General features: G+C 33.9%; 4 protein-coding genes and 4 non-coding genes across 9 annotated transcripts; 2 read left to right on the plus strand and 6 right to left on the minus strand.

Moving 5' to 3' along the window:
- Positions 1 to 27,927: 27,927 nt before the first annotated feature.
- On the minus strand, positions 27,928 to 29,449 carry LOC109010374 (transcription factor MYB7-like). The gene is made up of 2 exons (XM_018991195.2): positions 29,101 to 29,449; positions 27,928 to 28,862 (listed from the first exon to the last, which is right to left on the minus strand). Exons 1-2 carry the CDS (start codon positions 29,231 to 29,233, stop codon positions 28,003 to 28,005), a joined length of 993 nt encoding a protein of 330 aa, XP_018846740.1. The 5' UTR covers positions 29,234 to 29,449; the 3' UTR covers positions 27,928 to 28,002.
- Positions 29,450 to 33,323: 3,874 nt separating this feature from the next.
- Positions 33,324 to 44,018, minus strand: LOC109010375 (TATA-box-binding protein-like). 2 transcript variants are annotated; one of them, XM_035683816.1, is made up of 12 exons: positions 43,805 to 44,018; positions 43,665 to 43,719; positions 39,481 to 39,580; positions 38,222 to 38,309; positions 37,933 to 38,004; positions 35,608 to 35,658; positions 35,142 to 35,186; positions 34,895 to 34,987; positions 34,393 to 34,494; positions 34,224 to 34,297; positions 33,866 to 34,008; positions 33,324 to 33,565 (listed from the first exon to the last, which is right to left on the minus strand). In XM_035683816.1, the coding sequence occupies exons 3-11, from the start codon at positions 39,558 to 39,560 to the stop codon at positions 33,969 to 33,971; spliced, it is 645 nt and encodes a 214-aa protein (XP_035539709.1). In that variant the 5' UTR covers positions 39,561 to 39,580; positions 43,665 to 43,719; positions 43,805 to 44,018; the 3' UTR covers positions 33,324 to 33,565; positions 33,866 to 33,968. The 2 variants fall into 2 exon arrangements, with proteins under 2 accessions (XP_035539709.1, XP_018846742.1); XM_018991197.2 differs by lacking the exon at positions 33,866 to 34,008 and having other exon boundaries at positions 43,805 to 44,016.
- On the minus strand, positions 41,171 to 41,258 carry LOC118344100. Its single transcript, XR_004797865.1, has one exon. It is a non-coding gene; the product is annotated as a small nucleolar RNA SNORD24 (small nucleolar RNA).
- On the minus strand, positions 41,820 to 41,898 carry LOC118344135. Its single transcript, XR_004797900.1, has one exon. It is a non-coding gene; the product is annotated as a small nucleolar RNA R12 (small nucleolar RNA).
- LOC118344138 lies at positions 42,247 to 42,324 on the minus strand. The gene has a single exon (XR_004797903.1). It is a non-coding gene; the product is annotated as a small nucleolar RNA R12 (small nucleolar RNA).
- LOC118344137 lies at positions 42,705 to 42,780 on the minus strand. The gene has a single exon (XR_004797902.1). It is a non-coding gene; the product is annotated as a small nucleolar RNA R12 (small nucleolar RNA).
- A 7,477-nt stretch (positions 44,019 to 51,495) lies between the features above and the next one.
- On the plus strand, positions 51,496 to 52,005 carry LOC109010392 (uncharacterized mitochondrial protein AtMg00310-like). The gene has a single exon (XM_018991225.1). The coding sequence runs from the start codon at positions 51,496 to 51,498 to the stop codon at positions 52,003 to 52,005; it is 510 nt and encodes a 169-aa protein (XP_018846770.1).
- Positions 52,006 to 66,038: 14,033 nt separating this feature from the next.
- On the plus strand, positions 66,039 to 67,362 carry LOC109010408 (dof zinc finger protein DOF2.5-like). Its single transcript, XM_018991241.2, has 2 exons — positions 66,039 to 66,237; positions 66,543 to 67,362. The coding sequence occupies exons 1-2, from the start codon at positions 66,211 to 66,213 to the stop codon at positions 67,320 to 67,322; spliced, it is 807 nt and encodes a 268-aa protein (XP_018846786.1). The 5' UTR covers positions 66,039 to 66,210; the 3' UTR covers positions 67,323 to 67,362.
- The last annotated feature ends 4,727 nt before the right edge of the window (positions 67,363 to 72,089 follow it).

Genomic DNA, 72,089 nt, shown 5'->3' on the forward strand with positions numbered 1-72,089 from the left:
ATTTATTATTTGTTTGTGTCTATGTGGATGATCTTATATTCACAGGAAACAATCAAATGATGTTTGAAGGTTTTAAGAAGGCTATGGCTCAAGAGCTTGAGATGAATGATATGGGACTCATGTCTTATTATTTGGGAATTGAAGTTAAGAAAATGAAGGATGGGATTTTCATTTCACAAGAAGCCTATACACAGGAAGTGCTAAAGAAGTTCAAGATGTTGGATTGCAATCCTGTTCATACGCCTATGGAGTGTGGAGTTAAACTTTCAAAACAGGAGAAAGAGCTACAAAAAGTTGATCCAACATTGTTCAGAAGTCTTGTGGGAAGGGTGAGATACTTGACTTGTACTAGACCTGAAATTGTTTTTTCAGTTGGACTTGTGAGTTGCTTTATGGAAAATCCATCTGAAACACACATGAAGGCAACCAAGAGGATCCTTCGTTATCTTAAAGGTACTCTTGATTATGGAATTTTTTACTCTGCTTCAAATAAGTTCAAGTTAATGGGCTATTGTGATAGTGATTATGCCGGAGATATTGATGATAGGAAGAGTACTACTGGGTTTGTTTTTTTCTTGGGAAATAATGCAATTTCCTAGTGTTCTAAGAAACAACCCATAGTCACTCTTTCAACCTGTAAAGCTAAGTACATTGTTGTTACTACTTGTGCTTGTCATGGAATTTGGTTAAAGATATTGCTGAAGGAACTCCATTTTGAGCAAAGTGAAGCTACCAAGATCATGATGGACAATAAGTCAGCTATTGCTCTAGCAAAGAACCCAATGTTTCATAATCGAAGCAAGCATATTGAGACAAAGTATCATTTTATTCAACAATGCATTGAGAACAGGTAGGTAGAGGTAGAGTATGTGAAGTCACTTGACCAAGCTGCTGATATATTCACAAAGCCTCTCAAATATGATACATTTCAGAAGTTGAGGATGATGATCGGTGTTGGAAAGATGTCAAGTTTAAGGCGGAGTGTTGAAGATTAAGCTTGATTTATTGCAAGAGGCCACAATTTATTAAGTTGATCATTTACGAGATATGTGAAAACTGGAAAAGTTTCTTTTCATTGTACCTAGGTGTGTAATGTCTAGTAAATCTGAATGGCCATAAATGTCATTAATTTAATTTCCAAAATTTTCTTTGGTTATATATGTTAATGTACTGAAACAATATTTGATGAATAAAGAAAAACAGAGTATCAACGTATAGGGTGCTTCTTTCATCTTCTATTGTTTTGTCTCTATCTTGATTCCAACACCTCCATCCTTGAGTTATTGTACAAAGCAATCGCCCGCCAGAACCTGTTTGCCCCGTACTTCTCCAACTCCACTATTCGTCTGAAACTTCATCTTTAAATCATTGTATGTTCACATGATCGCTTTCATCTTATTTAGTATTGGGTGACCAAAATCGCATTGTACAATGTTTGAGTTTTCACCACTTAAAGGTTTGTCATCTTTGTGGGCATGAGGGAACTAAACCCTGCTATAACAAGTAATGCAATAGCGCCAACTAGATGCATTGTTTCCCTAGAAAACCCTTTCAACGACATAGGGGCTGGTTGCAATCTGTCATGCTCAATGTCCATCTTCACGAACACATCTTAGAACAAGACATATGTCGAACTCGCATTGTTAATAAGAATTTGACGAGTAGTGTAGTTTGCGACCAATAGTGTCACTGCCAAAAGTGTTGTCAGGCGGGTACACACGCCTTCGCAGTCCTCGTCATCAAAGGATATGGGAGAACTCTTTTCTACTCTGGCTTGTTTCGCAAGCTTGCTGTCGACGAAAACTTCTTCATACCTTACCCCTCAGGCATGGGCCTTCCATACGGATGATGTTGCTTCGCCCCCTTCCAACCTTCCTATTATTGTTCTGATCTCACCGAGTGCCTGGTGGTGCCAGCCCCTTACTTGCCTCAGCACGTGTGGACCTCGCATGATCAAGTCTTTAGCTGCCCGTAGCTCATTCCTCACCCCTGGCATGCGGACTTAGGCTCAACAGTTTTTGTAACGCCCCAGTCCCAAAGAGGTCGGAGAGTTACTACCTATCGCCTAAAGGCATCTTGATTTCACAATACAAATGGATATTTCAAAAGACTCCATAAACATAACCTCCTTTAATTTCAAAAGAATTCCATAAATATAATTACATCTATTACCACCAAATATACATAAATCTCCCTCTACAAGGTCATCAAAATAATAATCTAACAAATAAATCAACTCATTAGGGCTTTAACAAAAGTGTCAACATTCCGATAACTAAATCAATAAAACAAATTAATCTACTAGATAGAAGTCTCCGGAAATATTCAGTATTACTCGTCCCCTCCACACAACAATCTTATTTGTTCCCACTTTCAATCTTGATCTTCTGTCGACACATTCACGTCATCTGAGAATATTAAGGAAATAAGGGGTGAGTTATCAACAACTCGATAAGCAAAAAACATATACTAGTATGTAAACATAAGCATTTATTAGAATTTAGAATGCTGAACAAAATACTTTCTTACAGAATGCAGAATTAGAATATTTGTTTTTGGAATGCAAAATTGAAACATGTTAACAAAAATATGAGTGAAACTTTTAGAGAAAAAAAAAATCCTTATTCAAAATTCCTTTAGCATAGCATAACTGAACATCTTCATCTTATCTTATCATATAGTATCATATTAGAACATCATATTAGAACAAAGATCATGTTTAACCCTAGTGGTAGGATTGTGCATTTTGCAGAAAATTGAGCAGAACATAAATCATCATGTTGCCAAAGCGCTTGCACTCAGAACAGAGATTATTATTATATCATGTGGTAGGGCCAGAGGTCACTATCATATCTCATGATAGGGTCAGAAGTCACTATTATATCTCATAACAGGGCCAGAGGTCACTATTGTATCCCTACTATTGTATCACGTGATAGGGCCAGAGGTCACTATTGAATCCCATGACAGGGCCAGAGGTCACTATTGTATACCGTGACAGGACCAGAGGTCACTATTATATCTCATGACAAAGCCACATATCAGAGCAAAATAGAATCAAATCACCATATCAGAACCAGAATTAGAGTCGGAACAAAATCAGAATACGAGTCAAAATAGAATTAAAATCAGAGTCAGAACAGAATCAGAAAATCATGCCAAATGTTTTTTAGATGCCACATCATATCAAAATAGAGTACTAAAATTAAGATCATTTCACATTTTTCAAAACAGATTCAGAATATCTACACGTCACATGCAAAAATTATCAAATTTCCATATTCACTCATTTTTCTCAATTCAATAACAAAATGCTAAAAATAAGTTCATGGCTACACCAGTCATGCCATAAAATACTTCATTCTTATACAGAATTTCATTTTGTAATGCAGAATAAATATTTGATGTCGTTGTTTCAAATTTATTTTCATAACAAAACATGCATATTTTCCAAAAATCAACTTCAGATCATTTTATTTTTATACAAGGTCTAGCATAGGAATCCCGATTACCTAACTCTTGTAGAGAGTTGCTAAAGTTTTGGACTCGAGCTCTATCAATGTCACAACCTAAATAGAAAAATTATTCACTAAAGTGTTAAATCTCCATATAAATACAAATTCAATAAAAACTAACTAAATTATGTGATCCTATTCAGCCCACCTGTCATCATTTTGCTTCGGTTTCAATATATGGTAAAACCATACTCACACAACCTCCAAAACATCAACCCAACACTCCCTGTCTAACCAATCAACTCACTTTCATAACCCATTATGACTTTGACAGCCCACAATCGTTGCTACCCAACCCGACCCTCCAAAACACAAGTTCAACAGTCAACAATAACTCAAGTTATAACAACTGACAATTACAATTATTTATCCAAACCACCACACATTACAGTCTAAATAATCATATGTACCCACCAAAACGACCATTTATCAATTCCAATAGTAACTTATACATCCACCATAACAACCGTCAAACTCAAAACACCAATATATAAACCCAAAACAGCCAACCGGCCACCCCGAATAGTCACATAACTTTAATCCACAACCCAACACCCGAACAGTCACATGATGCCCCAAACAACTAACAAGTCCACCCAAATAACAACTCAAACATTCAAAATTCACACTTGTCCAACACAACAACCCACTAAGAATTTACACTGTTTAAATATTCTACCATACAAATAGAGGCCAATACATCACCAATGAACAAATCATGTCACGAAATTAATATTGGAAAAATGAGATTAACACCCAAGAAAGATACCTAATTCTGTGTAGCCGATACAACGAACTTGCTTGCAAGAAGTTGTCCAGGACTCAGTTTCAATGCTTTTTGGTTGCTAGAGATTGATTTCGATGGCCTATGTTAGTCATAGTTCAAAACCAAAATAAGAGTGTCTACGGAAGTGAAGATCCAAGGGTTATCAATTGGACAATATGTGAATCTGAGGGTAAAAAAATTAGTGTTGCACTAATTGACACTGTGATGAAAATAGAGGTAAAGTACCTGTATTAAGTTGAATTTGGGCTAACACTGTGATGATTATTGCCTCATGACGCCGAATCAGTCCTCTGAGGCGAGTTGGGGTTCATATTCCTGTCCGATTGCCTTGGACAATCTCTGAAGAGATGGTTATGCTTCCTACATCGAAAACACAATCTGGTTCCCCTTCTGCATTCCCCAAAGTGTACTACATTGCATGACATGCAGGAGTTATACCGTTGATTGTCTCGAACCTATCTCTGACCTGGGATGTTCACTACCTTCCTCCTCTTCCATTGCCCTTGATTCTCACTCACAGATACCCCAATGGCGTCGACACTTTCCTCTGTTCCTAAAGTTCTACACTACTTTTGGGGCTTTCCTTGAGTATTGTGGTCTTATCTACTAATTCTGAGAAGTTCTAGATCTGAAAGGCCACCACTCGCTCATATATCTGGCTATTCAGTCTCTCCTCAAACTTTCGGGTCTTTTTCTCCTCATCGGGTATTAGATATGAGGCAAAGGGTGACAGTTCAACAAATCTAGCCACATACTGGTGCACCATCATAGTCCCTTGCACTAAGTCGGCAAAATCCTTGGCCCTAGCGTCCTTATCTGATCTTGGAAAGAAACAGTCAAAGAAAATATGCTTGAAGTAAGGCCAGCTAACCACTTCCCATTAGCTTCCTTGATGGTTTTCTCTGATATCTACCATCTTCTAGCCTCACCTGTCAACTTGAAGGCGGAGTACAAAACTTTTTGTTCGTTAGTACAATTCAAGACACAAAGTATCTCCTCAATGTCCTGGATTTAGTCCTCAGCCAAGGTCGGGTCGCCACAACCTTCAAAAGTGGGAGGGTGCATCCGATTGAACTGTTCTACGGTGCATCCATCCTTTTCATTTCCCGCATTCAAGCCCCCAAGATTTCGAACACGACGACGAGCAACTATCCTGGAAGACTCATCCTTGGTTAAACGTTTCAATTAGGGTATTAAAGATAATAATTTAAAAGTAAATGTAACTACTAAATAGTATATGAAAGCAACAAATCAGAACGTTCTTATCTTACTCGTACTTTCCTTATACTAAGATTTAAGTAACCAGATTCCTCAATAATTCATTTAAAAAAAAAAAACTAAACCTTACCATTTCTTATTTGAAGCCTACGTGCAAAAATTTACCTCAACATCTTTAAGCTTTGACCTCAAGGCAAACTTTTCTACTAGGTCGAAAGCTAAGCACCAAATTGAATCAGTCCAAGAAATCCACAAAATCTAAGACCTCAAATTTCCTAGAACATATTCCTAATAGCATGCCAGGTTCTAAAACCTTAAATACAAATATAATCATCTCTTACGGTCCACAAATGTTTTCACCTCAAATTAGAAGTTACATCCTAAACCCACAATATCCAAAACCTCGTATGTTATAGTTTGCAAAACCTCAAAATCTAGCTCTGATTCCAACTGTAACGCCCCGGTCCCGGAGAGGTCGAAGAGTTACTATTTGTAGCCTAAAGGCATCTTTCACAATACAAAAGGATATTCCAAAAGACTCCATAAAACCACCTTTAATTTCAAAAGAGTTCCATAAATATAATTACATCTATTACCACCAAATATACATAAATCTCCCTCTACAAGGTCATAAAAATAATAATCTAACAAATAAATCAACTCATTAGGGTTTTAATAAAAGTATCAACATTCCAACAACTAAATCGATAAAACAAATTAATCTATTAGATAGAAGTCTCCGAAAATTAATCGGCAACTTCTTAAGATGGACCCAGGTGGTGGACAGGCTCCCTAACCACTTAGTGTGTGTTACAATAAAAAAACTCTAACTTAAACGCCAAAACAACACCAACATGGAATTACCTCAAGAAGACAATTTGACCTTAAGAATTACGGGTATTTGTTGGATGTAAAATGAACTAGAGTCCAACCCATTAGAAACTCATTACTAGGATTAAGAGGAAGAGATAAAGCTAAAAGAGATTGATTGATATACAAAAAGGTAAAAATAAAATAAAGCAATTAAGACTCGGTTAAACCAAAGAAAGAATAAGACATCTATAAAAGGAAAGTATCTCTTCAAATCTAACAACTCTCCAACGAACCACTTCTCTACACTTCCTTCATATTGTCTCTCTCAAGATTCCTAGAGGATGACTTCTTCAATCTTTCATCAACTATATTTTCTTCATTGTATTGAGAACTATAGAAGGCCATGAGAGACCATAAAATCACCAAATATAGTAGATTTTCCCATCAAACAAAACTCATGAACGTAGATCTCTTTGTCTCTCTCTTTATTTATAATTTGTTTATTTTACTTTATGGGTGAACATTCAAGCACCATATCAACGCCCAAGCCATCATCGTGAGCTATTTGATTGTATTGTTGGGCTCGAACCATGCCTGAGAATTGCATCCACATAGGTCATACTCAATGAATACAAGTAGGCCTAAATTACTAAAAAAATCAGTAATGCATGGCAATGAATTGACATATTTCGTGTATGTCACTCTATATGCATGTTAGCCTAACATTATTAGGTGATCACATAAAATATGATGGTAACATTAATTATAATAAGAAATCACTACAAGAAAATGGGTCTATTGCGGCGATTTTTGATCTGCTGGGATTAATGTCGCCGCAATAAGTCATTATGCACGGCGATTTCTTGATCGACGCGGCTTCCAACCGGTGGGTATTATTGTCGCTCTTTTAGGCGATTTTAAGCTTATTTGCGGCGAAAATTTTAGCCGCAAATATTATTTTTGCTTTTGCAGCGACTTTAGTGATAGTTGTGGCGAATTAAAACGCCGCAAAATTCCAAAACCTCCTACTGACGCACAAGTTCGCTGCAAATCCCAGTTTAATGTCAACGGCGCCAATACCTCCACAGAAAATTAGATTTCCCCCCAAATACCTATTTCCCCCCAATTCCCGGTTTCGTTCATCCCCATTTTTGCCTACCAGTAAGTTCACACACGCCCCTGAATTTGGACCGGGCGATTCTGGAGCTGAAAATCCCGTGCCCCTCATTCCACATTTGAAGCGAACCATAGTCAGTGCCTCCCCGCGGTCCGTTTCCGAGTGATTGTTTTGGGAAGGCCAATATCGGCTGTTCGGTGTCGTCCATCAACAGGTATCTGTGATTCCCCTTAAAGAAATACATCTCCCCCTTCATCCTCGCATTTGTTGCTTATTGCAAAAATTATGCATTTTGGTGGGTACTGATTAATAGTGTGTCTAAATTCACTTCAGTCTTAATGGATTTGTTGATCTGTAGCTTATGCATTCTGGTTTCTGAGTGAACTTTTTTTTTTTTTGTTGATCTGTAGCTTATGGATTTTTATTAGCTTCGTTTGGTTTATTCATGGCCCCTTCACTGGTGCATTGCTTGTATTTGTCTCCTTCGATTGTCTTTGAGGTTCCAAACTATTATATGTAAACTTTATCTCTTGTAAACTTTATCTTACTATTTCTTGTAAATAGTTTCCCCAACTAAGATAAAATTTTATCTCTTGTAAAAATGTAAACTATTTCTCTTAGTATTTCACCATCAAGAAATTAAATGGGAGAAATATACAAGTAAACCTCTTAAATATTTTTAGAAGTAAAAATATTATCAAGTCATTGAAAAACACTTCTTTTAACTATTAAGCAAAAACAAATACTAATAGATAAGAATCCTCGATAGCACTCATTAAATAAAAACATATTCTCCTAAAAGTATCTATTAAATTCAAAAAATGCTTTTAGGATTGATAAAAAGAAACCCTATATATATATATATATATATATATATATATATATATTTTCTCCCATCTAATCTCCAACAATATTTATAGCACTCATTTCATGGAAAGGTCAAAGGTCACCATAGACCCGGTGTTATCAAACAAGTGAGGAGTAATATGAAAAGATGTACTGGCCTAGAAATCTCGGCCAACGTACTTTCTTTGCTTGGGATCAAGCGCAAGCTGGGCAACTGCCCAAATTATGTCAGTTATATAAATATGTTACTGTATATATATATATATATATAGGAAAAAGTTTTGCATCTGCCTACACCGGCACACACTCAATGCATTGAGTGTAAAAAAAAAAAAAATATATGTGAAGTGTGTGCCGGGTGTAGGCAGATGCATAGCAAACCCCATATATATAACATATCATATATGAGGGTTTTATATATCTGGTTCTTGATTGCATGCACAGCAGCAGTTAGCTCAGCCGACACCACCCATCAGAGACCAATAAAGATGGCACCCATGACTTTCAATTCTTTATAATGTTCATTATTATTTAGCCATAAAAATGCAGTTATTAGCCACACATTCATTATATAGAAGAGCATAAAGTTCAATACCTCCCCCCTACCCTAGAAATCTATCGCTCTAATTGCATCTTGTGTGAGTTTCAATTTGGAATCATTTGATCTAAGGGTTTAGTAGAAAAAGGATCTAGGGAACACCAAAAATGCTCATCAAAGTATTGATATTCTAAGGCCTCTACACCACACACTGCTTACATGGATTTGGAAATTTAAATTTTATAAATCAAATCTTACCATTTAAGTGAAGTGAATGGTGTGCTTTACATACCGACTTGAAAATAGAATAATTCAAGTAAAAACCATTATTTACTAAAATGGCAAGATGAGAAAAAGCAATCTCCACGATTTATTTGCCTACCCATATATGGATACCAAATTAAAGTAAAGAATATCCGAACAAATCTATATGAGCCCATCATAACCTTAGAAAGATTTAGAAGATCTTCTCTGCCAAAATTTCCTCCTCCTCTTTTCCTTTCTCTAGCTTTCTATGTTTTTCATGTGAGTTATTAAGCATCTCATTAATGCACAGGAACAATGAAGTATATTAATCAACTCTAGACGGAATATTTTGTGCCATGTGTTTGGATTTGCTCTGATATATATATATATATATATATATATATATATGAGACCCTAAAACCTTAGTAAGTATGATTGGTTACCAGCTGAATATAAATTATGATCAATTTTGTAAGGGATTTTTGTCCAATATTATTGTCCTGAGACAAAAGTCACGACACTACATTTGGTCAGCATCTGATTATCAGTAATTGCATTAGATGCAGTTTTTTAGTTAGAATTTTTTTGAATTATGAGATCTTGAATCTTTTTTATCCCTTTTTTCTGGGTTTTTCTCTGTCTCTGTTTATATAATGGCATATGAGTTTTAATTAAGCTGTCAATTTGAAAGGAAATTTCCCTGATTTATAGGCATGAGCAACATTATTTAATCTATCAATATGATCTTAACTTGTTAATTTCCATATATACATGTACGTCTTACCATGCATGCATGTGACCTATTCACAAGGAAAAGTAATTATATATATTGTGTATTAATTCAAGAATATGACTGATAGATGTGTACTCCGACATAAAGGCACATATATTAATTTAGCTACCTTATATATATTATATGACACGTTAAGATAGGTACTTGAGCATGATGCAGTACTAGTGTTCTTACTCCAAAGCTACTTATTAATAGTTAATCATTCACAATACCTCCCCCCTCATACAATAAAGAGCTCAAGCTAGCAGTGCGACATAACCCGATCTGATTTTCGTATAAGTTTATGATAAGATAAATTATTTTTCTGGTTTCATCTCAAATTAATTTGTAGGTTTTGGGTGGAAAATGATTCAATAAAGCTAGGGATTAATGGTACGTAGGAAAAGGAGGTGGGGGTTCAAGTCTTAATCGTTCTGTTCTTTAATTTTGTCCTCCTAATTAAATATAACTCAATAATAATTAGTTAAATGGATATTTTTTTTCGAAGTTCTCTTAAAATATATATACATAGGCATAGAATCATCAAAAACTTTGGACAACACTACTAAAATAGTCGATATTAAGGATGTAAATAAAGCACATTTATACTTTAATCACATTAAACGTCTGAACATGGAGAAGTTCATCGATCCATTATAAAAATGAATTATGGGTCGAATGTCAATACTAGTACATACTAGATGCCTATGATGATCAAGCCCAATAATATTAATTGGGCTTATATATAGATCATTGATATTGATGATCATGTGGGTGATCTCATCATGATCATGTTCCTTGCTTTCATGTTAGATAGAACACTTCCCAATAAGGGCAATATTCAGTTGATGAGGTCGGTAAAACAGTTTGAATTAATGAAGTCTGATCAAGTGATAATCAGTCACTTCATGATAATTTTTTAGATATTCTTCATAGTATGCAATAAATTTGTTCGTGGTTGAGGGAAAATTAATCGATTGCTGAAAATTTTTCATACTTCATAAGTCACATCTATGTTTGATTAACCATGAAAGTTTATAGCTGTTTTTTCCTTTAATATATAGAGGATTATTCTTTTGAATTTTTCGAGTACTTCAATGACAAGTATATGTTACTGATAGTTGATGACCTGCCTTTAAAGTACGCGAATAAATCTCAGCAGGCTTGGGTGCCTTCTTTTTGTATTAATCAACACTTATAACTGTCTTCCATCAAAATGACAATTAAATTGGATGGGAAGGGGGATGATTGCGGGGTTTGGCATGGGATCATATTTATCATGTTTTTGTCACTTAATATTCCAATTTGATTAATTTACATCGTAACAACTTGTAACTAACAACATGGATTGAGTTTGATTGCGTTATCTTTCTAGGTCCTGAATATTAATCTTGGAGGTTATATATATGTATCTATCAACTTATGCCATGTTGAGTTTGATGCATATCTACTAGTTCATGATGATCATGTTAGGTTACAAGACTGTTAAACATATTATGGGTTTGATATTTGTGTCATATCATAAATTAATATTATGTATTGATGTAAAAAGTCTGAATTCCACATTCATGATCACTTCCTCGTGCTAAATCCAGCGGTGATTTTTAGTACCTCATAAATCCCTCTTTACACTTTCTTATCCCATATGTATATAGAACATCGTAATAACCTATCATATCATCTTTCACCGAGACGAATAGCAGAATTTGACGAGTCTTTTTTTTATTTAGATGGAAAAAAGCTGGATGAATTTGGGTGATAGACTTATATCACCTGCATATGCTGAAGGGGTTAAAAATTTCCTCACAATGGCACAAAACCATTGTGAGGGAAGTGATCGCATTCGGTGTCCCTACCATATATGCTGTAATAACCACTTCTTGCCTATATTTGAGGTGGAGTCTCACTTGTTCATAAAAGGGATCAATCCAAATTACACTCAGTGGATATTTCATGGGGAGGAGGAAACACTCCCCATCATTGACAACGACACCAATCCCAGGGTTGGAGTTGAAGACAAGTACATTGATGACATGGACCGTATGTTAGATGACATCTGGGCAAGCACATTCAGAGATGCACCTGAAGACAACACTACATCGCCAACTCAGCCATCAATACCACATCCCTCCCCAACCTCAACTTTTGACCAACTATTAGAGGATGCTCGAAGTCCTCTTTTCGACAGCTGCACTAAATTCTCAAAGCTCTCATTCGTTGTGAAGTTGTTACATATTAAAATGCTTGGTGGGTGGTCAATCAAGTCTTTCGATATGCTCATAAGCCTTCTGCGGTCTGCCTTTCCTGATGCTAAAATTGCCTAGTTCATATGAGGAGGCAAGGTCATTGGAGCGAGGGTTGGATTTCAAGTACCACAAAATACACGCATGCCCAAACGATTGCATTTTATTCTGGAAGGAATATGCTGATCTTTATGAGTGCCCTATATGTAAGGCTTCGCGTTGGATGCCAAATACACATGGGTCACGAGTGATCCCACAAAAAGTGCTTCGGCATTTTCCTTTGAAGCCAAGATTGCAACGTCTCTTTGTGACAGACAAGATAGCATGTGATATGAGATAGCATAAAGAGCAGCAGGTACCCGATGAGACTAGTATGAGACATCCTACTGACTCTCAGTCCTGGAAGACATTTGATCAAGCCCATTGTTGGTTTGCTAGGGATGCTCGCAGTGTTAGGCTCGGTCTGGCAAGCAACGGCTTCAATCCCTTCAACAACCTAGCAAAACCGTATAGCATTTGGCCAGTGATTCTTGTCCCGTATAACTTGTCACCGTGGTTATGCATGAAAGACCAGTTCTTCATGACATCACTCATTATCCCTAGCCCAAAATCACCAGGGAATGACATTGATGTGTATTTGCACCCGTTAATTGATGAGTTGCTTGAACTCTGGGAACATGGGGTACCTACATATGATGCTTCCACAAATGAAATGTTCATGTTGCATGCTGCCTTATTGTGGACAATTAATGCTTTCCCTGCATATGGAAATCTTTCTGGGTGGTCAACAAAAGGGAAATTGGCATGTCCCTCTTGCAATGCAAGCACAGATTCTATTTGGTTGAAGTATGGTAGAAAACAGTGTTATATGGGACATCGACGTCTCTTACCGGCAGGTCACATTTGGAGGACGGGGAAATGGTTGTTCAACGGTAAAGAAGATCATCGCATGCCACCAAATTGGGTTGAAGCAGCGGGTCTCTTAACTCAACTACAAATGCTTGGAGATGTCCAATTTGGAAAATCTTGTAGGAAGAGAAAACGCCCTGCAAAACAGTTGAACTGGACAAAAAAAAGCATATTCTTCAAACTACCTTATTGGGCAATGTTACGGCTTCAACATAATCTAGATGTTATGCATATTGAGAAGAACATTTCTGATAGCATATTGGGCACTTTAATGGACATTCCTGACAAAACAAAAGATAATATAAATTCTCGGCGTGACCTGGAGAACTTGGGCTTCAGAAAAGAATTGCATCTTAAGTCTGAAGGTGGACGTGTTACAATGCCATGTGCATTGTACACATTACATGGAGATGAAAGGAATAAATTCTGTGAGTGGCTCGCTGGGGTTAAATTTCCAGATGGGTTTGCCTCCAATGTCACACATTGTGTATTTGTACGTGATTGCAAAATCACTGGCCTCAAAAGCCATGACCATCATGTTTTCTTGCAACGATTGCTTCCTATTGTTGTTGGGGGGCTCTTAAGGAGTGATATTCCATTGGCATTGACTGAACTTAGCAGTTTCTTCAAAGAGTTGTGTGCCCAAAACCTGGATGTGAATCGCTTATCCCAGCTTCAACTTGATATCGTCACCATTCTATGCAAATTAGAGATGATATTTCCTCCTTCTTTTTTCGATATTATGGTCCACCTAGCTGTCCATTTACCGGGTGAGGCCATACTCGGGGGTCCAGTTCAATATCGGTGGATGTATCCGTTCAAAAGGTATCTTGGCAAATTCAAGCGGTATGTTAAAAATAAAGTCCGTCCAGAAGGTTCAATAGCGGAAGCCTACATTCACATCGAGTCTTTGACATTTTGCTCCATGTATCTCCAAGATGTTGGAACGAAGTTTAATCGAGCGGACCGCAACATTGATGGTGGAGAAGAGGATACTATAGATGGTTTCAAAGTTTTCAACCAAAGACTTCGTCCATTGGGTATAGCCCGTAATGTGCAATTACAAGATAGACTCCGCACCTCAGCCATATGGTACGTGCATAACAACTATATCGAGATTGGACCTTATCTCGAGTAAGCAATCATGACTTCCTTTGTGCTTTTTCGAAACGACCTACTACTATCTCGTAGAGTTTACGTAACTAACTAATATTGATTAACCGATTGTGTTCTCCAAATGCAGGGAGCACTATGACAAATGTAGGTTGTCAAACCCAAATTCTGTCGATCGCACGCATCAAACTGAGTTTCCAACTTGGTTCAAGCAACGTGTAAGTTAGCAATTGGGGTATATTCTATCTACTTATAATTTACCCAACCTTGCTTTTGAGTATGTACTTGAAAGTATAAGTTCAAAATTTTTGGGTCACTATTTGTGTAGGTTCAAGACCAACGTACGGGAAACCCACCACGGGTGTCCGCTGATTTGTATGCGTTAGCTTGTGGTCCTGACCCTTGGGTTGCATCATATGCTGCCTGCATTATAAATGGTAAACGATTCCATACGAAGCAGCTTGAACTTCGCCGGCGATCACAAAATTCAGGAGTGTTGGTAACTGGTGACGAAGATACTAATAATTTAGACTTTTATGGTGTTCTTAATAATGTTGTGGAGTTACACTACATGGGAGGTCGTCGAGTGTACTTGTTCAGTTGTGATTGGTTTGATGTTGGTGATAAGAAGCGTGGGGTATGAGTAGACGATCATATAACTAGTGTCAACATGGACAGAACTTGGTATAAGAACGAACCATTTGTGTTGGCATGCCAGGCTTCCCAGTGTTTTTACATTAGAGATATAAGGTCGAAGGAGAACTGGTATGTTGTGCAGAAGTATAATAATAGGAATGTGTATGACATTCCACCAGTGCCAAGGGTTCTGGACGATATTGATGGCCAATCAAGTGAGGATGATGTATATCAAGAAAATGAGCCATCATTTGATTATCCACTTTTACATTGTGATGCATATCCAGTATCAACTCCACTTAGCAGGACTGATATAGAACCTATCCACATTGATGCACGAGGCCATATGGCAGTTGGTGGTGAATGCATCAATTCAACAGACTTTATTGATGATGGAATGGTTCCATCTGGTTCCGGAGATGGTTATGGTGATTGGGAATATTCAGATGAAGAAGACCTATCCATCGATGAAGAATTGGAGTCAGAATAGGCATCTGCCAACCATTGGAAACCAGGTGAACACCGCATCAGTTGAAAGAGGTAGCCTTTATGGATTGGATCGCATGCTGGGTTGCAAACTGCACTTTATTATAAATTCATCTAATTTTTTCATTGGTTTTTTTCATGGACCCTGAAATAGTAGTATTAATGAGGGTACACAAACAAATATATATAGTTTCACAATATTTATTTTAATGCATTATCTTATTGCATGGTTGCCGTGGTTATGTTTCCTCTAAATAGCTTCATGTAATTAACGTTTGCTATTGTTGAATCTCAGGTGGACGGAAATAGGAGACTTTTGGTTAGAGTGTTCAAGGCAAAATCCATTGCAATCTAATCTCAATCTATGGAGTTAATGAGAAGCATAAACGGCCCAGGTAGATCATTGCCCAGTGTACGAGGAACCTGTCCCAGGAAATTTGTGCCGTACAGATGTAGTGCACGCAGGCCACGTGGAGTTCACATTGGAGACGCTAGTTCAGATGATGAAACGCAACCTCCAAGCCATCCATTGGAGACTCCTTGTGCGAACCCATGTCTGGAGACAGAGGCAAATAGAGAACCCTCCCCGAGGGAACAACCAGATCCTCTTCAGAGTAATCAGATCGGTATAGTTGACAATGATATACGAGGTGAATTTAATGGGCTATATCATTGTTGTGTAAGATTGCTTTAAATAAATGAGACCCCTAACGCAACCTTATTGTGATTATGTCATACAGGTGAGGATGTCTTGTCTGTGCCTGTATCCAACCAGGCACATACGAGACATGGTCGCGGGCCGGCGAAGTGTACTGAATTTGAAAAATTATGTAAGCATGGAAAAGTGTTGTTGAAGATAAATAGTGGAGAAACAGCACCATGTTGCGAGAATGCAAACATGTTTACAACACGTTTAAGCTGGATCATTAAACATCACTGCAACATGAGCTACCCAAGATGGAGTGATGTACCCCAAGAGCATAAGGATGAATTAATCGATCGTGTTCGGGTAAGACTTTTATACTTTGATGTTGATCATTAAAAATTTATACCATATATAATTCACAAGTGATCACCCTAAATTTTAATGGGCTATGCAGGGTGATTTTGAATTGGATTGGGACTTAGAGAACCATTAATTGGCTGTGACTAAATAGCTTCATAAGCACTTTAATGCCTTCCACCACCAATTGCACCAGATATATATGTCATATGGCAGCCATGATGAGGCATTGGCGACTGGGACTAGTTTGGTCACCCCCTAGTATGGTTTAAGCTCTGTGAACGATGGGGTAGCGAGGCCTTCCAGGTATGCATTCTGCGTGTTCAATCATTAAACCCAGACTTTGGATGGGATATTTATTACTCTATGTACTTTTGCTTAAAATGATGGTTTTCAATGACAGAAAATAGCAAGTAAAAATCAAGACAATAGAAGGATGCTGAAAATTAACCACACAACTGGTCACAAATCCTTTGTGAGGATGCTAGAACAAAAGGTATAAGGTTTGAAAGCTCATGTCATGGCAACCACACACTAACATAATGTTAAATTTAGGACGTAGATTTTCGCGAAAGGGGTATGCTATATCCCCATGCTTTCTCTCATATATGATCAATAACTTTTGTTTAGCATTTGTTTGGATAGTCATTTAGTAGTGATTAACCTATCCATGCCATATGTAATATATTATCTTATTGAATATGTTACATGCACACGTACCACACACATGTAGCATGCTGAAAATGCAAATTTGGTGGACTTCTACAAGGAAACCCACTGGTCCAAGTAGAACGATAAATTTGTGACACCTGCTACCGAAGACATTTATGTGAGTATATTATAGCATAAATTTTGTATGTTAAATGCAATGATGGTTACATATGTATCAGATTGAATCTTAAAAGTGCATTATTAGGACATATAAGTTCATAATCGGTTCATTATGTCATATTGCAGACGGATATGGTAGGAAAGCTGGATAATCTAGAACCAGATAAACGAACTGACGAAGCAGTAGTGAGTGTCTTCAGAGAGGTACTTGGGCATCGACCGGGTTATGCAAGAGGACTGGGAGAGATGGTGATTCCCGAGTCTACAAGAAAACACTCCTTGGCACGAGAGAAAGAGTATATAGCTTTGATTGAAAAACATAAGAAAGAGGCTGAAGCTTCCAAGAGTGAGATGGAGTCAATGAAGGCAAACATGGAGGTTATGATGGAGAAACAAAATGAAACCGATCGTATGTTGAGGGCCATCTTAGCTGCGAACCCGTCCCTCAGTGAGTCTCTTCGAGAGACTCAGTGAGGATATTTTTTGTGGAAAAATATGGGAATTTTTTTTGTGGTATTTTGTAGTGTATTTTTGGCCTAAGATGGTGGATTGACAAGATATATATAGAATATATATCTAATGGGAGGTTATATGTATATGTTTTGTGGGAGCAAGCTGGGTTGTGAAAGCAGATGTATTGGCCCAAGATATATCCTTAAATAGGTATGATAATATGTACCAAAAATTATGAGATGATGTTAGGCCTCATACTTACATGAGTCAAACATGTAAGTATCTACGCTTTAATGCCTTCACTATACATATCGATTGGGTGTAGTGGCATGCTTAACAACATTTGGTTGCGTGTTGTACAGGCTAATTCATACCATATTGGATGTACATGGTATCTCATGGGTGGGGTCGTCTTACGCCAGAGCCTAAGACGTGTCCTGAGATTTTGTAATCTTCTTCCTCGTGCATGTTATGTTCTGATGGTACGTGGTAGCACATTTTGTCTGATGCCTGACCAGACAAAATCATCTTGCCCAAATTCACGGGAGGCTGAACAAGCAGGTGATGTCTTCATTCCCCTATGCGATTTACATCTACTATGCACTTCTATACAAATGATATGAATTTCATGTAAATTTTATACATTATATACGAGTACATAAGCTTGTGCTTCTGCTCAAGTATAGATAGGCCTACTTTACGTACACAAATAAGTTATGGGTACTATAGGTGAGGATAGTAGTATGAACGGTATGTTTGGTTCCTGTTCTTGTTAGCATTTGTTCCTTCAAGAGAACCTATAATGTTTCTTCACTAACTCCATAAATGTCATTTCCTGCATAATCCTTTTGCATACTGCTTTATCTAGAAAAAAGTTGGGAATATTAATCGAGTTAATCGAGTTTCTATCATGCTGCTATCTCTCTGTTTAATGTCGTATTGTTCTTAATCTATGTTCCTCTTATTAATACAAAGATAATTTTGGTTGTTAGCCTTGTTCTTGGATAATCTGGACTATGAAAGCATTGATTTAATGATGACCTTTGAGAAGTGGATTATCACGGTCTAGTGGCATTGGTACTAAGTGCCATAAGCTTGTGTTTGGCTTCTTGGAAGCAGAATTTATGCAAGTTCATGATGTTTAATTGAAAAGTTAAAATATTTCGCATGCCATGTGATGGTATAAATTGCCAATGTAATATACAAATTATCTTGCATGTATATCTGGATGAATTTGGCTGCTAAAGCTTTATAAATTCAGGAATGTGGCTTAATTTGGATTGATGCTGTATGAGATAATGAAGCATACTAATTTGGACAGATTATAACTTATATTGGAACATGTTAGGTATGTAATGTATACATGTGATGTTATATGTAACTGTTAGTTAGCCAGTTATACATGTATGTTTGTTCAATGGAAGGTCTTGAATTATGATAATGTAATATATAATATGATAAGGTTTTGTGGGTACTATACAATAAAGAATATGTATTGTACAGTATTTTTGGGCCCAGGTAGCTAACTTGAATGAATGGATGAAGGGCTTTTTACATTGATTTTGAATTAAAATGTGTAGCTTGGATTAATGTTTTAAATTATAAATTGGTTAATGGATGGAATAACTAATTTGTTGGATCTTTGTTTTGTCAATATAAAGTGAAGCACATAAACTGGGGTAGGACTGAAACAACAATAAATCGCTGCAAGCTCTTTTTGTCAATATAGGTGAATCCCATGTTACTGCACGTGGAGGGTTTTCAATTTTCATATAATGTACCAGAGGAGCGCGCAAATCTAATGCAACATATCAAAACCGGGAGTTGTCAAGGAAAGGTGGTGGGGTGATGAGGAATTTGAAAGTATAAGTTTGCTCTAGCTGAAGGGTAAGGCATGGCATGAGCTCATACGAAGTTGGCTAGATCCACTCTTGAAAGGTAAGCCAGTTCGGTTGATTGATCATCAGTTTTGTTGTTTATAAGTTAGTGCATATCTAAAAATAGATTCAATATTTGTAACATCCAATATTTTAGTTATAAATTAGGCATATGTTTATGCTAATAATTAATTGATGTAGGAGTCAATGATGTGGCAGACACGTATTGACATCAGTGCTGATCTTTTAAGTTCACGTAGCAGCAGGCTTCACATTCAAGAACCCCCTAGTATGATTTTTCAACCCAATGTATATAAGCTTGTTAATCAACTGGTATGCAAAACAAATTTTTTATGTTGTTACAAGTTTACTAGGGGTTAACTAAGTTTAAAGTAAAGAAATGAATAGCAGTATATAACTAAGTTTAGGCTAAGCAAGGGTAAGGTTGGCTGATCATGAAGTTCATGTGTACTTCAATGGAGGGGATTCTTTCATTTGCCTTTTGAGTTGTTTTGGACCATATTAATATATAATTTGGTCCTGTTTGACATTAAAAATAAAAATAATAATAATAATAATGCAGTTTTCATGAACAATTGTATGCAAGTCTGAAATCATCTTCCTTAGCATGCATGTGGTATATGCAAATATAATGTACCACATGATCTAATACAGATCATAATCATCTTGAATACCTATATATACTTTCATTTTAATACATTTTTTAATTAGATTAACAATATATATTACTATTAGGTAGCTAGCTAGCTAAAAAAAGGTTTTAGATAATTTCTGCTATTTGTTCGTGTGAGTTTTATGCCAAAAAAAATTATAACATGTAGAAGGCAGTGTATGTACTCCACTGCATTAGTGCTATTAATTGCACCATTATTTGTTCACATACACCATTTGTTTTCATATTAAAGGCTTGATTTCAGACTTGGGTGCCTTCTTTTGCGCAGCTCATGTAGAAGGCAGTAGATGGAATACTTGATAACCCTGTTCCAGACAGCTGGATTGATCTTTGCCGCTCAATCACCAAGTCATCGCAAATCATCAACCATCGATGTGCGAAGTTGCGGATGAACTCCACCCAACATTATTTGTTTATACTTGTATCACCTGGATTGTGGATGTTTGATCTGTACTTTAAAGCTTGTAAGAGACATTAGCTGCTCCCATTTGTAAGACTTTATTGCCTTCCATTAATGCACCATATGCCAATTTATAGTAACCTTAAAGGGTCTGATGTACTAATCATGTATTGGATGAAAACTTGAATTTTCATATATTAATATATGCTATTATGGATTAATGTACAATTTGGTAATATTGTGAATGAGTTTGAGCAGGAAATTAGGTACCCAAAAAAAAATTGTGCATTCTGTACGTGTAATGAAAACTGCAGTTTCAAAATTCCATTTGCGGCGATTTTCAATTCGCCGAGAAAATACTTAGAGTTCTGTTTTGTTATTTGCAGCGAATATATATAGACGCTAAAGCGCCGAGACCTTATTTGGCGATTTCTTGTTCGCCGCTAAAAAGATGCCTCAGTTGTTAATACTTATCTGCCGCGAATATACTTGGACGCTAAAACTAAAAATATGATCAATTTTTTTGCGGCACCTTAAACTCGCCGCTAAAGATCCTTTGCAGCCAAAAATATCGCCGCAAATAAGTACTAAGACTCGTGATAATATTTGCGACGATTTATATCGTCATAAATAACATTATTTGCAGCATTTGTAAAAATCGCTGTAAGAAATAATGCATTATTTTCGGCAATTTTAGTGTATTAGCAACGATTTTAAGTGCTGCAAATAATTTTTCGCAGCGATACTTGACCGAAATTCCAACGTTATTTGCGGCGTAATTAATAATATTAGCAGCGAAAGAAATCGCTGCAAATAAAAATTTTTGACGACGAATTTTGTGTTTCGCTGGCTAATATTTTAAAAGGCTCTACATTTGCGATGAAATGCCGGCGCAACATAAATCGATGCGAATAATTGGGGTTATTTGCGGTGAATTGAAGCGCCGGAAAAAACCCTGTTTCTTGTAGTGAATCCATTATCTCCCGTGGAAATATTGAAAATATCTAACTTAATTAGGCAAATTAATGGGATTGATGATTGTGACCCGAGTCCTCTTATCGTTTGATCATTCGTTTCATATCCTATATAAGGATTGTCGTCTTTATCTTATGAATCGTTTTCCCAAAGCATCAAACTGCTGAATTCATGTCAAGTCTATATTCTCATGAACTTGAATCATTTGCTGAAGGCTTTATAAATTATTCTCGATGGAGAGATGCTGATTAATTTACAAGGAGAAATCAATGGAGAAATCGATACATATTAAATATATGTATTAAATATCTGAGAAAAAATATATGAAGAATTATAAAAAATATCCATTATTTTTATTCCAATTCATCTACATTAATTAATTACGAAATTCTGAAACCAGAAATTAATTTTTCTCCTCCAAACTACACCCTAAAATTTTAACTTAGCCCCTTCCTTGAGTAATTAGGCGATTTTAAATTTAATAATTTAAAAAGTGCAAAAAATTAAAAAAAAAATTAAAAAAACAGATAGTAAAAAAAAAAAAAAAAACTGAAACTAATGAAGGAAAAATAAAAAATAAAAAACTTCTGGACAAACTAAGTTTTATTTTTTGAAAACCCAAAAATATATGTAAACAATAAAATTTGAAATACATTTATATAAGTTTTTATTTTTCGAAATTCTTTTATTTCTTTTCTGCTGATCAAAGCTCACAGACTTATTTAATGGAAGGGTTGTAAACGACACAGATAATTAAATTTAGGAGTCGTTTGAATTTAAAAATGAATTAAGATGGATTGAAATGATTTTTAAATAGTAAAATAAAAATTAAATTATTTATTATATTTTATATAAAAATTTAAAAAATTATAATAATAAAATAAGAAGAATTGAGATAAATTTTAAATATAAAATGACCGAGAGCAAATTGTACCAAAGTTACGTTGATCAGGGCCAAACCGACGGTACTAGATGATAGTTTTGAGGGGTCAAACTGTAAATATCAACACTTATTTATTATTATTATTATTAGTGAATTTTTCTTTTCAAGTACCCTTTCAAAATGGATTAACGAAAAACATATTATATAGTATAAAAATCTACTCAACCTCTTACTATTCATACAACCTCCACACTCCACATTATTTTTAATTTTTATTATTTTTTTCTTTTATTAAATATTTATTATATAAATAATGAATAAATAATTTAAAAAAAATAAACTCAAAAAAAAATTTTAAAAAAATATTAAAAATTTAAAAAATTTAAAAAAGTGTGAAGTGTGGAATATGATGGAGGTTGTATAGCAAAACTCTATATAGTATCAAACCTTGTACATGCCACTTTTTCGAAACTAAACATGTCAATTGTAAGGGGTTCAACGCTGACTAAATCGGCCAATGGCATGTCATGTCAGAATTGGGATCAACGCTTGACCCCTAATTCAATAATGTGGCAGTATCATACTCCACGTCAGCGCATAAATGGTTATTAGCCCTTCTTATTGTTTTATCGAAAATATTTTAATCATAAAATAATTAGAAAAAATCTGCTTTGCCGCCTTAAGTCGTCCGCTCTATTTGACTGTAGGTCAGATTTTTTTTATTTTTTTATTTAATAATTAAAAAAATAATTTTAAGTGTATTGATATTTTTTTTATTTTTTAAAAATATTTAAATATATTAAAAAAATATAAAAAAAAAATCACTGAGAGTAGGAGTGGAGCGGTATAGTAGCCTCACTCAAAGAATTATAGATAAATAATTTTATAAATTGATGTAATTTAATATAGTTTGTCAGATTATAAAATTATTTTTATTATAAAATAGATCTAACATATCAAATGTAGCCACATTAATTTGTGAGATTATTTTGTATAATTATTTTGTGAATATATCAATACTCTTTTTCAATAGCACTACTGAAATTAAATATTGGAATCCTATAAATAAAATTATTTTTTATTATTGTTAAACTAATCGAGTTCATGTTTTACTTATCATCTATACAACACATATTTATTATAAAAAAATAAAAAAGAATTAAAATAAATAAAATATATAATATATAAAAGTAATAAGTATAATTATTCTATAAATAAACATTAATCTTGTGTGCAAGATTGCAATAATTTTGTCAAAACACTTGGGGAAGCAAACGGCCGGCTGGGAAATAATAATTAATGGGAGCTGCTGCTCTGCTCCCCAGAGTGACCGTTAGTGTAAAAAAAATAAAATTAATATTAAAAAAGAGTAATATTGTATAAAATTGTAGAACGTATAAGTGTTATGTAATTATTTTAAAAAAAAAATTATTATTAAAATATTAATTTTTTTTATGTGAATCTCGTATTTATTTATTTTTTTAAGGGATTATACGATATTTATATATTTATTATTATAATTATTATTTTTTTTAAAAAAAAATTATATTGATGACAAAATGATCATTGTCCATAATTAATTATGTGTATAATAGAGTAATGTTACATACAATCGTAAAATGTGTAAATATCATACAGTCGTTTTGAAAAATAATATGATTCACTCATAAAAAATTAATTTTTTTTTATATAAATCTTATATTTATTTATTTTTTTTAAAACGATTATACGAGATATGCACATTTACGACTGCAAATATTATTTCTCGCATATAATATGGGTGCGCATGCACGTATATATATGCATGCTTGGCTCACAGGGTACAACTTTCAAATGGTTGGCCTTTTCGGTTGCTTCAATCAATCAAAGCGGGACCATGCTGTGACCACGTGATTTTATTGCCGTCCATATATATATTATTTCTATATATATAATCTGTTCTGTCCTTGTAGGCAATAAATATTCTCATCTACCAGTTTCTGAACAGAAGCTGGTCACGAGCTCATCTAACTTCTTGCACGTAAATTTTAAGGTTTATTAATTCTTTTTAATTTATTTTAATTTATTATTATAATTTTTTAAAATTTTAATATAAAATATAATAAATAATTTAATTTTTTTAAATTTTAAAATAATAATAATATTAAAAAATAATATTTTAATAATATTTTATCATCTTAATTTAACTCAACTCACTTTAATATCCAAACACTACCTTATTAATTTGGCATAAAAAAAACCACAATCATTTCTTTCCTAAAACCATAAATATATATATATATGTATGTATGCATGCATGTATTTATATATGTATGTATGTATATTCTTCACGTTATCTCAGATTTTTTATATTTTGGGTTGGAAGATTTTTATATTTTCCAATAAATTATTACGTACCCCAATTTAATCATCACTTTCTTTTAGTGTAATTCAAACCCTAATTAAAAGTTTCGACTTTCGACATCAATATCATCAATTAATGAAGTAATTAGTCGATCGTGTCTCTATATATACTACTCTTTCTCATGTTTATTTTTTTTTTTCTTTAAAGCTTTAATAAAATTTAGTAACTTAATTAAATATATAATTTATTTTAGTTTTAAATAAAAAGTACTAACGATTTATTAGATGTATTATTCTTCATTTGACATAGTGGATTAATCATATATGCGGCTTCATGAAAGCAAGGCTTTTGCTTAAAAAGTTTTATATATATATATATATATATATATAAATATATATTTATGCTTTTATATATGTTATAGGGGTGAAAAACCGAAACCGACCGAAATTGTTATTTTAGGGAAGAAAACCGGCCAAAAACTGATTGTGTAAAAGGTAAAACCGGCCGATTCAAGATCAGTTTGGTGGTTTGTTAGCAACATCCATTGACTCTGAAGCTTGAATTACTGAACTGGATTGGCATAAAAATCTAAAATAGATGACTTTATCAATCAAGACAATAACAAGTTTGGAATAACATAACTTATCAATAGTAAACTACTAAACAACATAATCAAGAAAATAAAAATAACATTAGAAAAAAAAAATTTTGAAGTGAAAAGGCCAATGGGTCTGTGGATGTGGGATGCATCGTTTGCTGGAGGGACGTGGACGTCGTGGAGGCTGGGTGGCTATCAAAACCGCTACCAATGCCATTGGAGAGTGGATAGGAGACTGGAGTGGAGGGCTGCGGAAGTTGGAGAGGATGAAATGAGGGGGAGGACTGAGGGCTCAAATAAGAAGAGAAGAAAAGGGCATGATGTTTGGAATAAGCCCTAGAAAGAAATGGCGCCGTTTGGCTCGCCGTTATCCTTTAATTTGAGGTTTATTTTAGGGTTTTGTTCAAAATACTCCCCACATCCCAATCCCTATTTTAGGGAAAAAGTTTAGGGAATGAACAGTGGTTCCCCAAATATAGGGAATCACTATTCATTCCCTAAACTATTTTTTATCAATATTTTATTCTAATACATAAAATAAATTCTTCTTCTAATCATCTACAATTTCTCTCATACCCATATTTGTTATAGTTTTAAATAATAATTTTAAAAATAATTTAATTAATTACGAAAATATAAAAAAAATTAATTTTAAAATATTATCATATCCACAAAAAAATAATTTAAATTTTTCTTTAAAATATTCACTAGAGTAATAATTCAAAATATAAGAAAAGATATTGAGTAGTTAAGTTTGTAAATGGAAATGAGAGAAAAAAATAATAAAGAAAGAATAGAAAAATATTATTTTAATAGAATAAAAAAAGTATAGAGAATGAGATGTAGAAGATTTTTTAAAGATGAATAAAATTTTAAGAAATGTACATTTAACTAAATTATAAGAAATTTTATTGAGAATGAGATGTGAATGCTCTTAGAGCACTAGCATTGAATTAGTTATATATCCCAAACGTTAAACTTTGGCTAATATTTTACTTTTTAACTTTTGGCTAATCACTAAAAACTCGAAGTTCATATTAGATTAGTCATTACACTCTCTATAATAATAAAATATAATAAATAATCTTAAATTATTTAATATCACGTATAAAATGAAGAGAAGATAATAAAAATTAAAATAATGAACAACATTACTAAAATAGTGTTGCCGATCGTCATTGTTTTTTTTTTTTATTTCCTTATTAGGAATGGCACCAAAAGAGCATATTGAACTTTGTGAAAGTTGTGTCCCACATTCTCCGCTCGAATAGACTTGCGATTTCTTTAATTATTTGAAATTGATCTTGAGTTTTATTTTTGAGCTTTGCTACACAACCTCCACCACACTCCACACTCCATACTTTTTTAAATTTTTTAAATTTTTAATATTTTTTTAAATTTTTTTTTTGAGTTTATTCTTTTTAAATTATTTCAAGTTTTTTATTCATTATTCATATAATAAATATTTAATAAAAGAAAAAAATAATAAAAATTAAAAATAATGTGGAGTGTGGAGGTTGTGTGAATAGTAGGAGGTTGAGTAGATTTTTTGTTTATTTTTATAATGTATGGGTCCTTCTAGGATATCAATATTACGTCATTACAACAAAGTTTGTGCGCTCCAAAATTTATTTACAACAAATTTGAGCAATGTTATTTATCATCCCAACTTTCATCATCCTTCCATCATCCTATAATGTGTCATTAGATGATTAGAGATTATTTATTATATTTTATTTATAAACCTATCATTTAATGTCACATCATGAGATGATGGGAGGATGATGGAAATTAGGATGATTAATAGATTTTTTCGACAAATTTATGCTACAGTTGACCAGAGAGCATCGAAAAGTGTAACATATATTTATTTTTTATTTTTAAACATTTTAAAATTCCTTCAAATATTTTAAAAAAAATCACAAATTCATTTAAAAATATTTTTTTAACAATTAAAAAAAATAAAATAAAATAAAATAATTTTTCTCGTGCTTTTCCATAAATATATACCTTTGACACTGCAAAATGTTGTTCATTTGCTACCGACCGATCTTATTTTGCCTAAAAAATGAGGTGAATTTTTTTTTTAAATAATAAAAACCATTTCATTAAATAAAATTTTAAATAATTTTTATAGTTGTTAATGTGTGCAAAGCCCCATAATACTAAATTTAATATTTAATACAATGAATTATTTATATTTTAAATAATTTTTTTAAGACCTTATTAAATTGAGGCACAAAATCTGCATTGAGGTTTCATTTTAAGTTATTGTAAATATAAATTCACAAAAATTGTATTTAAACATTTTAAATAAAATCTAATTTTATTAAAAATTTTAAAAATATTTTATATAATAATAATTTATATTTTATTATATTATAATTATAAATGACTCAATTAAAGTCTCAATTTGTATTGAGCCGCCCTTGATAGCAGGAAACGATGGAAAACAGAACAGAACATGAAGTCATAAGGTAGACGACAACAAAAATATGATGATCATTATAATTACCACATTCATTAAATTAATATTTAATAATATCATGAGTTTATGACAGCATAGACCTCACATCATTATTAAAATAGTGGTTCTCATGATAACCTAATCGATTAAGCTGTTTAGAAGATAAGCAAGTGAAATCATATAATAAGCATCAACATGATTCCAAACTTCCCTTTTTTTCAATCTTGTCCTTCATTTTTCAGATAACCAAACACGATTCTGCAAAGGCATCTAATTCATGAACATGGTTTTGATCTTCTGTCTTCAGGAGCTCTAGGTACTCCTCATAAAGCTTCTCTAGAGACTTGTCTCCTGTAGCTAAATTAGAGTACTGGGACTGGTCAAAATCTAAGCCATTCATGACAACAGTACCATGATGATCATGATCTTGATCACCACCATCATTAAGAAGGCCAAATACCCCATTAATATTTTCACCATTTTTGGTATCACATGACCAAGGAATATCTTCCATTTTTGAACCAAAGCCAGTACATGATGATGATCCTTCTTTGATATTTTCTTGCCTTGAAGTCTCAGTAGTAGAACTATTAAATATTGTACTACTGTGTTCGAAGCTTTGAATCATAGGGATCATCGAAAGAGAAGTAACCCGTACTGGTTTTGGGAGATGAACCTTTGGCTTCTGTGGCTGATCTACATCATGATTAATATTTGAGACGCTCTTGATGTATTTCTTGTTCTTGACCACCTGCAGCTTCCTGACGTTGTTGTTGTTTTTGTTCTTCTTGCTGCTGCTGATCTTTGAATGATCTTGGAGTACTGGCTCTTGATCTTCTATGATCAACTTTTTGTGGGTATTGGGGTCTGTTCCTTGAGCTCTGAGCTTTTTACGGAGATGGGTGTTCCAATAATTCTTAATCTCATTGTCAGTACGGCCAGGAAGCCTGCCAGCAATGAGAGACCATCGATTACCAAGAAGGGAATGTAATCGGATAATGAGGTCATCCTCGTCAGGGGTGATATTCCCTCTCTTTATATTTGGTCTTAGGTAGTTCATCCATCTTAGTCTGCAGCTCTTTCCACACCTCAGGAGCCCTTGAAAAAATACACATATTAATTTTTCAGAACATGAAGATCATCTAATTAAGCTTTTTTAGAGCAATATTGAGAAAATCTGACAATGAATAACAGATAGAAAGAAGAAAAACAAAGAAATATATATCATCAAGCAGGTTAGTACTCATATATATATAAGAGGAATATATAATTAAGCCAGAATTTCATGACATCAATTATATATATATATATATATATATATATATAAATATATTACCAGCCTTTTTGGGCAAAGATCTCCAATGACCTTCACCATGAGCTTCAATATACTTGGTAAGCAATATGTCTTCTCTAGGAGTCCATGGACCTCTATGCAACCCAACCTTTGAACAACATGGAGCCCTTCCCATGATCTCTCTCTCTCTCTCTCTCTCTCTCTCTCTCTCTCTCTCTCAGTAATAATATCCCTGCAGTCGTCGTCGACTGCAACTCAAATCATGGGAGTGATCGAGGAAGATATATAGTACTGCATGTGATATATATTTGCACGAGGGCAGGGCTTCAAGGAAGCTGCAATTAAACAGAGTGGAGGGATGCTCGATCTATATATATCTGGATGCTCAATTAATCCTTGCTTGCTCCCCCACTTACGTTTCAAGCTGTTAAAATTATTACTTAATTTCGGATATTGAAGAAGATCGGTAGTTTTGCACAAAATTAGAATATCGAGTTTAGTACGTGCATGCATCCGTATGGCCAACAACCCTTCTTCCCTATCCGCCCTTCTCCTGCATGGATTCCACATGTCCACGTAATTTAACTAGTAGCGATGCATGCTTATGTTCAACGATGAGTAAGAGTTCTCACCTTTTTGGTAGTTCCATCTCTACGGCTTTTTATCTGAGTATTAAGCAAAAGTCAAATTGCATAAAAATCATACTTGAATTAATCAAATCATGATCGATTAATCGAAGTGCCAAGCTTTTCAGCTTGCGACTTTATAAATAGCACAAGGAAATAATTAAGGAAAATTTCTCTATATGGGGGAGATGATAATTTATAATGTTATTAATTAAATTCATCAATACTCAATATTGCGATTTAAATATAAATAGAATTGAGTATTTCTATTCATTATCCATACAACACATATTTGGTAAGGAAAAAAATTAAAAACAAAATCATATATGGTGTGCAATATAGAAATTATGATGATTAGCAAAATCTTTCAATAGAATTAGCCACTTATGAGATATGTATTAAGAGTAGATAAATGTAGAATTCATATAAAAAAATTATTTTTTTAATAGTGGATACCATTTTTTTAAATAAGTACGCAAGGTTTGCACACCATGATAAAATTGTATATAACATTACTCTATATATATAAACTCAAAACTTAAAGAAAATAGGCATTTCACAAAAATCATAACAACAAAAAAGTTTATATAATGTTTTAATTAAAAGTTTTATCTAATGTTTTAATTTAAAATCTTCACAAGCTTTTTAGGGAATATTAATGACTACAAATAAAAAATATTTTATTTATCTTCTCCTATGTTTTAAATGTGTTTAAAAGTAAATATTATTTTTCAAATAAATCTCCCTAAGAATTAAAATTTTCTCTATCAAAATATTATATAAAATTAAATTAAATGGGAATTAAATAATGTACCTAAAATATTAAATTTTAGTAAGAATGGTCAAAAGTTTCCTTGAAAGTCCCGTTTGGATATGCAGTTGGTCTCATTTTATCCCATCTAATATTAACTTATTTCATCTCAACATCCAAACACTACTCAAATATAAATACTTTTCAATTTCTCTTTCATACTTTTTTATCTAATCATTATTAATCATTATAACTTTTCTAAATTTCTATATAAGCACACACAAAAAAATTCAATTTCATACTTTTTTATCTAATGATTACTAATCATTATAATTTTTTCAAATTTTTATATAAACACACACAAAAAAAATTAATTTTTTCAATTCTTAAAACAAAAATAATATTAAAAAAATTATATTCTAACAAATTTTAACTTTATAATATTTTTATTCAATTTTTTTTTATTTTTCCAAAATCCAATTAAAATATTAATAAAACTATTTCATTATTATTCACAATATCACTTATACTATTCATAGATTTCTCATTCTCATATACTATTCAAACAGGCTTTAACTTTGTACTTTGTAGAGCCTTGGGGTGCCAAATACCCCTATCCAATCGAGGCTTTGACTTTGTACTTTAAGGAGGCTTTAAGCAGACGTTTACTAATATCAAGTACACACATTATTACCTTCAACCAAATATTCCTTGATCTCACGAGGAAAATATTATTCTTATTCTCTTGGCCTGTATAAATGAATTTGAGAAACTACTTTCTAGCATGAATAATATATATGCGTAATTGGCAAAACTTTTTTTTTTAATTGATCTTGTCATCTATATATATATATATATGAAATATCTATACACTACACCATCATCTCAGTTTTATCTCACTATACAAGACGTGTTACGTACATTTGTTACTATTGAATGATATTTTATTAGATGATTCTTTATAATCTAATGATGATAAATATGTCACATCTTACATAATGAGATGAAAATAAGATGGCGATGTGGTATATAGCATTACGTACCTTATATATATATATATATATATACACACACACACAAGTAGTACTGCAAACCCCAATCATATATCTTTGAACTTTGTTATAAACAATCAAATAGAGTATTCTAATCGGAATTGGAGTACTTTACATGCAATTTCCTTATTAGTCTACAAAACAAATTAAACCCCCATTATTTACAGAATGAGTCAGAAGTTACCTTAGATCCGAATCAGTGAAAGGTATGCTCAAGTTTTGTACAAATCAATACAATCATGAACACCCTACGACACATCAGTTTTTGTGACATTCAAACTGTCACAAAATATCTTAAAACCACTACCAAAATCTTTGTGACGAAAACTTCGTCCAACCATGTAAAAAAAAAAAGCCTTCGTCCCGAAACTATTACCCTCGCCAAGGTTCTATACATGTTACTTTTTTAAGTAATGGCATCTTTTTTTATTTTTGAATTTATTTTGTGCTCCTGCATGTATTAATGTCTAGACCCACGGCACGATACCTACTAGTCTACCACTTGCATGCATGTTGGGTTGATGTATCATAAACCAGTCCAACATATATTGAAGCCTAATATAAAAATAAACTAAAATTTTGAATTAAATAATTATATATTTGAGAAACGCTTTGCATCATACCTGTCGCATATGGGCAAAAAACAACCCACCAACGTGCTGGCTATATGTAAGATTAAGGTTTTGTAACACAATAGAAAAAAAAATAACTGATTAATTCATCTGATAGCAGAATAAAATATTGTTAGAATATTATTTTTAATATTATTATTATTTAAAAATTTAAAAAATTTATATTGTTTATTATATTTTGTGTAAAAATGATGAAATAAAATAAGTTGAAGTGAATTTTGAATTCAAACCACCCTTAATCTTTTCCCATAAAACATCAAATTGAATTTTCTACATGTGCATGACATATTTAAAAATTAAAAATTCTAAGTTTCAATTTTTGAAAGATGACTGATTTTTATTTTTGATATGCGCATGATATAAGTAAACGTTTGACTTTTAAAATTTTGAAAATGTATGTTTTGTTTGAAAATTTTAAAAACTGATTAATGCTCTTTTTGACATATACAAAAGATATATAATTTTGTTTAAAAATTTTGAAAAATAAATAATGCTACTTTTGTCATATGCAAAAAGTAAAATATTAGATTTGAAAATTTTAAAAAATGAATGATGCTATTTTTGACAACTGCAAAAAAGACGAAATTTTATTTGAAAATTGTAAAAAATGAGTGAAGCTTCTTTTTGACATGTATATCTTTTTAAATTTAAAAATAAAATCTGCAAAGTCTAATACCCGGATGCGAATGAATGGGGAGTTTGGTAAGGGATGAGATCTAGTATAGGCAAGTGCATAATTAATCACATAACATGCTAATATGGCAAAATGGGGTTGGAAGGCTGGTTATGGCCGAAGACCAGAGACCTCCAGGTTGTTTTCTCTATGGACGATGCTACTCCCACCGCTGGGAGCTCTTGCTGGGCTCCTGCTAGTTGTTTTCTATGTTTTTTTTTTTTAATGTATTTTTTAACACTTTTACATATTTAAAAAAATTAAAAAATATATATAATATTATTAAAAAATACTTTATCATTAAGTAAAAAAAATAATAAAAAAAAAATAAAAAAGTCTCAGCTATAACTTCCAGCCAGCGGGAAGAAGTGGGAACATATTTCCAAGTCAGTCTCTTTAATCTGTCAGATTTTTTTTTTTTTTTTTTTGCCAATCTCTCCGGCAATTGATTGGCCATCCTTTTATTTTTTTTCCACCTGCAGAACTGAGCTTTATGTCATATGCTGTTTTTATCAAATCATGGAGCCTTAATAAGGACCAAAACTGCTGGCATTTTATTATTAGCAAAATAACAATGGCCAAAACATTCACTCTGCATTAACGGAATCTCATTTGATTTTTCACGTTAACATTGCAAGTACTGCACATATCTTTTAACTTAACCGCCAGAGAACAATATTTACAATTCAATCCAGGCTCATTAGCGGCTACATTGATAGGGTATTCCACCTTAGAAACTTCTCTGCAACACAATCTGCCTTCTCCTACAAAATCTACATCAAATTGAACACAAATAAGATTAGTTCACCTTGTTGCTTGGACACTATTGCATCCTCACGAACCACAAGACATGCCAACATGTCCTGTAAAATCAAAGTTAAACATTTTTTGTTCAGACACTGAGATGAGCCAATTAGGACAGGATTCCTCTATCTATACTTCCCTATCAGGACCCTTGGGGAAGTTGGATCCCCTATCTGTTCAGAGATGAAATGTACCACCTTAAACTTATTACAGCAAACAGAAATATCTAATTGAAACCCATCTATCAATAATCAAGTTGAAAATCTTACATGACCAAAACTATCTTGCAATCCACGGTGCTCCATTTGATTGCCCAGAAGTTTTTGTGAACAGAAAAACCAGTGTAACTACAACCCATGTCAACCCCTACGGCTACAAGTCTAAATATTCCAAATATACTTCTTGGCTCTTCCTGGCAAGAACATCAAGAACATTCTCATAGGGCATTAATTTAGGAACTCCAGACCATCCCCAGCAAAACTTATAATGCTGAGCCTTTTCCACCCAAACACAAAACATCCAATATTTTTTAGGGTACTAAGAATTACCCGTAGTTAAAAGATACAGAATAGCTTCCATAAATAAGAGTCGAATCTCAACAAAAGCAAATTCAATCAAGTGTCATACCATTGCTGGTTTTTCCTGAACTCTGTAAGAACTGGGTAAATATTCTCAAAAGCTGTATATGTCTCTTCTCTCACCTTAAGAATTCAAAAAGAAACAATGCTTATTAGGCGACCAACCATAATAGCATACAAAATCAGGAAGGACAACAACATAAGTCTATTGTCATCACCTTAGCTCCTGTTAAAACAATTTTTCCCGACACGAAGATCAGCAGCACAATCTTTGGTTGTTTCATCCTATAGATCAAACCTGGGAATAGCTCTGGTTCATACTGGCCATCACAATCAAAATACAGCCAGTATTGGAATCACCATTCTCTAAATTTTAAGTTGTTCAAAATACGGTTGAAATTTTGCTAAAGAAAAAGATCTACGTAAAACATTTATTTCAAGAAGATCCCACAATAAGGTAGGTGTGCGCAACCCACACTCCAATCATTTATTTCGAGAAGATCCCACAATAAGGTAGGTGTGCACAACCCACACTACAATGGTCAGGAATGACATAAAGACTCCAATGACTATCTTTTCAGTGAGTACATTCCAAAGATTTATAATTCAAACATAAATACCCAACTTTTTTTTTTTATGAATGGTTCCAACACAAATGCCCAAGAATGACCCAGACATTTCAGCAGAAAGAACGCAGGTGGACACACTGTCATCACTTACACTTGAGAAGGCACCATGGGAATAAGCAAGTCCTTCAAGCCTTATTGGGAATTTAACATCACAAGAACCAACTATGTTCTGAATCTTGAAATCCTACAACAGTGAAAATCATTAGCGTCAAACAAAGAGTAAAGCTTGTAGCCTAATGAGCTGTATATGAAGTATCTATCATTTTTATATGAATATAAATGTGCGCGTGCTTTGTGTGTGTGTGTGAGAGAGAAAGAAGTTACAGAAAAATTAACACCTTGAACTTAGCTGGAAAACCAAGCTTCTGAATAATTCGAGCATACTGAAAACCAGAGGTACCATGTAAGATCGAGAAAAAAAAACAACAAAAGATGTTTTAATGTTATAAAGCAGTATTGGTGGCTCCATAAGATCAAGAAAATTTTCAGGTTTATGGCGATGACATTATGAGAAGGCAGTCCATTTTCCTCTCTACTAAGACCAAGATGCAATTGGAGATACTGGTTGGAACTGTCTACCTGTTACGGGTATGGGCATGCATAATTCACCATCCAGTTCTGTTAATATGTGAAAGAATTTAAGTGGTAATTCGAAGAGCCTAGATATCTGAAAAAGATGGCTGAACTAAAAATTTCAAAGCGAAGCAAGGTACAGGGTGCTGGCCAGTCTTCCATATCTTCTAAACATATATCTGAAAAAACCTTGTGTATGCAGCTTGATGCAATTTTAAAGGCATCAATTACCTTCCGTGCTGCCAACTTTGACTGTTGTTCACTCTTAGCTCCAGTACAAACCTAAACATCATGGTAGCATGCCAGTACTAACAACAATTAACAACTTTTTATAAAAACCAACTTAAGAAACCAATTATATATTTCTGTTTAAAAGAAGAAAATGCAAATTTCCGATTTCAAACAAAAGAACATAAGCTAAGATAGCGGATTCATTTAATTATAGGAATAGAACCTCATCCTTGCACCATAATTTTTACCTCATTGTAAATTCCAATTAAATGGCATACAGAGTTCCATCCAACATTATTACTCTGGTACAAATTGATAAGGAAAATGCCTTTCATGATCAAGTTTTACTTATAAAAAAAAAAGTATATACCAAAGTTTTGAATTCCATTTTGGTGACCATTTCGGTCGAGGTACTGGAACGAAATATTTTAGTACCGGTACGTTTCAGTATACCGTTTCTGGATAGTCCTTATATGGACAATTATATATATAACCCCTTTACAATTTTTCTACAACCTTCTAATAAAATAATATTTTTTCAAAATATTTATTTTAATTTTGATTTTGATTTGATGTATTTGAAATTTAAAAAAAAATATTATTTTATGATAAGTTGTAAATAAATTGTAGTTGGATTGTAATGCTATCATCTCCCTAAATAACGATTTATATATATATAATTTTATATATAAAAACTATATTCCAAAATACTAAAAAAATTAACAAATTGAATTCTTCAACAATACTTCTTAATCCAAGTCTTAAAAACATACATTTCAGAAAAACAATATGATCTGATTGTTCACTAAGACGATCTTGTGCTTAATATGCATGTAGGACTCAGGAGAGAAATTAGGGATTAGATTCATTAAAAAAATTGGGGATAATTTGCCTTCATGAAAGCCTCTGTGTGTAGGTGAAAAAGAAATCAGAAATTATAAGTGTCCCTCATGCTTGCCATCATCGTAGCCTGCTAGCTTCTGTGGGTAGGTGAAAAAGAAAAAGAAAAAATGTCAAGTGTGTCCCTAATGTTTCAAGAAATTTACCAAAATGCCACTAACATTCATTCCGGACCAAAATGCATATTCCGGCCGAAATACCGGAATTGACCGAAATATCCTGAAATGACCAGGACCCAGAATGGAACACCTACCTAAACTCTACCAGCTACTGTTCTGGCAAGGAAAATTCCAGCCATTCCGGCCGGGAATGGAACAAAATTAAAAGCCTTGGTATATACAGCTATTGCTATTTTAATCCAATCAATTCATAAAACCAGATTCTAAATGGTCGCAGCTCCAGCTGAATCTCAGGAAATCAAGCTAGAAGATTGTGGCAACCAAAGGAAGCTATAATATCCTATTTAAGTTGCACCAGCTTTTTTTTATAGATTCCTTACTTTGGAACCTAGCACTTGACTTATGTAAGTCACTGCCATCCTTTGTGCCATAAACACCACCCCCAATATATACTCAATTCATCCTTCAGCAAAGTAGTATTGTAGTTTTTTGCATTGATGTTAAGGAATGTAAAGATATTTTTTTATAGGTAAAAATAAAAGGAATGTAAAGAGATTTAGAAGGAAGGTGGGGAGAAGTAGATGGACAGATATGAATCCAAGGTGGAAGTATTTCATCAAGAGTTTTTTGTGTGCCAGTTGTGAGTTCAGGGCCTCTACATAAAGTTTATATTGCCCCAAAGTTTTATGAGTGCAGGATGCTCATTAAATAATACAAAAGTGGCTATGTTTGGATACAAAAAGCATTCCATCTCATCTCATCTAATCATTAGAACTTTCCCAAATTCTCACACAAAATAAAATAAACAATTCAAACTTTTTTAAATTCCAAAACAATAATAATATTAAAAAATAATATTCTAACAATATTTTATTCAACTTTCATCTCATCTCAACTCACCATCCAAACCTCCCAATGCTCCCATATTCATTTCTACAACTCCAGGCATAGAGATATTGATAATACACATAGCTAATGGTATGTCAAACTAATAGATAGCAGCTCCTAGACACCTTAAAAGGATCTCTTTAGTTCATCTTAGAGAATGGGTTTAAGAATTCTATTTTCGTCTCACTGTAGGTCAGTCATCTGTTCGTCTAAAAGGATCCCTTTGGCTCATCAAGGAAGCATTCTTGTCAAATGTCATGAACAGAGCTAGCAAGAGAACGATATAGAACTAACACCGCACAAGGCAAGAATAACAACTAAAATGAACCCGGATGGCAATTTAACGTATTAAAAAACAGTGTATGATATAAACTCTTGAAGTTGTAATTTAAAAATGAGTACTATATGCTTTGCTTACCATCTTTCCAGAAGCAAAAATTAACGCTGTTGTTTTTGGTTCCCTTATCCTCATAATTACGGCAGCAAACCGCTGCAAGAGCATAACAAAAAAAAATTTTAAAACCTTTTTTTGATCAGTGATAACAAAACAAAATTTTAAAACTTGCAATGCTTCAGGAAACTCATAACTCATTCCCTGCTCCCCCTTGGTTGGGGGAAAAAAGAATCTGCAAAGTAATTTAACAACTCAACCTAAGTGATCAAACAAATGATTAAAGAGACAGAGAGGTATGGCGGCAATCACATACCTTAGGATTGTATTCAGCATTACGAGCTTGTAATGCAATCAACTTAAGTTCTAACTTGCAGTCCAAATTGACTGTTGACACAATGTTCCTGAAAAGTAAACACCACCTTAATAATCTATAATGAAATAGTCAAAGCAGCACTGTCCCATGCAGTATTCCAGATATTGTGAGGCATTGAATAGGCACATGCTGATTTCCATCTGAAGTGCATCTAGGTCGATTTGAACTATGTTAGTGATAACAAGGAACCCAGTTGCGACTAATTCTTTTGGAGTATGGCATGGATGCGGTTAACATCCCCAGATTGTGATAAATGGTATAAAAACTAACCTATTAACAGCATGTAATGTAGAGGAACTAATCACAACATGAGGAGAATTCTAATAAGCCCTACATTTGCACTAGGTGGAAGTAAAATACATAGTGAATAAAGAGACCCTAAGTTTGACAAGTCCTTTTGGACTATCATGAGACATGGATAACGCATGTTTGTAGCCAACATCCGAATTATAATGCTAAGGCATAGATCTTAGCTTATCAAAACCTCAATACTACCTCATGCGAGTTTGTGTAAGTGGGAATGTCTTACATGGCTACAGGATCATCTTAAACATACTCCATCTTAAGCAGTCATAGATGATACATCATCAAATAACTCATAAAAATACATAGAGGTATGTGGACTCCATTTTCTTTTGTTAAGTAATGAGATTTATCATTAAAAGCACAAAAGGTACAATCCCAAGTATGCCCTGTAAAAGCTGTCCAGATTAGAGTTTTGAGGGAAAAATAGTCTTTAGCTCCTCCATTGTCGTTTGTGGATTCAAAACTACAAGTGATTACACCTTTAAGAAAAAAAGATTCAAATAAATCTGAACTACTGTATTGCAGCAAACCCAGATTTCGTGGACTATGAAGACATGGCATTGTTGTCTTGAACGTCAGACAATGTTCATAGTGGATAGAATTAGAATACATTTAATTATCACAACAATCTGAACAATGACTAACATAACCTCACTTCGTTACACAAAATGCCAATCATAATGACATATAGAATACATTTCTGGTGTACAAGTGACCATCATAAAACCTATGAGCCCCACAGCACCATATAGACAACATCATCCTCTTCGTGGTCTTCCAACACTTGACCTATGCCTGGGTTCTATGTTCTCATGATTACAAGTGAAGCTTAGCCAACTAACCAAACAGGGTAGTCCATATGACCAAAGAATGCATAAAAATTAGGGACTCACTGAAGGGTAGGGACGATCCCAGAAGGATGCTTCTTGAGATCTATGGGTTGGCTCCCTTCCAAGTCTCCTTGATCCGCCATTCGTTATAGATTTCTTTGCTCTATAAAACCACCAAAACAAATTACAAATTGATCACAACCAAAACCCATTTCCAAACCTAGAAACAGTTACATGATAGCAATACATACATCAAAAAAGATTTCTATACAATCATCCATACATAAAAAAATACTATAAATGAGAGTTTTTCATCTTCATATCAGCTCAGTAAAAGCCATAACTTCTTTTCTGATCCACAAAATTTTTCCTTAAAAAATTCAAAAGCTTTGTTCAAGCGTACGAAATATGGTATGAGGTGATACAGATTTTTAAATCATGTTGCGGGGCGGGGGGGAAGAGATATACTAGTCTAAAGAAAAAGGGTTCAAGTGGGTATTCATTCTGGGTAATCAACATTTAATTTAATAATTAAAAATAATAAAATCTTTAATTAGATGTTATATCATGTCATTAAGAGTGAGAAAATCAAAGGAAAGAATCCAGGATTGCCAGTAAGAAGCAGACAACCAGAACAACCAGACCTTCACCAAAAAGCGAGAATCAGAAAGATTGGACCTTCATTGAAATGGAACTAAACTTGGTTTGGCTTCATCAAATTTGTACAAATGGATTCAAGAATCACAGTTCTGTTTTTCTATAAATATAAGAATCACAGATCTATAGAGGAACCATGTTTAACAAGGTTAAAATTTATCATATTTTTTTTTTTTGATCGGTAAATAGAATTTTATTGATCAAAAGAGAGACAAAAATGCCCAAGTATACGGGACATATGTATGAGCAAGTTTATGTCTAGTTTAGAGATACAAGAAAATCATGAATAGTCCTGCCAGGAAAATCAATTACAATCAACCAATGGAGTAAAGTATTGAAAAACAAAATTCTAAGCTCTTCCATTGATCTCTCTTGATCTTCAAAGCATCCTGCGTTCCACTCCCTCCAAACGCACCACCATAGACAAATAGGTAGCATCTTCCATATGGATGCAATTTGAGAGTTGCCCCTAATACCTCTCCACGCGGCTAGAAAATCACAAACCCTTTCCGGCATCACCCACGCTAATCCTACGCGTGCTAAGATATCGGTCCACAAGGACATAGCAATCTCACAATGTAGTAATAGATGGTCAATGGACTCACCACTCTTCTTACACGTGTAACACCAATTTATAGCTATAATGCCACGTTTCCTTAGGTTATCTATAGTAAGAATCTTTCCCAAAGTGGCTGTCCATATTAAAAGTGGGTCTTACTCCAGTACACAAGAAGCATACAAGAGATCCACTTAAGGAGCTGATCAATTGAGGAAAACAGAATAGGAGCAGGAAGAATTTTAAAAGATGGTGATCATAGTGTTTTTTAGAGGCTTCATACGAGACTTGTACTTGAGAGATAAGAAAGGTGCTCGTTCCAATAGAGAGAGGGGGTGAGAGGTTGTAGAATGATCTGGGAGTTTTTTGGTGCATTATTCATCGGTTGGCTAAGCTCAGTCTTTGTCCTAGTCAAACAATATATACATAGGAAAATATTTCTAATTTTTTAACCAAATAAACTAGAGTATTTTATAAAATAGAAAATTTTCAGAAACAATAAATGATTTGATCAAATATGATAAAAGTGAAAAGAGCGGAGGCCTCAGAGATCTTGGTGTATAAGAAGCATCACATGTGGATCATTTCCAATCAAGAGTAGCAAATATGATTTCTCACATCACCGGCCTCGTACTTAATCATTCTATCATTCATCTTAAATTTAAAACTCAGTGAGAATATCAACAACTTTTTCCAGAAAAAAATCGAGATATCACAACCAAAAAAGAGGAAAAAAAAAATAGAGAAACAATAGGATAGAGTGTTGTAGTAGCTGCTTATGAAATATATCATGCATTAAAATCAGATAAATTCACCACCTTCCAAATAATGTTCACAAATCAAAGTATATTTAAACAAACAAAAATACATGGGAGAGAGGAAGAGATGGACAAAGAATACGAAAGAATGTATCTGCCTTGTCACCATGAGAAGTCCTACAAACAAGAGAAAGGATAGTCGGAGCTAAAGGCAGAATTACGTGTTTTGTAACAAATACACGTAAGAAGGAATCTTCTACATCAATATAGCCTAATGATAGATCCCATGACTCATAGTTCTGATGATCACAGAATTGCAATATTAGGCATACCACCCATTTTTAAATAAACCAAAAGCAGACAAGCAGGTAAAAGAGAAAAAATCCAGTTATCAAAATCAAAAAAAGAAAAAAAAGGAAACAATAGTAAATGGTGGTCAGAAGTAGCTGCTTATGATATCATGTGTTAGAGATCAGTGGGAATCCATCTGATTCTTTTCATCATCCAACATTATACATACACCTCCACCTTCCAAATAATCTTTACAAACCGTAGTATATTCAAATAAAATGAGAGAGAATTTATCTGCCATGTCACCGAGAATTCCTATGAACGGGAGAAAGGATAATCGAAGCTAAAGGCAGAATTACATGTTTTGTAACAAATACACGTCAGAAGAAAAATTATACTTAAATATAGCCTAATGATAGATTCTATGACTCATAGTTCTGATGACGACAGAGTTGCAATATTAGGCGTACCACCTACCTTTATAAATAAACCACAAAAAGCAAACAAGCAGGTAAAAAAGAAAAAAATTCAGTCATAAAAAAGAAAAAAGGAAACAACAGGAAATGGTGTTCTCAGAAGTAGCTACTTGAGATATCATGTATTAAAAATCAGTTGGAATCCACTAATTCTTTTCATCATCCAACATGATATATACACCTCCGCCTTCCAAATAATATTGACAGACCAAAGTATATTCAAATCAACAAAAGAACACAAGAGTGAGAAAGAGATGGGAGAAGAATAAGAAAGAGCATGTATCTGCCTTATCACCATGAGATCCTATGAAGGGAGAAAGGATAGTCGGAGCTAAAGGCAGAATTACATGTTTTGGAACAAATACACGTAAGAAGAAAAATTCTGCTTCAATATAGCCTAACGATAGATTCTATGATTCATAGTTCTGATGATCACAGAATTGCAATATTAGGCATAACACCTATCTTTATAAATAAGCCGCAAAAATCAAACAGGGAGGTAAAGAAGAAAAATTTCAGTCATAAAGAAAAGGAAACAATAGGAAATGACGTTCTCAGAAGTAGCTACTTAATCGTGTATTAAAAAATCAGTTGGAATCCGTCTGATTCTTTTCATCATCCAACATGATATATAAACCTTTTTTTTTATAAGGTCAACATGATATATACACCTCCACCTACCAAATAATATTGACAGACCAAAGTATATTTAAGTACACAAAAGAACACAACAGGGATGAAGAGACGGGAGAAGAATAAGAAAGAGAATGTATCTGCCTTGTCACCATGATATCCTATGATCAACAGAAAGGATAGGCAGAATGACGTGTTTCAGAAAGAATACACGTAAGAAGAAAAATTCTACTTCAATATAATAACCTAACAACAGATTCCATGACTCATACTTCTGTTGATTACACAATTACAGTATTAGGCGTACCACCTATCTTACAAATAAACCAGAAAAAGAAAACGATTAGGTACAAATAAAAAATAAAGCGGCAAGGATAAAACCCTCGAGTGAAAACTTAAGGGGTGTTTCAGAGCCAATCTAAGTGTAGGATACACGCAGCATCAAGAAAGAAATGACACTGTTTTGCGCTCGTTCTATAGAAGCAAAAATCACCCGTAAAGCCTATGAAAATCTACCAATGTTGGGTTTTTTTCAGAGCCAATCCAAGCATAGGACGCAGGCAGCACTAGGGGAAAAAAGGATACTGTGTGCTCCGTTTATGGAAGCACAAGAAATAACCAATAAAGACTCTGAAAACAAATCATATTACATTCTTTTCAAATGTACAGATCCATAACCTTTTAACAAACAAGTATAGTGCATCATAACTTCGAACAACACACGCAATTAAAATTAAGTACAAAGGTGAAACATGAAACCCACCAAAGTAATGGGGCTCATGTTGTCTATTATCCCCATAAAGGATAGAAATAACATAATTAAAAATGCAGATTTCTTTAGTGCCAAACAGAACCTGAAAGTTTGGAAAGAAATACCTTTATATTATAGCGGGCTCTGACAGCAACAGAACTTGGAGGTTGCCGAAATTTCCTAAAGAGAAGAAAAAACGAAGCCCAAATCAAGCCATGAACCGGAGAGTGAAGAAACATACGATGATTCTTGAAACAAAAATTACCTTCTTTACATACAAGGGGATCCCTGATTACAACTTGGCGACGGATGGACACAAAAAGTATAGAGTGGGAAAGACAGCGTCGAAGGAAAGCGAGACGGTGTCGACGGAGAGCGGGAGGCTGTGAGATGGCGACTTGACGAAAGAGGGAGAGAGGGAGAGAGAGGAGGAGGGGTTGAAAATTTCGGGATTGGGGGACAAACTACAGAGGACTAGGGTTTTTATTGTTGCCAAATTATGAGCAGTGATGGGCTTGGCTTACAACAGTCCATTGACAATATTTAATAAATTAATATTTTCTAAACAAGAATAATGCATTCAAAATAAATCTTTTTTAGAAATGTTTTAATATAAAAGTAAAGTAAAATTGTAATTTGATGTAAATTGATATATTAGAATGGATTGGATTGTAAAATTAATTTTATTATAAAATAGATATAATATATTATATAAAATTTAATGAATTTAATTTTATAAAATATCTTTATAAATAAAATTTGATTATTTAGAGAAAGCAAAGGTACCTTACTTGAGAGTACCATGAAGTTGGCTTTAAATTTTGATATCACCCTCTAATTGACTTCTTAATAATACTTTTAAACAAAACTGGGAAGGTCAAATTCAATTAAATAGAAATAAATTAAATTGATTGATCTATCATAATTTGTAAATTGGTTATTTTAGTGGAAATAACGAAAATTTAAATATATATATAATGTAAGCCAAGCATTTAAAGTCATACATAAAAAAATTCAAAATACCAACTCATTGAGTATTTTTAATGAGAATATAATATATATGAATATATGAATATAAATCACCAGACTCGACACCACCAAATCTTTCAAATCTGACTTTTGTGGTTGAAAAGAAACAAGTGTGTTGCTTTCACGATCCGTCATATCGGAGTTAGTCCAAATTGTAATGTCTTTTTTCGCATCTATCTTACTACTTTCTTTTTTAGCTTCCTTATTATTAATTAAAAAAAAAAAAAAGTTTGTCTCTCGGACATTTGTTTGTAGAAGTTGTGTCATCTCTTTCTATGAAGAGTGAGGTTGAGTCTCTGTTTAGATAAAGAGTGTTGTCTCTTGGATGTTTGTTTGTAGAGAGTATCAGCAATAGTAAAGAACAAATCAATCACAAAAAGAAATAGTGTACTGGTGGAGCTCCAAATGCATTATTTTGGTTTATGATGTCATGTTTGATATGGAGACATCCCAGAATGTATCCGGTCATAGATATAAGTTTATCTGATGAATGAATGATGACAGTTTCCTTAAAAAAAAAAAAAAAGAAATAGTGTACTAGTGAAGCTCTAAATGCATTATTTTGGTTTATGATGTCATGTTTGATATAGAGACATTCCAGAATGTATACGGTCATGAATGTAAGTTTATCTAATAAATGAATGATGGCAGTTTCCTTTAAAAAAAATTGCATTTGTCCTCAATTATCTTTTATTTTCCTCTAATATTATCATCTACAAAAAGACAAATTACTATTTAGGAGTATAATCGGTTTGATCCGGTCTGGTTCGATCTCGAGGGAGTTACAAACCAAAAATCTCGATCCATTATTTTTGTCGGACCGGACCGCTAGCTATCGGTCTAGTCGGTACATGAACATTTTTTTCGTTGCATATATATAGTTAATAAAATTAAGTGATCTCTTTAACATTTTATATATGGTTAATGAATATTAAATAATTTCATTATATATATGGTTAACGATGATCTCTTGGATGAAAATTACATAATTAACTTATACAACTATTATATAAAATAATATATTATATATTAAATATTTAAATATATATATATGTATATATTCGGTCTGTCTTGGTCCAGTCTGGTCCAAAAACATCACATCTCGAGACCAACCAATAAGACTATCAGTTCGGTCCGATCCATTTTTCCAATCCAATCCTCTTACAGCTCTATTACCATTAAATTATAAGTACATGAAAATGGCAATATGTGGTGCACAGTCACAAATTTAATATAAGATATCCATTCCTCTCCTAATTTATTTTCTATTCAACTAAATGGAGAAAAGAACCACATTTTCTCTTTCTATTTTTTTACCCTTCTTAGTTCTTATTGAATAGGAGGATAAAAAAAATTAATATATATTTAATTCTATCATATTTTTGTATAAAATTAAAAAGAACTATTTCTCAAACACAATCTAAAATAATAATAATCTAATTTTGAGTCGTTTGGAATCGACTAAAATTAATCTGAATCGGCTTATTGAAGCAGTTTGTAGATGAATAAAAAAGTGCACCAAATTAGTTCGGTTTCAGACCAATTCAAAATTGAATCAATTGAATTGAACCATTTTTCTAAGTCGAATTGAAAAATTGAATCGAGTTTAATTTGAGTTTAATCAATCCAAATTCAAGCTGCCGATCGGATAACATTATTTATTTACAATCATACTCTTTGGTCTTAAAATGTCATGTAAACTTGATCTAATAATTTAAAACCAGAGGGGGCACAAGTGCTACTAAATGATTTATTGATATTTACCATCCATATTTTAAAATGAAATGGATTCAAAATTGAGCCAGCACCTTATTCACCATGCCCCTAGAAGAAGGCCAACAAGGTATTGATTAGTTTACACCGCAAATTAGAGTGGAGATGATTACCTACTAGTATCAACTTGATTCAATAGTATATCAATTCAATCAATGAAAATGAACAAATGTTTCATACATTTTTGGATACAACTTATAATTACTACCACATGCACGAGAACTAGATAGAAATATAGGTCTCGTTTGTTTACACATATGAGATGAGAATAGATGAAAAATTAAAAGTTAAATAAAATATTGTTATAATATAATTTTTTAATATAATTTTTATTTTAAGATTTGAAAAAATTGAATTGTTTATTGTATTTTGTATGAGAATTTAATAAAATTGTAATCATTAGATGAGGTGAGATAATATGGTTTGTGAAGACAAACGAGGCCGTTAGAGAACGTCGATTACATATAATTAAATCACTTCATACAAATACACGTTTTGTACCAAGGTAAAAATTATAAGATGAGTACTGTAACTACAAATAGATTACACAAAAAAAACTCACAAACTCACGTGGTTCCTTGGGTACGTTAAATCTACTTTATAATAAAAGTAATTTTACAATCTAATGAACTATATCAAATCATATCAGTTCGTGAATTTTTTTTTGTATAATCTCTTTGCAGTTAAAATATCTTCCTAATTACAAAGTCGCGGAGGGAACGAGCTTAATTAAGTACGTTGCACTTCCTGTCCTAATAATTACATTTTTAGAAACTAGGGTAATGAATACATCTATTCCATTGATAATTAACCCAATAATATTGCCAAAATTAGAATTCAAAGAATTAGTTATTTTGATAATTAATCTTGATTTCTTGATTACGGGACAAATATTGGTCGGAAGGCTTTAAGATTAGGATTAGGGAGTTGATAGCTTGGTTAGTGGAATTTAAATCTTTTGTTAGCGTCTAAGATAATGATAAGTGATATTTAGGAGGGAGATTGAATAAAGAGATGTGCACTATATTACTCTTAAGATATAAAGAAATGTGCAGTATATTCTATTGGAATTAAAGCTAAGAAATACTTTAGTCATAAAAATATTATACAAAAATAAATCTACATATTGACGTGACTTGATACAATATGTTAGATTGTAAAATTATTTTTAATATAAAATAGATCTAACGCATTACGTGAAACTACATCAATTTATGAATTTACTTTTATATAATTTTTTTTATATCTGTAATAATTTTTTAAACAAAATACTTTGTAAGTAGGTACGAGGCCAAGGGGCAAGGAGAGGCCTTGGCTCCCCAAGGCTCTGACCCAAAATTATAATATATATATATATATATATATATATATATATAATATATTATAATTTTGTTTAATTTGTATGTATAGATTCAATGCTCTTTATAAATGACCATGAGTAGTTTTTGAAAAATCGAAGCCTTGGTCTCCTAGTGCTGCTGAGGATTTTTTGTCTATTGCTGTGGGCAAGTTTATCTTCTAGTGTTTTGACGTAAAAGTTTTTCTAGTTTTCTAGAGTGCAATGGTGGTAGTTGAGAAGTGGAGTAAATTTCATTTGACTAAGGCTGAGCAAAAGGAAGTCTCAATAAGTTTCAATGATGATGCGGTGATCCAAAGGAGAGGGCAATAATGTTTGATTGGTCAAGTAGTCTCAGATAGATATGTCAATAAGGAGGCCTTCAAGTCCACGATGATGAAGATATGGAAGCCAAGAAAGGAGGTGGTGTTCAAAGAAGTTGGTGAGAACATGTTTCTTATGGAGTTTCTATGTGAAGAAGATATTCAAAGAGTTCAATAGGGCAGGCCACAGACATTTGATAGACACTTATTGTGCCTTACTTCTTTTGATGGTAGTGTAGCTCCAAAGGATATGGAATTCATGAAAGAATTTTTATGGCTTCAAATCCATAATATTCCTTTTGGTCGAATGACAAAAGATGTTGGGGGTGCAAATGAGCCCAGCTATACATCAGCCGGCACTCTCCACACACCGTGGTTCTTTTTTTTTTTTTTTTTAAACTCAACACACTAAGTGTGTTGAGGATGCAGCCAACAGTAGGCCAATGTAAATAATTTCTCGGTGCAGATTGGTAGTCTAGTAGGAGAGGTGATGGAGGTGGATGTTGATAGCAAAGGTGTTGGTTGGGGTCCATACATTCGAGTCAAGGTGGCTATTAATATTCTTCTCCCTCTTATGTGTAGCATTCTTTTCAGTATGGACGGTACAAAGTCGTGGGTCTCGTTTAAATATGAAAGGTTACCATCTTTTTGTTTCAAGTGTGATAGGATTAAACATGGTGGGAATGGTTGTGATGTGTCTGTTGGGTCTGGTTTAATACATTCTTCCTTTGAGAAGCAGTATGGTGCATGGCTTAGAGCTTCAACTGCAAGAGAACAATCCAACAGTAGGCATGGTAGCAATGGTGTAAAGGTTCAGTCTACTACACAGTCTTCTGATTTGCATGGAGAAGATGATGACATGGCAATCAATTAGGACATTAATGGGATGGCATCTGCTCATAAAATGCAGCCTGATATCCTAAGGGAGTTAAGCAAGAATTCTAGAGAAAATCAAGGTAGTTAAAGAGGAAAGACAACGGAAGGAGGCTGTAGTAATGCCAGCAATAAAGATCACCATGCTGTCAATGAGCAATTATAGAGAGAGGATTTGGCTCGAGGTGAATCTGAGTAGTTACAAAATGAGGTATTGGCTGAGGGGGAGACATTCATGGTAGTGGAGCAGGATGGTGTTATTAATAAGGAAAGTGCTCTAGAAGGGAATTTTGCCCAACTAAGTCCTCTGATTACGCCTACAGATCCTACTGAGGTGGAGCTTGGTCCTAGTAAGACTCGAAGATGGAGGAGGAAGGCACGTGTTCAAAATAAGGCTTGTTTCAAAATAAGGCTTGTTCAGGGGACAAGTCAAAAGGCTTGTGCACAAAGACTAGTAATAAAAGGCCTCGTCGAGGTGGGGGTAAAATGGAAAACCAGAACAAAAAATCTAAGCTCCTGATTAATGAGCTGATAGAAATTGATCATATAATGGCAGTGGCTGGTCTTCAACCCTGCCAAGATCAATGAGTTGCATGAGTTGGAACTGTCGAGGGGAACCCTCGAAATGTTAGAATGCTTAGTCTATTGACTATAGAGAAATGTCCTAAGGTATTGTTTTTAATTGAGACTAAATGTTCAAAAGTTAGACTCGAAGAAGTTAGAAGGTCGTTGAAGTTTGATGGTTGTTTTACAGTTGACAGTGTTGGATATAATGGTAGTTTGGCATTGCTTTGGAAATCTGATTGGACTGTTAAGGTAACTACCTACACTAGGTGGCATATTAGTGCTTTTGTGCAAGAGGAGGAAGAGGGCCCTACTTGGTTGTTTACTGGTTTTTAGAGTCATCCCTACACAGCAAAAAGGAACTCTAGTTAGGAACTTTTAAAAGTCCTTAAACCACCACAACCAATGCATTGGCTGTGTATAGGTGATTACAATGAGATTATCAATCAAGGAGAGAAGATGGGAGTAGCTTACAGGCCCTATCAGCAAATGAAAAATTTTCGACAAGCTCTTGATGTTTGCACTCTGCATGACTTAGTTTATTCTAGTCAAAGGTTTAATTGGTCTAATAACAGGTATGGAAGGGCTTTTACAAAGGAAATTATAGATAGAGCTATGGTTAATCAATAGTGGTAGAACTTGTACCCTGAGGCCATTTGTACTATATTACCTGCAGTTAAATTTGACCATTCTCCTTTGCTGGTCAGTTTAATAACTCTAGAGGGATGAATAGGGGTTAGTTTGTGTTTAGATATGAGGCTGTGTGGGCTGTTAAAGAGGATTGTACAAAGACAATTTAAGTGGCTTGGAAAAAGGGTAATGGGGTTGGTTTTGCAGATGAATTGTTGAGACAAAAACTAGCATCTTGTCAAGCAACCTTGTAGAGATGGAATTCTAGCAACAAGAAACAGGAATCTCAAGATATCAGAAGAGACATGTCTATGATTAGTGCTCTGCAGGATCATGGTCAAGGAGAGCATGTTGAGCTGGTAAAAGAACAGCAGATGAATGTGGAGCATAAATTAGAAGCTGAAAACATAAAATTGAGACAAAGAGCAAAGCAACATTGGCTGAAGGTGGGGGATAGGAACACCTAATATTTTCACATGGAAGCCACACAAAGGAGAAAGACTAATGCAATCAAAAGCATTAAGGACTTGAAAGGCAATGAGTTCTCATATCAGCAGCAGATTGGAGTGACTTTTACCAAGTATTTCTCCACTCTATTTACCTCTTCTAACCCTTCTCGATTTGATGAATGTTTGTCTGGCTTACAATTCAAGGTCTCTCCCTATATGAATGAGCATCTGTTGACCAAGTTTACTAAGGAGGATGTGAAGTAGGTAGCCTTTCAGATTAATTCATTGGGCTCTCTAGGCAAACCTGCTCATTTCTATCAAAGCTAATGGGAGACAGTGGGGAAGGATATTACCAAGTGTGCTTTTCATTTTTTGAACCATGGTGGAAGCTTGCTGGGATTAGTGACACATATATTGCTCTCATTCCAAAAACCAAAAACCCCCAAAGAGTGACTGATTTTAGACCTATTTGTCTATGCAATTTAGTGATTATTTCTAAGACCTTAGCTAATAGACTGAAAGCAATCCTTCCAGAAGTTATTTCCTTGAATCAAAGTGCATTTGTACCTAGTAGGCTTATTAGTGATAATCTCCTAGTGGCTTAAGAAACTCTCCACTCCTTGAACTCTAGGATGAAAGGGAAAACTGGTTTTATGGCACTCAAGCTAGATATGAGCAAGGCTTATGATCGAGTTGAGCGATCATTCCTTGAAGCTATCATGCTCAAACTTGGGTTCTCTCAAAGATGGTGCTCTCTGGTAATGGCTTGTATTACTTCTGTTTCATACTCTATCATGGTTAATGGTAAAGCTCAAGCTAGATTCTCACCTACAAAGGGTTTGAGGTAGGGTGATCCCCTCTCACCTTGTTTATTTTGTGTGCTGAAGCCTTGTCTTCTTTATTATTCCAAGCTGAGCAACATGGAAGCGTAACCTATGTTCCTATAGGGAAGGCCCAATACAAATAAATCACTTATGCCATGGGAATTTTTCTGCTGCCTCAGACCATTACTCAGAAACTAAATATACTCTTGAAGAAGTTCTGGTGGAGTTACAATGAAGATCATTCCAAGATTCCATGGGTGAGATGGGACCAGGTTAGTCTATCAAAGGATAAAGGAGGGTTGGGTTTTGGAGACTTTAGAAGCTTCAATGTTGCTATGCTGGCGCAAGGTCGGAGGATGCTTCAAGATCAATCTTCTCTTCTGGCCCAAGTGTTTAAGCAAAAATATTATAAGAATGGTAACCTATTGGAGGCAAAGTTGGGTTTTAACCCATCCTATGTATGGAGAAGTTTGTATTTTGGTTTGAGGTTGCTTAAGAAGGGTCAGTTCTGGACAATTGGAGATGGAAAGAAGTTGAAGATCTGGACTGACAAGTGGATACCAAGGGATTATGCTCCTAAGCTGTTATCTCCAAATGTGTCAAATGATAGTTATGTTTGTGTTTCGAATTTAATTGATCCTTATATGATGAACTGGAATGTCTAGTCTTTGAATTCTCTGTTTGAGCGATTCCTATTAGTAATTCAAACCATTCCTATTAGTAAGGGGGGAAGGGAAGATAAATTGGTTTGGCAACCCACGAAAAATGGGATTTTCTCTATGAAGCGTGCTTACCACCTGCACAAAGATCATGAACCTAAGGCTACTGGTGAGACTTCTTGTGGAGAGCACTTTGAAGAATGGAAAGCTATATGGAAACTAAGGATCCAGAAAAAGGTAAAAGTATTCATATGGAGAGCATGCAAAGAAGCCATTCCTACTTTATCCAATTTAAAGAAGAGGCATGTTGTGGAAGTGGATGACTGCAAAGTGTGTGGATTAGCTACTGAAACAACAGGTCATGTGCTATGGGATGCCCAACCACTAGGGATGTGTGGAGCATGATTTGCAGAAAGATTTAGAAGATGACATTTCAAAGTGATTACTTTTGAGATATATGGGAGCAGATGACTAAATGTTTGAAACCTGATGAGCTCGAGGAAACTGCAGCTATAGCAAGATTTATATGGTCCAGAAGGAATGAAGTCATCCATGGCAAGGCATTTAGACATCCAATGACACTGTCTCAAGCTGCAAAAGGTGAAGTTTTGGCATACAAAAATGAAAATAGTCATGTTTATATAGCAAAAAACAAAATTATCCAACCTCAAATTAAAAAATCATGGTAGAAACAAAATGAGGGAGTTTATAAAGTAAACTGGGATGCTGCTACAAAATTTTTAGAAGAAAGAATTGTCATTGGAGTGATTGCTAGTGATTCCCAAGGGCAGGTGATTGGCACATTACAAGCTCTCAGATCAATAAACTGTGATTCTTTTACTGCAGAAGCTTATGGTTTCCTATTAGCTGCAATTTTCTCCAAAAGATGGGGTTGTCCAAAGTTGTATTTGAAAGGGATGCTATGCAAGTTGTTTCGATGGCAAACAAGGCTGAAACGAATTTTAGTTTAGTTGGTCTATTAATTGCAGATGCTAAAGGAGTACTAATAGCCCTCAGTTCATGGTCTGTTATTCATACAAGTAGACAGACAAATATGGCAACACATATTTTGGCACGGGTTGGGTTAAATTTTGTAGAAGACAAGTACACATTGGAAGAAATTCCTTTATGTATTCAATCCACTGTAATGTCTTCTGTTATCAATGAAATTCAGTTTCATTTTAAAAAAAAATGCTCTTTATAAATATTCAGTAATAAGAGATATGTCTTGTAAATTGTCAATAATGTTTTAATAAAGTTTTCTTATATATCATTAAATTAGAATTTAGTCTCATTTAAACCGGCCGGCAGTATATTGGAGTCGATCAAAGCTGTAATGTGAACTCAAGAATATATTTCGTAGACAGAAAAAATAAAGAATAAGCCTCATTTGGTTGTTAAACTCATCTAAGTTCTAATCAGTTCAGTCTAATTTTAAACTAAGTCTAACATCTAAACACTAAACTCTCAAATTACTAAAATCATCTCAACTTAAAAACCTCTTTACACGTGGGACCTATAACATTTTTCAATTTAACACTTATTTATACGTGAGACTCATAACCTTTTTTAATTTCTCATAAATACATCTAAAGTCATCTTAACATCAAAACACATTTAAACTTATCTTAAGTGGATCACATAAAACTTACTCTATCATCTCAACTCACTACTATTTATAAAGAACTTAACTCAGTTTAGCATCTAAACGCAACTTAAATCAAGAGATATTTGGTTTGCTATTAAACAGAGCCAGCTCAATAGATTTTAAGGCCTAAGGCAATAAGTTAAAACGGGACCTTTTTCTTTTATCAAATTAACTAGGTTATATCCAAATATATTTTTATTTAAAAATTATTCTTCTTGCTTTTTGAGATGCAAAATTACTAATTAAATTTTTATATTCAAGTTTTTCTAATATCTCCTTCTCGATTGATAATATGGCTTGTCCATTTAACCTTTTCCCCAAAATTGTTGATCTTAGATAAGATTTTATCAATTTTAATTTTGAAAAACTTATTTTTGCAGAAGTAACAGTAATAGATATTGTTAATAAAATTATGTAAGCGATACATGCATTTGGAAAAGAATATAGTCTTTTTATATAATTTAATATATCAATAGGAGTGCTTTCTACTAGTGGTAAAATTTCTTTTAAAACTTTTAGTTTAGAAAATAAATCTAAACCATCAATATCATATTTCAAAAATGTTTCACGACTAAGACAATTTTTTTGCAAACTACCATAGTCAAGTGATTTCAATTTCTTGATATTAAATAGAAAACCAAAAATATTTTCATATATTTGAAATTGTTCAAACCTGTTTTGAATTGAAAAAATTGCTTGATCTACTATAAATAAGAAATTATTAATTTTAAAAGATTCTTCAGCAAATTGTGTTGTCTCTTCATTAATATTTTCATCAAACTGTTTTATTTCTATGAATTATTCGTTTTGCTCTGAATATAGGTTCTATTTCTATACTAATAGCAATATCTTTCAATAAAATCATAGCAGATTTAAATAAGTTTTCTCTATAATCTTGAAAAAAAAGAAATAAGACATTTTAACTGATCAATGGCAACATCTATATGCATATCTTTGGGTTGCAGACTTTCACTTACAGTATTGACTGCAAATAATATATGACATCATATGGTCATGCCTAAAATGAATTCAAAGTTATCAACTTCATATGCTACTAAACAATTAGCTTCACCTTTTGTTTTAGGATCTTCAATTATTTTTTCTAGTTGTAATAAAGCTTCTCTTATTTGTGGAGTTTGGAATTTTATTGCTTTGATACTTTCAATTCGACTTTCCCAACGTGTTTGTGAGAGTGGCTTAAGAGTTAGAATCAATACATTCTCTTGCAAAATATTCCATTATTTTCTTGATAAATCTTTTCATTTTGTCCTCGAAATGGAAAATTATTTTTACCAAGGGTTTTTACTACAACAACAATTCTCAATAACACTTTTTTCCAATGATCTTTTTCTTTGTTAATTTGTTCTTGGACTTTTTTGTCAATTGTTTTATTTCTTAACAATCTCATTTCTAAATCAAGCCAAGAGTAATGTTAGTAATATACTCATTGGTTGTTTCATGGCTTTTAAGCTAAGCACTAAGATTTTTTCAATAATTAGTTCATTCATTAGCTAATTGGCTTATACTAAGCTTTGAACTAAACAACTTGTAGAATACTCTATTAAAGTCTTTTGAATACACTAGCCATTTTCTATCATATTTCTCCCCATTTGATAAGTTTCGTATAAAATATATAGTGGAAAAATGTCTAGAGTTCTCATGCTTAGGAAAGTTTATGTCGCTATATCTAACTGGACAATTTTCTACTAATAAATCTCTTAATTTTGTATCAACATATTTCCATTGAGCAATGTCATAAATATTTGAAGGAATAAATCAGATATGTCCTCAGTATTTTTATTTTCTTCTATATTTTTCCCAAATTCTCCAATAATAATATTAGCAATACATGCTTGAGCACTATCCTCAGATCCTTTTTTTTTGGGTTTGATGTGTTGTTTCATTATCTTCATATCCCTTTTGTTATATTTCTTGATTTATTTTGTTATCTTGTGGTCTTATTTGGTGTATTTCTTGATCAATTACAAATGTTTCACTTAAATTTTCTACCATATTTTTTTAATTGGTAGTAACAAATTTATTTAAAAATCCTTTTTGGGATTCAATCATTTTTTTTTTTTTTTAAGTTTCTCATATCCAGATGCATATTTTCTATTAGATATATTTTCTAGTAGAAAAGAACAATATCCAGTATATAAAATCTTACTATGCTTATGAATATTCTAGAATAAAATAAATATTAAAATAAAACAATAGAACCTGATTTAGCAAATGAGATTCACTTTTATATAACAAATGACCTTCACTTTTATATAAAATTATTAATCTACACAATAAAATAAAATATCTTAATGTTAATATCCAAAATCAAGAAACAAATTATACACTAGAATAGCTAAAAGAGAAAGAAACAAAGTTTGAAAAATAGTCCAGGAATAGATGGCCCATGGGCCATGTGAATTGTGAAAGCTATGGTTGATTGAAGTCTTGAAGAAGAAGACAAAAAACAACTAAGGATGTTCTACAAAACAAGACATTTACTAGGCTCTTTTATTGTCACAAAACTTCACTATATATATATATATAAAACAAAAACTTCATTGTATATACAAACTGCAGATCAGATTAATCAGCTTTACTTGTTTTACCTTCGTCACCAAAGCACAACAAAGCTGCTCAACTTCCGCCGGTGCGATTGGAGACAATGGAGAGGTTGACAGTGACAAATACAAGCAAGATGGATGCAAGAGAGATTAGAAAATGGAGACTGGAGTACAAAAGCAATGAAATAAAATTTGTCGATTTCAAGTATAAAAGGAGAGCTTTTGAGATGTTCTGTTGGATTTTTTTTTTTTTTTTTTACTTTGAAGAGAGATTGGAACCATTGAATTTACCGTCATTATTGTGACTTTTGGCTTTTCGAAGGAAAGTTGCAGAATCTATGTAATTAAATAAAAATTTATATTTTTTTTTATAATTGTTAGTGTCTTTATTTTTTATCGTGGAGTTGAAAATTGATTTTTTTTTTCAATTTTCAATGTTACCGTCTCTTTGTTTAGTTTAGATAATTTAATTTTTTTAAAACTTTTTTTAAGTAATTATTTTTTTTAGTATTTTCTGAGGCCTCCTTCCACTATGGGACCTTAGGTAACCACCTAACTCGCGCTTATGGAAGAGCCGGCCCTGCTATTGAATTATAGCTAGAGTGAAAGTCTAGAATATTCTTAGATACAGTTCTAAGATGTGCAAGTCTAGCTCGCGCACTCCCTTTGAAAATGAGTAAGATCTACTAATAAAAAAATATATTTTTTTTCATATGGATCTTAGATTTATTCACTTTTTTCAAAAAGAGTGTGCAGAGCTTACACACTCTAAGACTGTAAATATCATTCCTTAAAAAATTATATCCTGAAAAAATATAATCATCATAGAATATGACTGTCAGAGAATATACCATTAAAATATTTGAATGTGGGAGAATATAATCATTGAAAAATAATGACAAGCTACAATCATTAATAGAATATATTCATTATAAAAGTAATTGTTTGTAAATATGACCATTAAAAGTATAGTAAAGAAGGGAGGGACTGTTTCTTTTTCTAGATAGAGAACCTCTGCCTTCTTTCTGGAAACTCTTCAAATCCGAAACAAGCCAGAGGGGGGGTGGGAGCTTCAGCTCCACCCCCTCCCTCCTCCTCCTCCTCCTCCTCCTCCTCCTCCTCCTCCCAGCCCAGTTTGTTTGTTTCTAGTCTATGTTTTCTTTGATTTTGTGTTTTTTTATTTTTTTCAGGCCAAATAAAGGAGAAGCGCCGTTTGGAGGTTTTTCGCCAACGAATACCACGCGCCCCACTGGGGGATTCCTTAGCTGCCAATCTGTCAGACTACTGAACGTTGAGTCAAAAGGAGCTGCGTGTCCCCTACAAGTGCGAGTCAAAGTAAGCGCGAGTCATCTGTTGCTGCCATGCGTGGCGTTTCTGAGGCCAGCAACTCCGGTACCTTCAAGACCGACTGCCCAACATACTCCTAGAGTAGTGTGTATCCTTCACGTGCCATTACAACCTCTTTGTCCAGTGTATTTTTAGTTTTTGAAGTGTTTTTTCAGTGTCTATAATTTTAGTTCTTTTTTTGTATTTAGAAATAAAAGAAATAGGCTATTGGAATTTTGTCCATAGCAGGAGATCCCCCTCCTCTTTCCTCCTCTTTTGGAGGATGGGGGTGGTGTTTCCTTTTCCTCCTTTGGAGGATGGGGGTTGGATACCCTTTCCTCATTTGGAGGTGGGGGATAATTATCTTTGTTTTTTTTTACAGAGAGTGATACTCTCAGACAAACCAGTTTTGTTAGTAGAGAGTTTCTAGAAGTTAAGACAATGTCCATTACAAAAAAATTTGTGTGCAGAGAAGCATACAACAAATGTATAGTTTGGCTTGAATTTAGAGTTTGTCTCTGTATTGACTAGTCACAGCTAGCGGTGTAAAAAAAACTAGTGAACCAGTAAACCGAACTGGACAGTGGGTTTGGTCCGATATCAAGTTTGGTTCGGTACTTCAGTCCAATACCGACTTTGTTTTTCTTAAAACAGGTCAAAATCAGTTCAGTTCCCGTTTTTCTATTTCTAAATATGGATCGGACCAAACCGGACCACTTCATATATATACATTATAATTTTTTATATTGTATATAATTTATATATATAATATATTATTATAAATAAAATAGTTTTGTATTATATGATAAATTACTAATTATGTAATATTAAATTTTAAAATCTTATATCACTATAGTCTATAATACAATTATAATATACTATAGTATTATATATTATAATATACTATTATATAATATAATATATAATATATTAAAATAGGAAAACCGTACCAAACCCGATTGGAACGGGTAAAACCAGAAGTACCAGTTTAGAGGGTAACCGGTGTGGAATCGGTTCTTGAAAATATAAATCCAGTGCATACCAGTTCGGTCCCAAATTTTGTCCAAAACCGGATAGGTTACACTCCTAGTCACAGCTGTAACTTCTTTCATGAATAAAATGAAGTCTATTTCCTATATATAAAAAAGAAAGAAATAATAAAAAAAAGCTTTAATAAAGGAGTAGAAAAAGAATATATAAATGATATAGGAAAATAATAATGCAGCTATTGTAGAATGCATTTAAATAGAGAAGGAAAAAGTAATTTTGTTCCATTGATTCCGAAATTTAGGGAATATGCTAATTTTGAACGTTCTTAAGAACCCTTTTAAGGTAAGCCACACCATACTTGAAAACCAATCCGGAGTGGCCACACCACCTTAGGAGCAACCTTAGAGACTGTCATATATAATCTTTGGGACTAGTACATATGCAACTGCAATCATATTTGGATATAGTGTTTTTCTCTATCTAAATTATACAAGTCTTAGGTCAATCTGGTTCCTAATTATAACATTATGAACTAATTAATTATCAAAATCATTAGTCAATGAGGGATTAGTTTGTTAGAAGAGCAAAAGTTAGGGTGTAAAAAATGTTCTATATATATATATAGATCAATTATTGGAGCTTACAATTTAATCGGTTTCATCAACTAACCTATGAATGAATTATTATATTTTGCAATTTTATAAATAATATGGTTAAGCATGTTTTTTTTATAACATCAAATGCTTCATTCACAATGAAAATTGATGTAAGAGTATCGAGGCTCAACTGACAAATGCGACGTCAAAAGCACAGGACTTCCTTGAGGAGCTGGACCAGCGGAAAAATAGTGGGAAGAGATGAGTACTCTTAGGATTTGGTCGAGAAGTGGAGGATTTGGGCAAGAAGCAGTATTCATCGGATTTGGGCAAGAAGCAGCAGATGTGGGCGAGAAGGGTTATTCCTTAAATTTGGGCAAGGAACGACTTATTCCTCGATTGAGCAAGAAGACTTATTCCTCGGTTGGGCGAGGAGAAGTGGTGACATAAGTATTTTAACTATAACCTTAGCTACAGGTGTCAGAATCATGCATATGACCCCAATTCGAAAAGCTCTCTTTGGCACATGTCATGCTCACCATGCATTGCTTGGTGAGCCCTCTCCAAAATCAGCCATTTTTCCTTCTGAATCATCACTTGTAGTTAAATATTCCACTTTGGGTCAATTTTTTTTATGGTAATGTTTATTTTTGGTAACAATTTTATTCCGAATTCTTAGGCTAGATTTTAACCATAGTTATCTTATTCTGTATTCTATTGTTTGACCTTAATTACAATTTTACCATTTTTTGTTAGCTATTTATGCCCAACTTGTGGGCTTCAGAGGAGGCTCTTTGATTTATTTTATAGTAAAACTCTAATATTAGAGTTTATCTCTGTTTGTAATTTTTCTCAATTCCAATCTCTAACTTCCGTTGTTTAATTAGCCATCAGAATAATTTTCTATTATGTCCCGATGTCAGTTGATATTAGAGTTTTAGTGTTTTCCTGAGATGAATTATCGTCAGTTTTCATGGCTAGTGGTAGAGGTCGTGGTCGACTTGGACAGGCTATGAATGAGGAAGTTCCTCCATGCGATCATAACGTACCAGACGCGATGATTGCATATTTGTAGAGGCAAATAGCAGAACTATCCTAGCATTTAGAGGCGCAAATCCTAGAGAGTCAGATTTATGATCAAGAGTCTGAATCCACTTTTGAGAACCCGTATCACACTTGTGCTCCTTTTTGGGAGTACTGTGGTAGGGAGGAGCAAGGTGGAGAGCTAGGTATCAGAGTGGATCTATCAGAATTTTCTGGTACTCTGCAGGTGGAAGGCTTCATCGATTGGTTACATGAAGCGGAACTCTGCCTAGTGGGAGTAGTTGAAGCGGTCTCGAAAGCAACATGGTAAAGTCAAGATTGGCGACTGGAAGAAGATGAAGAAAAAGATGAAGGGTCATTTTTTGCCCTTTGGATATACTCAAACATTGTTTCAGCGACTTCACACATTGAGGCAGGGAAGAAAATCTGTTAATGGTTACATTGAAGAGGAATGACTCGAAGACCTAGGCTTTAGAGTTGACTTACCAGAATTTCTTAGTTCTCTACAAACTAAAGGTTTCGTTGATGTGTTGCCTAAGGTCGAGTGGGATTACTACTCTGAGGAAGATTACTTCGAAGACAAACATTCTTCCACAAGATGGAACCCTATACCAATTTACGATACCTATCCCAATGAAGATGAAGCGATGGAAGATATAATTGTTTTTCCTGAAAATATAGAAAATTTTGAAAAGGAAGATGGTGGAGAAAGTTTGAAGATTGAAGATGAAACAACTTTTGAGCCAATTACTTGTGTTGATTTTTTGGGAATTGAGGAGTTTTTTTCAAGTTCTCCAAGGAAAACTGTTGTTTTTGGATTTGGAATGTGGGATGGAGACTTAATTTTAGACTATGAGATGCTCAATACTATTTTATTTCTAGCTGATCAAATCTATGTCAATTTTGCCACGATCGTTGGGACGAGACTCCAAAACAAGAGAAAGATAGGTTTAACTGGACGTCCAAAAGACCAAGACAAGAAGATTTAGACTTCGAAGACGAATTCTCTTCAACCCGGTGAGAATGATGTAAGTATGCTAGTCCAAATTTATATGATATATATATATATATAATAAAGAAAAATAAAAATCTGGGTTCAGAGTCTACGTTGGTTGTGCCTTCTAGATGACCACCTCTAGATGCTTCATAGAGAACAAAACCTCAGTCCACACATGCTTCATAAATGCTTACATGAACTTGAGGACGAGTTCTTTCCAACCTAGAGAGACTAATGCAGGAGGATCGAGGCCCCATGATGAGGTTCAACTGACAGATGCGACGTCAAAAGCACAAGACTACCTTGAGGAGGGAGACCAGCAGAAAACTGGCAGGAAGAGATGAGTACTTCTAGGATTTGGACGAGAAGTGTCAGATTTGGGCGAGAAGTAATATTCATCGAATTTGGACGAGAAGCATCAGATGTGGGCAAGAAGTGGTATTTCTCATATTTGGGAGAGGAATGACTTATTCCTCGGTTGTGCGAGAATTCCTCGGTTGAGCGAGAAGAATTATTCCTCGGTTGGGCTAGGAGAAGTGGTGAAATTAATATTTTAACTATAACTTTGGCTACAGATTTCAAAATTGCACATATTATCTAATTTTGAAAAGCTCTCTTCGATGGACGTCGTGGACACCACGCATCGCTTGGTGGGCCCCTTGTCGACCCCAAAATCATTCTTTTTTCCTTCTGAATCGTCACTTTTAGATTAATTCTTCTTTTTTTGGTCAAATTTCTTTTTTGGTAATGTTTATCTTTGGTAACGATTTTATTCCAAATTCTTAGACTAGATTTTAACCATAGTTATCTTATTCTGTATTCTATTGTTTGGCCTTTATTACAATTTTTTCATTTTTCATTAGCTATTTAAGCCTGGCTTGTGGGCTTTAGAGGACAATCTTTTATTTATTTTATTGTAAAACCCTAATATCAGAGTTTGTCTTTGTTTGTAATTTTTCTCAATCTCAATCTCTAGTTTCCATTGTTTAATTAGCCGTCAAAATAATCTCTTATTTTCTCCCGACATAAAAAATGTATACATAAGCAAATATCACATTACATAGCAGCATCTATCAAGACGAGAGAAAGGAGAAAACCTGGACATTGATGCCATTGTACAATGTTGTTGATGAATCAAGCATGTTGAGCCAATAAATGAGTTGCCTCATTTCCTTGTCTTCCAACATAAGTCACTTCATAAGCTATGAACCTACGAAGGAGAAGCTGAATTTTTGCTACCAAATAATTCTTACTTAAGAAAATAACGCCTCTTCCTTGGATTGCATCAATAACCACTAATTAATCCCCTTCTAAAATCAAATCAGAAAAACCCATATTCAAAACCATTTGCAAGCCTCGGAATGTAGCCATAGTCTCTATGTCATTAATTTCAAACACACCAACTTCCTTGTGACACAAAGCAAAGAAAACCTCGCTATTATCATCACGGCCAATCACCCCAAGTCCCATATGACGAGAAGATTGAAATAATGCACCATCAAAATTAAGTTTAACCTTACCTTGAGGTGACGGAATCCATCAAAGAACACATTCTTTACTTGCTAACAAATGATGAGACTTTACAGTTAACATATATAACTTTCAAGGTAGGGAAGACAGTTATCTACCATGATATCCATAACCCCAAATTTAGGTTGCTGAAATAAATAATGGTTTCTATACATCCAAAGACCCCAAGCAATAGTGAGTGAAAGTAGAACATTATTCAAATCAGCCAACATCAATTCCAATACCAAATTCTGAAATTCAGTAACATGAGTATCCAACAAATACACAACCTTAATTAGGAAATCGATTAAATACATTTATTGAATATCTCTCCAAGTTTAAAAAAGAGGGATATATGGAAGCCCATATAAACTATATATAATTAATCACTCCAATAAAATCATAAAACAATAAAATATATACCTCAAACAATCGAGTGTGGATAAAAACAGTACACATGGCTTGAAGATTTAGGACTAGCTAGGAGGGATCAATCGATATATAGCTTCATATTGTGGAGACGAATTCTAATCTTTTTGTGGAGACGAATAAAGACATTATGTAGAGTGCATTAGTGTTCAAATATATCATAAATAATTAAATCTATCTTTTCAAATGAGCTTAAGCTAGCTATGGATACTCATAGACCATAATTTTATTTATACCTTATTTTTTATTAATTGAATTCACTCTTTTATCATGTTAAATCATCACTTATCTCAAAATTTTAAACTGACGTAAAGAAATCATAAATTTAATTATTTATTTTATATCTTAACATTTGTAATAATATGCGGTATGAAGTTTCCAAACTAATAAACCTCATCTTATTGAGTCTTAAGTCTCCATTCATGGTCTCTCTTTAGCTTGATGTCATCTATATACCATTTTTGTATTGAATCTCAATGCAGGCGTGCGTGGGGGGACTGTTGATCAGGAGGGCGGACTCCATGAAAATGAAAAAGATCGACAAGAAATAAAGGTAGAAATAAATGAAAATATTGCCAGTGAGATTCTGGCCCCTTGGCTTATTCGAAGAATTCAAAGAATTATTAGAGATCATGTCACCATCATAAAAAAAAGAAACAAACACCAGGCCAGCACAAATATTAATTATTATTTCTTTACCCTGATGATGATCATTATAAGATCAGTATCTGCATGGGCTCCACAGTTCTAGATCTCTTTTGTCACTTCCACTGATCTTCCTCTCCTTCCAACAACGTTAATCACTTTGATCTATATATTCTTAATATATATCTCCGATATCTTAAAAGAGCTTATACTCATATAAACAGTAACACATAGACAGTAATGAATAGTAATTCTTTTTTTATACCTTTTATTCCGCAAAGTCTATCCTCATATGAATAGTAATAGTGTTTTTTTTTTATACTTTTTATTCGGCATAGCCTATACTCATATGAACTGTAATAAATAGTATTTTTTAATGCTTTTTATTCTACATATACCCTTATGTAACTGACTAAGTAATATGAATAGTAATAAATAGTATTTTTTTTTACACTTTTTATTCTGTATATACCCCTATGTAACTTACTATTATTACAATTATACCATTTTAGGTTTTCACTTTTACAAAAAAGTACATAAATAACTAACAATAATTACAAAAATTTTCATTAAAAATCATTTGTCGTGTAATATCTTCTAAAGGTTTTGAACTCTTTTAGTGTATTGACAAAAATGACCCTGACTTTTTTAGACGAGTTATGGCATGCATGCAGTATGACATAGTCACATAAGCTCATACGTATATATAATATATACACTAGATAGACAATTATTTTTAGAAAATGTTAGTCTTCCTATTGGCTCCCTATCGCCATTTGTAGCATTGATTGGTTTATTAATCGGACCTATACTACACGACTCACTAATTTTATTTCCATCCGACTTTTTTATTGAACAAACAAATTTGAATTCGTCAACTTTTAGTTACTACATACCGTACGACATTATACGCATGTTGCCATGCATATATTGGACAATTATATTTGATTGTAACTTCAACATGCATTATTATTATTAATATTATTTTTCCTTATAAACTTGATAATATTTATGTAAAAAATTGTGTTTATAAACTTGGTGATTTTAAATATGCAACTCTTATGAGCTTGTCAATTGAATGGTGATTTTGTATGTTGGCCCATTTATATAAATAATGATGTTTTTAATTAGGTGTTGTTTAGAATCTACTTTTAAAGAGCTTTTATTTAATTAATGAAGTGTTACTATTGTATGCTTTTGCAAAGAGAGAGATAAAGGAAAAGTGAGGGAAAATGTTGGGTTTGGGGTTTTAAATCTCAACCATTTATTTTGAATATTTAGATTTAATCTAACGGTAGAAGTTTAAATATTGATTTAAACTAACATAAAATAGATAATTAAAATATAAATATTATATCATACACTTAAAATCAACTTTAATTTATAAAATATTAATTTTTCATCATTAAATAAATGATGAAGTTTTACTGAACATTTTTAAGAGAATAAAACTATCTAATTAATTGAAATTTTTAATATAATTTAAATTCCATAATAAATGATGAACATAAATAAATAGTAATTTTACTCTTATGTGTTAGAATATTTTAATATTTAAAGTCACACTTCTTCTACCAATTTTCTAATTTGGATGAGTAATAAATAAAACATTAGAAAATATTTTCATTTTTTAAGAGAACTAACAAATTTAAGAGGATTTATATTTGAGACTTGATCGGTTGAAATTAAAATAAATAAATTTTAATGTTTTTTTTTTTTGTTTTGTTTTAATCTTTGTGAAAGTGGCTATGATCAGTTTTGTGTAATAATTCTATCATTCTATAAATCAAATTGGTAAAGAATTAAGAAGCTGTTTGTTTTAACATCTTTATTTCTACAAGCTAGGAGGGTTGAAATTACAATTTCTTTTTTTAATTTTTTAATTTTATTCATACTAAAGTACTAATTAAATTCTTCTACTCATGATTATCCATATAGTACCACACATTTGATAAGAAAAAAAAAAATATGTATGTTAATCATGTGTAATATAAGAATAATGAGTAAAAACTTAATTTCCACACACGTGAATTACCCTATTTTCTCTTTACACGCATGGCGGCCCGCATGAGAGAAAAGTGCTATTCCAACAGATCATTCCACCAAAAACATATTTTAAATGAAAAAGGTGGCCGTGGGGGAGAATTTATATATATAAACATGAAAATAAGACAAAAATCTCCACGTAAAACGTACAACATGAATAATTTATAATGTAATGATACATTAAAGTGTTGGTCAATTAAAGCAAATTCGTGATCTTCTTTAATTAAAACATACCATCACATGCATACAGCCAGCGTACAAAAAATCTTAAAACATTCTTAATTTCTTGCACTGAAGATCAGCAGCTGCAGACAAATTTATAATTAGGAGGTGATCTCTCTAGATCTCTCTCTCTCTCTCTCTCTCTCTCTGAAGTCATCCGTTGCTTTTCTTACCCTTTTCTTGATCTTCTGAATCATGGATCGTACTGCTCAATGGCCAAAGGTGGGTTGATTGCTTTATTCATCGTTGTTTTTGAGCTTTATTCATCGATCGATTTCCACTACGTACTTCTCTACCAGATGACCGATCTCCAAGAGATCATATATAAACCTACTTTCTTAATTTGTTTGTGTTGTCATCAGCTAGCCTTTAATAGATCACTCGTAGATTTATACGCTTTAATCCTCTTTGTTTTGATATGGAAAGGCCATCTAGCTCTTTACACCTATTGTAGATATATCGAGTACGTTCCTTTAGATTTTGTAGTTAAAAGACCATAATTATCTCTACTTTTATGGCGGTTTCAGGAAGAAAGCTTTGAAAAACCCATGGAAGGGATCATGATCAACACACGTACAAGTCTTTTGTCTGCAGAGAAAAGGGCAATAAGATCACCTCAGGCGCACTTGAATTGTCGGAGGTGCAACTCAACCAACACCAAGTTCTGTTACTATAACAACTACAGCCTCACTCAACCAAGATACTTATGCAAGACTTGTAAAAGATACTGGACTGAAGGTGGATCTATCAGGAACGTTCCTGTTGGCGGGTGTTCAAGGAAGAACAAGAAATCTGCAGCAGCTTCTCGATCTACTTCATCAAAGACTCCTGATTTTAATCCGGTACTTAGCCTCCCACAATTTTCATCTCAAAACCTTAAGGCCAAGGAAGCCCAAGTTCTTAATCTGGCTTTCCCAACTATTGACAAAAAATATCATGGTTGGTCCCAAGGAAACTCTAGTAGTTCTGCTTCCTCTGCTCCTCTTTCAGCTTTTGAGCTGCTAAGGACTGGAATTGCTTCAAGGGGTTTGAATACTTATATTCCATCACCTATGCTGGATACAAGTGCGTTGTACTACTCATCTGCAGGCTTCCATTTACAAGAACTCAAAACAACCCCAGGTTTCTCTGTTGATGGTCTTGGAAGTACTGGGTATGAAATTCAAGAGAATAGTGCAAAGCTTTTGTTTCCTTTCGGAGAATCAAAGCAGATTTCAAGCACAAATGAAGTGGAACCGAGGAAGGGACAAGCTGGGATTTCGACTGGAAATTGGAGTCATGCAATGTTAAACGGAGGATATTGGTAAATAAAATGGACAACGAAATAAAAGAATCGCCTTTAATTTCCTCTCTTCCTTCTTTCCACGTCTCTTTTACCCGGCTGGTTACTTGCTAATTTAAGGTTGTCCAGGATTAATAGAAAGAATATATAAGGCTGTTTTATTTTTATTATTCACTTCCAAGCTACTTCTCTAGTACTTAGGGTAGGTTTGAGGAGTGAGATGAGAATTTTGTATTTTGTTTTGAAGTTTAAAATATTAAATTTTAATATTATTATTGTTTTGAGATTTGAAAAAGTTGAATTGTTTATTATATTTTGTATGGGGATTTAAAAAATGTGTAATGATGAGATGAGATGAGATGAAAATTTTGTGTTTTGTTTTAGTCCCCAAACCTGCCCTTAGAGCTGCCTCGTTTGGTTACGCAGTTCAAATAAGATGAGATGTTTTGTAAAAAATTAAATAAAATATTATTATAATATAATTTTTATTTTGAAATTTAAAAAATTTAATTGTTTATTATATTTTATGTGGGAGTTTGAAAAGTTGTAATGATTATATGAGATGAAATGAGATAGTTTGGATTTGTGTAACCAAACCAGCCATAAATCATGGAAGAAAAGGAATATACAAGCTCACTACAAGAAAAATGACTTTTTGCATCCAAAGTATCCGTCGATGATCAAATTGATGCTAAAAAATATTATTTGTGGCAAAATTAAACTCGCTCAAAATTTTGCAGCGATTCCCAAAGTATATATTTTTATTGCGGCGAAACTTACTGACTCCCTCTCTCAGATCTTCTCTCTCTCACCATCTATCTCTCTCTCTATTTCTATCCTTCATCCAGCGCCACCACTAGCTTACATGAAGAACCGTCAGCAATGCCTCAAGCCTCCAACAGTGGTGGAACCATGAACTTGTTTTAGGGGGGCCAAGTAAAGCTAAAAATATAATAAGATGTTTTTTATTCTATTTCTATACAATTTTTTTCTGCGGTATAGAACAATCAGATAATAAAATCTAAGGAGTAGAAACGGTCCTTCTCATTTCTCTCTAGAGAATGAGTAAGGTGTGAGTATCCTTGCCTGTGCGAGGATATTAGTCTCTTCTTGTGAGAGTTTTGGAGTGGATCTCTGTGAGTGCGTAGTAATGGTGGAAGAAGATTTAACTAGGAGGTGGGAGAACCTTACACTATCTACGGAGGAAAATGATGTTTTCGTGGTTTCTCCTGAGGAAGTGCAGGAAGGAGTTTTACGTGGAAAATTTTGCATTGTTGGGGGGGTGATGACTGTGAAGGGCTTGAATAGTGAAGCTTTTCGTGTGACTATGTCTCAAATATGGAGACTGGAGGGATGGGTGAAATTCAAGGAATTAGGTGATTATCGATTCTTAATTGAATTTCAATTCCTTGCTGATAAGGATCGAGTTCTTGGTGGGCGTCCTTGGTTCTTTGATAGGAATCTAGTCTCTTTTCAAGAGCTTGATGAATCTATCCCGTTGAGCATGGTGAACTTCCAGTTTGAACCTTTTTGGATTCAACTGCATGGTTTACCTTTGGCGGTTATGAATGCAGAATTTGGTAAGAAGTTTGCTGCATCCTTTGGCCACGTGATTCGTGTTGATTCAGACTCGGATGGCATGGCATGGGGCAAGTGCATGAGAATACGTTTGGCAGTGAATTTGAAAAAACCTTTGTTACGTGGAAAATGGTTGCAGTTGGAGAACCAGAAGTATTGGGTTTCAATTAAGTATGAACGATTGCAGTCCTTCTGTTTTCACTGTGGTATCTTATCTCATGATCTGAAAGTGTGCCAATCCCAACGTGTTGATAATCATGTAGAAGAACCTACTCCAATGCAGTTTGGTCCATGGCTGAGGGCTCAACCTTTGAACTCAAAGGTTTTTGAAATCAGAAAGTACGGTGGTGCCATGGGGGAGAAACACCACTCTAGGCGGCAACAAGCTGAGTCCCACGGAGGAACCTGTCATGATGAATCTCATTTTAGAAAGGAGTCTGATAAGGAGCACTTCACGGATTCTCCAACTAAAGAAGATTATGCGCGGCATGAGTGTTCTAAGGATGGTAGTTTCCATACGGGGGAGAATCTGACAGAGCCAATTGAGGGAACTTATTCAGCCTGTGATATGCAGACAGATCTTTCCTTGTTTAAATCTGAGGTGGTTACACAGCAGGAGTTTCTGTTTTCAGTGGAGAGTGAATCACTACATTCTGTTTTGGTAAGTGTCCCCAATGATATCACCTCTCCTTTAAGGGTGTCATCCCCAAGTCAGAATGGGCTTTTATCATCTGTGCGGGATTCGGAAGGGCCCAAGGCAAGGAAGGTCACGTGGAAAAGAAGGGCTAGGGAGGTGCATCAAATTGGGTCTGGTAGCCTGGGGTTGGCAGCTCGAGAAAGAAGGAAAAGAGGGGTCTCCTCTCATGAGAATGTAGGTGAGCCCGATAGAAAAAAAAGACATGTCACTAGTGTTGTTGAAAACAACATTGTTTCTGAGTTGGTGGAGGCTGCTTTGCAGCTCCACCAACAGCAATGATAGGCCTTAGTTGGAACTGTAGGGGGCTTGGGAACCCCCGTACAGTTAGAGAACTTCACTTGCTAGTGAAATCTAAGTGGCCCAAGTTTGTTTTCTTAATGGAAACAAAGTGTGGTAGGAAAAGGGTGGAGGTAGTAAGGAATAAACTGGGTTTTGATTCCTGTATTGTAGTCGATAGTAAGGGTCTTAGTGGAGGCCTTGCTTTCCTGTGGAATAGTTCTGTTGATTTCAAGCTCGAGTCTTTTTCACAACACCATATTTCTATGAGTTTGATACCTGAAGGCTCAGCAAAAAGGGTGATGTTTTCTGGTTTTTATGGCTCCCCAATTACTTCAAACAAACCAGAAAGTTGGAAGTTTTTGAGGTTGTTGCGGCCTAATTTTGAGCAAGCATGGTTTTGTTTTGGAGATTTTAATGAAATCTTATTTCAGCATGAGAAATATGGGGCAGCTTGTCGACCTTACCAACAAATGGAACTATTTAGAGATACGATGGACTCCTGCGGTTTATGTGATCTAGGTTATGATGGTCTTAAATTTACTTGGAGTAATAACAGAGAGGGTGCCCAGTTTACCAAGGAGAGACTTGATCGTGCTTTTGGGAATATCTTAGGGATGGAATTGTTTGATCATTGCAGTATTCAGGCCCTTGCAGCCCAAACTTCAGACCATAGTCCTCTCTTGATGTCTTTTCAGAATGGAAATAGAGGCTTGTTTCATGATGGTAGGAGAAGGGAGAAGCTTTTCAGGTTTGAAGCTAGCTGGAATTTACATGAGGATTGTAGCAGTGTCATTTGTTCTAGTTGGTCAGCCCTGTCTTCTCAGCAGGGGCTTTCTTTGTGCTCTATTCAGGAAAAACTCTGTAAGTGTAGAGACTCTCTAGTTTCGTGGAGTAAATTTTCCCTTCAGAAACAAAGGAAGTCCATTCACTTAAAGCTGCACCAGCTCTCCTCTCTACAGCAATCTAACAAGGGTTCTTATAATGAGGATATAAAAAATCTTCAGAAGGATATTGACAGATTATTGGAAGAAAAAAATGTTAAATGGCAGCAAAGGGCCAAACAAAATTGGTTGAGAGATGGAGACCGAAACTCTAAGTTTTTCCATAGGTGTGCAAACCAAAGAAGGAAAACCAATGAGATTTCTAAAGTGGTTCTTGATGATGGCAGAATTTTAAATGAGATGGTAGGGATTGCAGATGCTTTTTGTCAGCATTACAGGGCCCTTTTCTCTTCTGTCAATCCTTATGATCTTGATGTTTGCCTAAGCCATATCCAGCCAAGTGTTACTGAGGACATGAACCACAATCTTTTAAGCCTTTTCACCCCTGAGGAAGTTAAGGAAGCAGTGTTCCAAATGAACCCTCTGGGCTCTAAAGGTCCGGATGGATTTCCAGCTATTTTCTACCAATCTCAGTGGGGTGTGGTTGGAGGTGATGTCACTAAGGCTGTCTTAGAGGTCTTGAATCATGGTGGGGACTTAAAGGCCATTAATGATACGTTCATTGTTTTAATTCCAAAACTGAAATGCCCTCAAACTGTGGTGGATTTTAGACCCATCTCTCTTTGCAATGTGCTTTATAAGATTGTATCAAAAGTGCTGTCTAACAGATTGAAAATCCTTCTTTCACAGATCATTTCCCCTACCCAGAGTGCTTTTGTTCCTGGTAGAATGATCCTTGATAATGTGATTGTTGCCTTTGAGGCTTTGCACTCTATGTCAACTATAGGGAAAGGGAAACAAGGCTATATGGCTGTAAAATTGGATATGAGTAAGGCTTATGACAGAGTGGAATGGGTTTTTTTGGAGAAGGTTATGCTGAAGATGGGCTTCAATCCGAGGTGGATTTCTCTGATTATGAACTGTATAACCTCAGTTTCTTACTCAATCCTTATTAATGGGGCTCCTCAAGCTAGTTTTGTTCCATCTAGAGGGATTCGTCAAGGGGATCCCCTATCTCCATATTTGTTTATTCTTGTTTCGGAGGTCCTAAGCAGTTTATTAAATCATGCTGAAAATGTCAAGGATATTCATGGCTTTCCCATTTGTAAAGGCATTCTAAGCATCAACCATCTTTTCTTTGCAGATGACAGTTTGCTGTTTTGTAGAGCTAATGTAATGGAGTGGGCTGCTATTAAGAGATTGCTGGGTCTCTATGAAAATGCCTCAGGACAACAGCTTAATAAGGCCAAGACTTCAATATTTTTCAGTGCCAACACAAGACATGAACTCAGAAATC

Source organism: Juglans regia, chromosome 12, assembly GCF_001411555.2.
Source record: "Juglans regia cultivar Chandler chromosome 12, Walnut 2.0, whole genome shotgun sequence".
Lineage (NCBI taxonomy): Eukaryota > Viridiplantae > Streptophyta > Magnoliopsida > Fagales > Juglandaceae > Juglans > Juglans regia.

Excerpts from the sequence above, each read along its gene's own strand:
- LOC109010374 (XM_018991195.2), bottom strand. The coding sequence starts at position 29,233 with ATGGGAAGGGCTCCATGTTGTTCAAAGGTTGGGTTGCATAGAGGTCCA. Across the intron at positions 28,863-29,100 it reads ATCTTTGCCCAAAAAGGCTG|GGCTCCTGAGGTGTGGAAAG; the intron begins GTAATATATTTA and ends TATTTTTTCAAG.
- LOC109010375 (XM_035683816.1), bottom strand. The coding sequence starts at position 39,560 with ATGGCGGATCAAGGAGACTTGGAAGGGAGCCAACCCATAGATCTCAAG. Across the intron at positions 38,005-38,221 it reads ATGCTGAATACAATCCTAAG|CGGTTTGCTGCCGTAATTAT; the intron begins GTATGTGATTGC and ends ATGCTCTTGCAG. Across the intron at positions 34,988-35,141 it reads GTTTTCCAGCTAAGTTCAAG|GATTTCAAGATTCAGAACAT; the intron begins GTGTTAATTTTT and ends TCACTGTTGTAG.
- LOC109010392 (XM_018991225.1), top strand. The coding sequence starts at position 51,496 with ATGGGAATTTTTCTGCTGCCTCAGACCATTACTCAGAAACTAAATATA.
- LOC109010408 (XM_018991241.2), top strand. The coding sequence starts at position 66,211 with ATGGATCGTACTGCTCAATGGCCAAAG. Across the intron at positions 66,238-66,542 it reads GTACTGCTCAATGGCCAAAG|GAAGAAAGCTTTGAAAAACC; the intron begins GTGGGTTGATTG and ends TGGCGGTTTCAG.